The sequence below is a fragment of the Anser brachyrhynchus genome (assembly GCF_964034855.1).
Source record: "Anser brachyrhynchus genome assembly, chromosome: 1".
In the NCBI taxonomy this organism is placed as follows: Eukaryota; Metazoa; Chordata; class Aves; order Anseriformes; family Anatidae; genus Anser; species Anser brachyrhynchus.
In genome coordinates this window covers 34,855,246-34,927,334 of record NC_137694.1, presented here as the reverse complement: position 1 = coordinate 34,927,334, position 72,089 = coordinate 34,855,246, and positions in this window count along the sequence as shown.

The window sequence follows — 72,089 nt, the reverse complement described above, 5'->3', positions numbered from 1 at the left end:
CCTAGTTTTCTTTTCTTTCTTATTCTCCAATCTTCCCATCACTGTTTTATTTCTTGTACTCTGCTTGCCCTATCTTGTACGATTTTTATTTTTTCTTCCCTCACTGTCTCTGTGTATCCCCTGTGACAATATTTCTTTTTTCCTCATTTTATTTTTCTTGGACTTCCATAATAACTAGTTTCATATAGTCACTCTTCCTTCAATATTGTACCTCTCATCTTGGTATATATACCTCTCTGTCTTTATACTCTGCTTGATATTTCTCTCTACCATTTTTCCTTTATCCGTCTCTTCTTCTCTCTCAGCATTTAGAGCATCCACTTCCATCTAATGGATCCTCTTTTCAGTAACAAGGGAGAATATTCATTATTTCAGGATATGCTGCAGTACAGGGCTGCACATCTGGGATTTTTTGTGGCTTGGGTTTACTTACGGTGAATCTACTGTTTACTGTGAGTAAGATGACATTATTACATTATTAGAAGTTTGGACATATTAGAGCAGATACTATTTTTACAAGTCCATTTTCAGCTATTTCTTCTAGCACTTCTTGCCATCATTTTTTTTTTTTTTTCCCTCCGTTTGATGGGTATACTCTTCACACAAAGGAATCTGTTTGGTTTTTGTTTGTTTGTTTTTGTTTGCATTTGTACATCACACCAGTAAAAATTAATGATCTATGAAACAGCCTTGTACATTTATAAAGCTTATTGTGCAGACTAACAACAACAATGCCTAGAGTGAAATACACAAATCCTATCACCTGCTAGTACTGCGTCTGATAGGCATGGAGTTAATATGGTAGTTTTTTTTAGATTAGTGAACAAAACAGTGCTGATAACACACTAATGCTTCAGCTGTTGCAGAACAGTGTTTGCACAGCATCAAAGGTGTCTGTTTCTCTCTCTGCCCCCACAGTTAATAGACTGCTGGATGTGCAAGAGGTTGGGAGAGGACAAAGAGGGGATCGAGTGCACCCTCAGTAAGTTTGCAGATGACACCAAGTTAGGTGCATGTGTCGATCTGCTCGAGGGAAGGAAGGCTCTGCAGGAGGATCTGGATAGGCTGGACCGATGGGCTGAGGTCAACTGCATGAAGTTCAACAAGGCCAAGTGCCGGCTCCTGCATCTGGGGCGTAACAACCCCAAGCAGCGCTACAGGCTGGGAGATGAGTGGTTGGAAAGCTGCCTGGCGGAGAAGGACCTGGGAGTACTGGTTGATAGTTGGCTGAATATGAGCCGGCAGTGTGCTCAGGTGGCCAAGAAGGCCAACAGCATTCTGGCTTGCATAAGAAGCAGTGTGGCCAGCAGGTCTAAGGAGGTGATTGTCCCCCTGTACTAGGCTCTGGTGAGGCCGCACCTCGAGTACTGTGTTCAGTTTTGGGCCCCTCGCTACAAGAAGGACATGGAGGTGCTCGAGAGAGTCCAGAGAAGGGCAACGAAGCTGGTGAGGGGTCTGGAGAACAAGGCTTATGAGGAGCGGCTGAGGGAGCTGGGGTTGTTTAGCCTCGAGAAGAGGAGGCTCAGGGGAGACCTCATCGCTCTCTACAGTTACCTTAAAGGAGGCTGTAGAGAGGTGGGGATTGGTCTATTCTCCCACATGCCTGGTGACAGGACGAGGGGGAATGGGCTAAAGCTGCACCAGGGGAGGTTTAGGTTGGATGTTAGGAAGAACTTCTTTACTGAAAGGGTTGTTAGGCATTGGAATGGACTGCCCAGGGAGGTGGTTGAGTCGCCATCCCTGGAGGTCTTTAAAAGACGTTTAGATGTAGCCCTTAGTGATATGGTTTAGTGGAGGACTTGTTAGTGTTAGGGCTGAGGTTGGACTAGATGATCTTGGAGGTCTCTTCCAACCTAGACGATGATTCTGTGATTCTGTGATTCTGTGAAAACGAAGCAGACCAGAACTAACCAATGAAATGCCCCCTGCCATAGAACAACATTCTCGGCAATACAAAGGGACAGGAATGGAGTTAGAGAGGCTAGCCATCTTTTGCTTGGGAACTGGGCATTGGTCTACCCATGATAGGTGGTGATTGATTGCCTTTGTATCATCTGTTTTGTTTTCTTTCTCTTCCACTTCTCTTTGCATTATAAACAATTTTTATTTAAACCCACAAGTCTTCTTGCTTTAATTCTTCCCTTCCCCTTCCCTTGTTCTACTGGGAGTGAAGGAGGAAAGTGACCAAGGAGGTGTTAACATACAGCATTGGTGCATACACAGGAGGGACATGCCAATTGACAGACAGAATTGAGTTGTCTATAATCAGTGGCTGAAGTAGTCTACAGATTAGCTGTTCTCTTAGTTGCCAGAATTTGAATGGCTGGTTGGTTAATACATCTTTTGTGTCTTGTTTGTGTGGCCACGTCTGGATACAATCTCCAAAATCTTGATTCCCAGGTTTACTTTAGAAAGGATTTTTTTGCTTATTAATTATAGCCTGTGAGCCAAAGAAGAACCATGATAAAATAGTCCCAGCTGAAGATCCATGTCTATTGGCTATATGGGCTATGCAGTCAGTTAGTTGCTGCAATTAGATTTTGGAAATAGCCTCACTTGGTTAAGCAATATAGGCTTTATGAAGGCAGATTAGTCATATTTCAGTTGTGCATTTAAAGTTAAGAGTGAAAAGATATCTTCAAGGACGTGGCTCTTGTGCGTATAATTAAACATATATATATATATTTTCCGTTATCAACATATATGATATACGTCTAATTAGGAGTTTAAAAGGGCAACACACAAATATGTTCAGTTAAATTACTCAAGATATGAGTGGGTTTACAAATAGTTTTTTTCTTCCTATTGATGAAACACTCCACATTGTAGGATTTCTCCCCCCTCCACCTCCAACTCCTGTAAACAAACATCCTATGTGATTTTTAAAGCTAATAAGTCACTGTAAAGTCACCCAGAAATAACCATCTTGAAAGTATATCTGACCCATTTAGGATTTTCAGTCAAAACAGCAGTGTGAGAATGACTGGTATTAGTCCTACAAGTAGCACTTGCAAAGACAAAAGAGTAAAACAGAGAGGTTTTAGAAGTCTTTACCCTTTAGCAGGGTAACATGCGAGAACATGGGCTTTCTTCAGTAACAGATGTGATATCAGAAGTCATGTCAGTGCAACTTTGTGATACATTAGTACACTGACCTCTTAATGGATAGAAAAATTGCCTTTGATGTTTAAAGGTCATTCACTTCCTTCAACATTTCTTTTTCTTTAATTTTTTTTTTTAATGATGCTCTTTTTCATAAATGTTTAACCTTGAATTCATAGGTTGCTTTTTCCTGATATATAAATGTTTAACATTGAATTCAGTGCCTGCCATTTAACAACTGGAAGAAAGACTTTGAGCTATCAACCTCACCTAATAGTAGGACAATTTTTGTCTTCATTTATCAAAGTTCCTATGATCTCTGTCCCTCCCACTTTAATTAGACATAGGTAATTTATTGGTAAACAGAAATGTAAGTATAAAGTACTCAAAAAATATGGGTTAAAAGAAAATTGTTTCCTTGTAGGGCAACTTGACAATCCCTCCCAGCAATGTACTTTTATTCAGATCTCAAATAAAATAACAATAGTCAACACTTAATGAATTTATATCACATTTTATGTCTGTCTACACATCACTTGATGTTTTGTTGTCTGTCGGTGCTTTAAGAGATTTCCCTTGTTGACAATGTTTTTGTGTTGCTACCAGGTCTAATTTGGCTTTCAGCTAAGCCTTTGAATTTTTTATAATAAAGTAATTTACAGATGCTAGTAGATAAATTAGCACTGCAAAAGCAACTAAATTGCATAATCACACAGATTGATTTTGTGTTAGCCTTTGAGATGTATAGATACCTTGTGGCATCTCTGTCAAGAAAAGACAGTGAAAGCAAAACCCTTTCTATTTCCCAAGAAAACAAGGAAAAATATGTCAGAGGAACAGACAAAAATACAGATGTTACACTGAAATTCCCAGTGATTTATAAATGTTCAATGTACAGATATCATTCGGTTTTGGTATTAACTATCCCCCCACACTTGGCACACACTAGAAAATACTCTTTCACCTAACGCACAATTTGGATGTACAGCAAAGAGAGGGATTTGTTTGTTTTGGCATTGTCATTGATTTGGAAGGCTAAAACAAACAAAAAAAATAGAGTTCAGTGACTTTTGTAGATTTGTTACATTCAGAACAGGTTTCTTGGAACAATTAGGGCATCCCAGGATTAATGTGATCAAGAGATCAAATGCAGAATACAAAATTATCTCTCTTGTGGTTAAAACTATTCCAGTTAATGTAAGGAGCCATAATTTTTTCTGTAAGTGCAACTTGGCTAGCATCTTATGAACACAGCATTGTCACTTGTAGGGACACTTAGTGGTAACATAGCTTTTTTCCAGTATGTTTTATGTAGCAGTTACAGGAATAGATGTGCCAAGAATTTAAACGCATGAAGGGCTTTTACACATTCTAGGTACCAAATCTATGACGTAAATGCATTGTCCTCAGCTGCTGGCTAAGGCAGTAGGCACCTCTGTATCTTTCACTGAAATTACCCAGGTAACCAAAATTATGTCTCTCGCCACACCAAAAAAGTCTCCAAGTCTGCAAAGAGGATAAATTTGCAATAACTAAATCACAGACATTCCTCTGCCAATTTTCCATAAGGGACTTTATTAGGTAGAGGTTCTCATACTGACAACAGCAATGGCAGTTCCTTCCTGACAGCCATCAGCTCCCATGAGAGTACCTAAATCATTTGGCTGAAGAAGTTATTAACCATCCCACCTGCTGATTCCTTTGTGTTGGAACAACTAGAAGAAAGCCCAAGTCACCTTTCATGGATAAGAAACACACAGATTCTGCTTCATGCTTGAAAGACTTTGTATGCCGTCCGGAGCTTGTTCATAATGGCAATCAAAACCCAAAATAACAACAGACTAAATCCTTAGGACTTCCTATACCTTCTATAATAATTTAGAAAACCATTCAAAAACTTACAAAGAATCTGAAATTACTCTTTAACCAGCACAGGGTCTCCTCAGAGAAACGTGAATTGTTGGTCTGGAACAGCATGTTGTCTGCCTCTTAAAGCAATCTCCTCAGGTATTTCAGGCACAGAAAAAGTTACCAAAACCCAAGCCTCGTTTTTTCTATTTATTTATTTTTTATTATTTTACCCAGGTTTTCACATAAAGGAGGCAAAATGCTGTAACAGTGCATGTTTTCCTTTGTGTTTATGTGCATTTGTTTTTTAAAGGAATATTCTGTAGGTGAGCTTGGAAGAGAATTCAGAATTGATGATCCTTGAAGGAAGGCCTGAGTATAATCAATAACCCCAGGGTTGGTCTGGAATTGCAGATATGTTCTTGTCCTCTGATTTTCCTCTGCCATAGCTCTTTGTAGGCTAGCTGTAATAGAATAGTTGGTATATCTGCCTTCTCTACCTGAGATAGTTTTGGGCCCTGTCTCTAGATATCCAGACTCTTCCTGCACTACTGAGCACCTTAGCAGATGATCCCAGAGTCTATTCCAGGGCCTATTTTTCTGCTTCCTTCACTACAACTAGTTCTTGACCTAAAACTTTCAAGGAGCTCTATGAAAAACATTACTGAAGACAGTGTATGTAGTTGTGCAGAGTTGAACCTAATGCTAATTGTAAATAATATATGGCAAAGCCCTATGTCCTCAATGGATTCAAAATCCCTTTATAAATTACAGATTTGTCATTTCTGGTTTTTGTACCTTGAGTGGATGCTTCCCTTTTGATACAGATTTTATTTCACATAATTGCTGGTATAATTGCACATCTATAAAATATTGTTTCATATTCCAAAACTAATTTGAATTGCTTATCCATCCATTAATGAGGGAAAAGCAGCAGAAGGTAACTCTTAGATAGAACATAATCATTCAACTGTAATTTTAGTAGGATTGTGCTTATGACCTGCAATAATTCAGCCCTCTAAGTTCTCTATCTTGTCAGCTCAAAGGACTTGCAAAAGATCATAGTGCAAGAGATGTGAACCAGTCCAAAAAATAAAAATAAATAAATAAAAATTGCTGTAAGTTTCTTCTTGAAAATAATATTGCACATCCACAAGAATTTCCATATTGGTCACAGAGAAAAGCAGAGGTACTAGCAGGAATAGTAAACCAGTGTTCTGGCAAAGAATGTAATAATCTCAAATCCTAAGAAAACTGAAATAATTCAATGGTGAGAGAAATTATAAATCATCTTTAGCAGCAAGACTAGTTGTTCTCTGGATACCCAGTACCCTGAGCTGGTGGAAGGGGATGGGGAGCAGGATATGGCCCTCACAATCCACGAGGAAATGTTTGGCGACCTGCTACAGCACTTACCATGTACGCAAGTCGATGGGGCCGGATGGGATCCACCCAAGGTTACTGCGAGAACTGGTGGAAGAGCTGGCCAAGCCGCTTTCCATCATTTATCAGCAGTCCTGGCTATCAGGGGAGGTACCAGTCGACTGGCGGCTAGCAAATGTGATGCCAATCTACAAGAAGGGCTGGAAGGTTGATCCAGGAAACTATAGTCCTGTTAGTTTGACCACAGTGCCAGGGAAGCTCATGGAGCAGATTATCTTGAGGGTCATCACGCGGCACTTGCAGGGCAACCAGGCAATCAGGCCCAGTCAGCATGGGTTTATGAAAGGCAGGTCCTGCTTGACAAACCTGATCTCCTTCTATGACACAGTGCTGCACTTGGTGGATGAGGGAAAGGCTGTGGATGTGATCTACATTGACTTCAGTAAGGCTTTTGACACTGTTTCCCACAACATTCTCCTCGAGAAACTGGCTGCTTGTGGCTTGGACTGGCATACCCTTCATTGGGTTAGAAACTGGCTGGGCAGCTGGGCCCAAAGAGTCATGGTGAATGGAATTAAATCCAGTTGGAGGCCGGTCACTAGTGGAGTCCCCCAGGGCTCAGTGCTGGGGCCGGTCCTCTTCAGTATCTTTATCGATGATCTGGATGAGGGGATCAAGTGCACCCTCCGTAAGTTTGCAGATGACACCAAGTTAGGTGCATGTGTCGATCTGCTCGAGGGCAGGAAGGCTCTGCAGGAGGATCTGGATAGGCTGGACCGATGGGCTGAGGTCAACTGCATGAAGTTCAACAAGGCCAAGTGCCGGCTCCTGCACGTGGGGTGTAACAACCCCAAGCAGAGCTACAGGCTGGGAGATGAGTGGTTGGAAAGCTGCCTGGCGGAGAAGGACCTGGGAGTACTGGTTGATAGTTGGCTGAATATGAGCCAGCAGTGTGCTCAGGTGGCCAAGAAGGCCAACAGCATCCTGGCTTGTATAAGAAGCAGTGTGGCCAGCAGGTCTAGGGAAGTGATTGTCCCCCTGTACTAAGCTCTGGTGAGGCCGCACCTCGAGTACTGTGTTCAGTTTTGGGCCCCTCGCTACAAGAAGGACATGGAGGTGCTCGAGAGAGTCCAGAGAAGGGCAACGAAGCTGGTGAGGGGTCTGGAGAACAAGTCTTACAAGGAGCGGCTGAGGGAGCTGGGATTGTTCAGCCCGGAAAAGAGGAGGCTCAGGGGCGACCTTATCGCTCTCTACAGCTACCTTAAAGGAGGCTGTAGTGAGGTGGGGACTGGTCTATTCTCCCACGTGCCTGGTGTCAGGAGGAGGGGGAATGGGCTAAAGTTGTGCCAGGGGTGGTTTAGGTTGGATATTAGGAAGAACTTCTTTACTGAAAGGGTTGTTAGGCATTCGAATAGGCTGCCCAAGGAAGTGGTTGAGTCACCATCCCTGGAGGTCTTTAAGAGACATTTAGATGTAGAGCTTAGTGATATGGTTTAGTGGAGGACTTGTTAGTGTTAGGTCAGAGGTTGGACTGGGTGATCTTGGAGGTCTCTTCCAACCTAGATGATTCTGTGATTCTGTGATTACTGGATAATGCCAAATAAACTACCTCAATATGCAAGGAAAAAAATAATGAAATAACTTATTTTATTACTTTCAGAAAAGTAAGACATTTTGTTGAGTATTTGAAATCAGAAAGTCATGAACATAAATGTAGGACAAGCACTGGTGATGTAGATAATTGAACAATAGGTAAGTGATCTGGAAATAGTTTGCAATAAATAACTCGCTAACACTCACTGTAAGTCACCATCACTGGTGACACATATGTGCACTGATCTATTGATCCTTCAGCTTATGCTTTTAATGCTTTTTATTGAAATGAATTTCTGAATTCATCATCAAAGGCTGGTATCACAACCTGTATAGTACTCATAACAACAAGAACCTAAAAGTGGAATGAGAAAGGAAAAGAAAAAAAAAGAAAAAAAAGAAAAAATGTCTTCAGGGAAAATATATAGACACAAATCTAAAATAAATAGTGTGATAAATATATCTCAGAAAATAGGAAAGTGAAGGCAATCAAACAAATGAGACAATGCATGGGAAATGGGGAAAATGCCTACATACCATGACTTAAAGAATTAGGCTAATTCACTTTTTCCTGGAACTGTATTATAATCGTTATATACAAATAGCATTTTTAGGTGGTCATTTCATGGTTAGATGAGATTTTTATTTTGTCAGCCATTTTTGTTGCTTTAGTTTGTTTAAGATTGTCTTTACCACTTTGTTCACTCTTAAAAGTTATGGATCAGAAATTTAACTAAAAAGAAATCAAAATCCACTGTCAACATATGAATTTAATAATACTAGCATGGATATTTGCCAACTATATACTTTGTGTAAGAATGTGTTGACAAGCTTCAATGAAACTAAACGAAATAAAGAAACACAAAGGAATGTGTTATTGTATTTCTTACATTCTTAAGTTAAATATGTTGATGAATATGATGGATCCTGTGGATGTTTTCATCAGAACACACCAAGAAATAAATTACTTATAATCATAACTATAGGGCAAAGGAAACATATTCTTTTTAATGCTATGTAGAAAGGAGTTAAAAAATAAAATTCTGAAATGTCAGCATTTTCTGTCCAAAACACAATTTAAAAAAACAGACTTGTTTAACTTATGGAGTCATGAACTAGAACAACTAATTCACCTAATGAAATAACCATCTTAGGTCTCATTAAGGCACGGATGCACACATATATTAGCAGTCTGATTTACAGCCTGAAATCTAACTGGAGGATTTGCTACATGTTCAATAGCATGCTTAAAAGAATGCCTTTTGAGCAAGAACCTGCAATGCTCAGATTATCATATATGGGGCACATGAGAATTTAACACTAAGGGAAACAAAACAGCAGTTTATATGAAATGTGGTTTGAAAATATATGAATGTGTTAGGCAGTCATATTCCTGCCAGTCTTTAAATACTGCAAAGACTCAGTATTTAAAAAGAAAAGTTACAGATTTTATTATTATTATTATTATTATTATTGCTGTTTATAAAAATCTATTTAATCTATTGCATCTACCCTTTCTAAAACAGTTACAGACTAAGGTCAGATTGTTGCTATGCTGCAGGAAAACACTGAAACAGAGATGAACACACTGAAAATTAGAGTCAGTCAAAGCCTCTGTGTTTGAAAACAACAGTGCAAGAAAACAAAACAAAACAAAACAAACAAACACAAAAAAGGAGAGATTAAAAAAAAATCTCTTGGAGTTACTCTTTTATGATTTCCCTAGACTATGTTTGTGCAAATGAAGAATCTCTAATAAAAAGACAGGAAAATGAAAATTAAATGGAAGTCAAACTGGAGTGAAGAAGCTGCAATGTCCATCAGCAAGGAAGAATCAGACTTTGAATAGCTAATTAAAAACGTTCTTGAAATAGTTAGAGGGGGGAAATAAGGGGAATAAGGGGATAAAAAGAGCAAAAAATATTTCACTACTTCTGAGGAAGGAGAAATTTTGTTATCTGGCTTTGAATATCTAGGAGTTAACTGTCCAGGGCTAAGCACCTAGGACTAGACATCCTCTTCTGTAAGTGCAGATAGGCAGGCATCCTCCAGAGAGCTAATTATTCCTTTCATCTTGACCAGTTTTCTTAGGCTGGCATGAACTGCCTTCCATAGAGGCCTCTCTTCCCAGAGTGTACAAGCAACTTGGATAGCTAAGCTAAGCTAAGTAAGAAGAAACTCATGTTTAATGTTAGAATGCCCCCTGTACTCTGTGTCTCACAAAGTGATACTCCCATATAAACATGAAGTAGCTCACCTTTGTGCTGGGATAGACTCAGTCCTGACCTTGAAGGAAATTATGTTGTTAGTTTGTAACGTGTGGACCTGACACTGACAGCATATTTTACTTTTTGAACAGAGTTCCTAAATTCAAGTTATTAATAAAATACACTTCTGAGTGAATATGCAATTGCAAAGAAAGTACATAGAGTACTTTAAGAGGGTGTCCTTTAAATGTTACCTATAACCTTGCTGACAGCAATCCATTAAAACATTTTGAAAAGATGCTTTCCTTAGAAGTAGTGCATTCCAGAGGACAAAGTGGTTTTGTAACATATTTAACAGCTTGTAGACCCATAGGTGCAGTGGTTAACACAGTAAGGTTATGTTAGCAGGGGGCCTACAGAGGTGGATTCTGTGAGGAGAGTACAGAAGCTGCCCCGTGTTAAGAGCGAGCCAGTTTCAGCCAGCTCCAAAGGGGCCTGCCCACCACTGCCCAGAGCTGAGCCAATAAGCAATGTTCTTTGCACCTCTGTGAGAGCAGATTTAAGGAAGGGGAAAAAAACTGCTGTGTAACAGCAGCTTGGAGAGTAAGGAGTGAGAAGCAGACCTGCAGACCCCAAGGCCGGTACAGAAGGAGAGCAGGAGGTGCTCCAGGCACACAGCACAAATTCCCCTGCAGCCCGTGGAGGAGCCCCCGGTGGAGCAGGTGGATGTGGCCTGGAGGAGGCTGCGGCCCATGGAGAGCCCCCGCAGGAGCAGGCCCCGGGCCGGAGCTGCAGCCCGTGGAGAGGAGCCCACGCAGGAGCAGGGGGTCTGGGGGGAGCTGCCGCCCGTGGGGGACCCGTGCTGGAGCAGTTTTGATTACTGTTAGTCCTTGATGGGTTAAGAAAGCATTGGTAGAATTATTTAATGCACCCATTTGAAACAGCTATTTTGTAAATTAAGCGCCTTCTGGAACTGAGTTTACTATAAAATCTCTTTGAAGCAAACTACGTTCTACACTTATTAATTATTGTTCTATTACTTATGCACTTGCTATTTGTTCCATACACTAAGAGTTTCTATCCCAGTGCTGAAATAAACATGAATTATTATGCAGCTTAAAATTTTGCTGCAAGAACTTTATTTTTTTTAATAATGTTTAAACACTGGCTCATCACTTCTGAAAGCAGCTTTTTCACTAACCTATTTAATCCATCGCTTCTACCCTTGTATCTACCATTGCTTCCAGTCTATAAAGTTGGTAATGGCTCAGAGTGAAGAATATCTAAACAAATTAACAGCATCAATTCCCATACAATGTTACATTTTCCACGGAGGCAACTTATGAAAGAATTGAAAAGGTTCGGTCTGAATTATATGATAAAATCTGATTACAACTATGTGAGACATGAATAATTAGGGCTACTACAGCTCCAACGTTTCACCATGATCTAATTGTATCCCACTCTTCCACAGATACGTTTGTATAAGAAAGATGTTTTCCTCTGGTAAAGATGTGGTCCTCTGCTAGATGAGGCATTTTTAGTTGCAGTATAGCTTTGGCAGTTTGGTTTTAAAAAGACAGGTTTCTGTGGATAAGAGAACCCTTCAGTCCATCTGAACAAGTAAACTGGCTAAAATGCTAACCTTACTGGAAGAAAGAGAAACATGTTGAGCAACTGGAAGCAATAATAATAACAACAGTAATAATAATAATGTTTGGATGAGCCAGAAAGCCTACGAAAATAGTGGAAGAACTAAGCATATATTAAATGAAATAAAATAAAATTAAATTAAATTAAAGACCCTTGTATCTTCAAGGAGTCCCTTGTAAATATAAAAGAAAAGTAGTAGCAAGTAAGCATTAAGGTGTAAATCCCTATTAGCATCTGAGGGTTTTCACACAAAGAAGATTCATACATAAAGATGACACAAAACTTACTTCTAAATTTCCTTATAGTTTGGCTGGCATGCTACAGGCTTCTTCTGTCCAGTTAGGCTCAGTGTGTTCTGTTGCTCACAGCTGTAGCCCAGTCAATGCAGAAAACCAGGATCAAATGCTAAGACTGTCATCCACTGCATCAGTCCAAATCCCTATGTCAGCCAGGGTGAGGAGGACATAAACCTCTTCTGCACTCCACACAGTCTCTTGGTAATGAATGATGTGACCAGGGACTCACTCATTGGTGAAACAGCTGTGTACAGCAGCTGGTAGCAGTAATATCATGAGCTGGGATACTTTCCTAAAACCTTTCTCCTACAGAAATATGTTAATAATACCTGCTGCTAAACTGAATGATATCAGCATTGTATGAGTTCAGACTAAAATATGAGCCCTGAAAAATGTTAGTTGGACTAAGAAGTGAATGTCAATAATCCCATTTGATCCAAACCAAAAATTTTAGAGACCTTTAAAAAAAAACAAAACCTTCATGCATTTTAGCTGTTTTTTGTTTGCTTGTTTGTTTTTAATTTGTATAATTAACTGCACAATCCTTCTGAACCATCTGAGCCCACTATTCTTCTCAGAAAGATAACCTTCAACACCATTGTTTAGAGTGAGAGAGTCAGATTCTTCTGTATTGCTAAAATTGTCTTCCTCGAGTCTCGTCTCGTCTCGTCTCGTCTCGTCTCGTCTCGTCTCGTCTCGTCTCGTCTCTCCTCTCCTCTCCTCTCCTCTCCTCTCCTCTCCTCTCCTCTCCTCTCCTCTCCTCTCCTCTCCTCTCCTCTCCTCTCCTCTCCTCTCCTCTCCTCTCCTCTCCTCTCCTCTCCTCTCCTCTCCTCTCCTCTCCTCTCCTCTCCTCTCCTCTCTCACTTTTTTTTTTTTTTAACTTTGATTTGAAATAGTAACCCGTCAAAGGATACTCAAATCATCTTATATGCAATACTGTTAGAAATACATGGTGGTCAACAAACCGAAAAGCTTTTTCATTAATGTTTACAGATTGTTAGAAGCTTTTTGCTGACTATGTGTTTACAGTCAATATTACTTTCCAGAAGAGACTACACTATTTTCCAGTCTTCTAGAGGGATAGGACTTCATGGTATCTCATGGCTAATCTACACTCCTCTGCAGTACATTGGGGTGAGGACTCACCTCATTCAACTTTAGAAGTCTGTAGTATAGACATTTATAGCTAGCTAATTATCTGGGACTTGCTTTACATTCAAAGCAGAAAAAAATGTTACTTCTAGGAAATGATTCATCTGAACATGCAGAGCGTAAGATAAAAAGATTTCTGTGCTGAAGTTACCTATATTTCTTCATTGACTATAAGGACAAGTTTAAACATTTCTCAGACATTGTTCATTTTGTAATTTACATATGCTTTTAGAGAGATAAATCTCACTCTGCATCACAAATCCCCGCAGCAGAGATGTCAACATATATGCAGGAATTTCTTATAAAACGTTTTATAATGATTTTACAGTATTTCTGTAATCTCATATGTAAAAATATTTATATAATTTCAGGTAGGAACGCTATACCAGTTTTACATTGCCTGAGATTCATATAGCTCTTTGGTTATTACTTCTTATATTAAGAAATGTGATGGCTTGAGACAGTGATTCTCGTAATAAAAGGTGATGAAAAGACACAGAACAATGAAAATGTTTTGAATTAGGCTTCTTAAAAGGCCCACACAGCCCATCAAAGATGTGATCACTGGAATGAATGTTTCTCTCTCTATATATTTATTTATTTATTTATTTATTTATTTCTGCTTAACATCTTGCCAAATAGGAAAATGTAAAAGTTTAAGTTTCAAGTGGAAACCTGCAGGGAACATTTAGCTTTCAAAAAGACAGTTTATGCTAAATTATAGTGTTGCTGATGTACCCTGATCTTCTTGAAGTTACAGGAACTTAGTTTTAATTTTAGGGATGTGCAAAATTGACATTACTTATTGCTAGATTTTATTTCAGAAATGGGAGACTTTCTTTTAAGTGACTATATAAATAAATAACTTTTCCTCACTTATCATGGTAAACATAATGTCAAATAATACATTATGCACAGTAGTGTATCAAACATATTGCATCACACTACAGCAGGCTACAAACTGCTTAAATATAAATCAAACACTTAATGAAAAAAAGAATAGAGAAAAACAGATTAATGTATGTAAATAAAAACTGCAAACACTGTTTTCTTTCATCTCCTTTGTACACAACATGTGACATCACAGCTATATGTAGTTTTTTATTACAGGTTAGTGCTTAAAGCTCATTTCACTAACAAATTTCATGAAGAGTATGACATTTGAGAAAGAATCGATTTTTCTGTTTTGTTTTTGTCTTATGATAATCAACATGACCTGCCAGGCATGAAAGCGGCTTTGATTATTTAATCCACATCGGGAAGCATGCAGCTAGTTTTTTGAAAATCTGGCTGCTGTGTAGGGTTTTATGAGACAACAAGAAAAGAATACAAGAAAAGCTTAAGCACAAAGATGGATATTAAGAAAGCTAGAATATGGAGAGCATGAGTTGGTTCAACAAGAGGGCAAACAGGAGAGAAGAGATAATATCCATTCAGCAGTATCTTGTGGCCTATGTAAGGAACACAGAAAAAGAAACCAGGACAACTGATGGCCTTCATTCCTGTGTCCTATACAAGCTCATAGTAGCTGTTCCTCGAGATTATTGAAACAGATTAGTTATTTCCCAAAATACAGTTTTGAGTGGGGCTTGCATTATTACTTGCTGGTGTATGCTATTTTTTAACACTGGAAATGTAACATTAGCAGTGTGAAGTATGGGGTTGTGTCAGCAATGTTTTATGAGAGGGAGGACCCTTTGGCAACCTATTTAACATACTCCTACTCATTACCGAAGGTAGACTTTGATGCAAAATTTATCAGGTTAGAATAAAGAAAAACATCATTCACTGCACAGCAAGATATAAGACATGCATAGGATTCTCTGGAAGCATATAGGGAAACTTTCAAGAAATTCAGAAGATAATCTTGCAAAGCTGAAGGACGACACCAGTTGGAATCGAAAACAGCTCCTACTTAGTGCATGACAGGAAGAAAGATGGTGTGACTGTAAAGAAAATTTAACAGACTCATGACATATAGTGAGCCAGCTTCAGTTGGAAAACTAAGAGGCCAACAATAGGAAACTATCAGAAATACCTGCTCTACTCTTCTTTATAAGACATCAATTTATGGCAATTTTTGGAAACAATGCAGAACTTAATCCCAAAATCTGAAAAAAAAAAAAAAAAAGCCTTAAAAATCACAGAAAGACTTAAGCATAGCTAGAAATGCAATGACATCAATTATATTTGCAAGACTTAGCAATGCATTTTCCTTCAGATGGTCAGAACTTAATCCCTGCAATGTTAACATGATTAATTAGTGTTTAAAAGTGATGCAGACTTGAGGAAGAGAAAATGCATTGAAAGTAACAAGAAATGTTATCCTTCAATGGAAAAGTATTTACATTCTGACAGAACTGCAAGTTCACAGAGATCTTTTTAATCTATTTTTCAAATATCAGGATTGTGTGGTTGATATTAGAGAAAAAAAAAATCCTTATTCTTCTCTGATTCATTTGCCCAATCTGAACAACTTTTTAAAATTAATCTTTAATGCTTGTTCACATAGTTTTTAAAAAACTGTCTTGAGTGGTCAGTAAATGAACAGGGAAGAATATAGTGAATATATAAAAGTTCAAGAAACTTTTCTAGTCAAATTGGATGAATATAAGTAAGAACATGAAAACTCTCATCACTTCATCAGAAACTCACTTTTCTGTCAACAGATTATTGGAATCAAATACTCTTTGACAAGATTCTTTTAAGATATTCCACATGAAGAGGATTTAAAGTTTAATACCAGATTTACTTATTTGTAGATATTTGACATAACACAGTATTTTGGTTTCGTAGAGTGAAGCATCAACGTACTGAAATCATGGTACAAGTATACTTAGCGGAATAAATCATTGCAATATACAGTTAAATCACAATACAAATGTGATTCACACTAATGGTCTCAATATGCTCATTGTCAAAATACTGGGTGTCCCCAGCCACCAGGAAAGAATATGTGGATTGAAGCCAGCTCAAACCTGTTGCTTTTTTCATAGCTGTGACACCAAGTGACACCAGTATAAATTAGAATGACTCGGACGATCCTCTGAAGAATTATGCCAGATGTTCACCAGATTATCTGTGATCAGAATCCACTCTAAAGACTTTAATAATAATGTTAAAGAGGTATATCACCTACCATCAAACATGCCATATAAAACTTGTAGACTTAGCTATAAACAGAGGAAAAAAGAACGATGCCTCTTTGCAGTGCTAACACAATCCTTGCGTGCGTGTGCGTGTGTTGCAGGGCTCTTTTTTCACAGATGTACTGATTTCTATTCTATCTGTTGATTAATTTTAGACAAAGGCATCAACTGTGTTAGTATAGAACTATTAGAAATATTAGTGCTTTTTCACAGGAAAAACAAGCACCATCCTTCATGGTTTCATCCATATGTATACAAAATATCGTAGAACCATAGAATCACAGAATCATAGAATCATAGAACCATAGTATCATAGAATCATAGAATGGTTTGGGTTGGAAAGGACATTAAAAACCATTTAGTTCCAACTCCCCTAACGTATATGTATGCAAAAAATTATACTACTGAGATATAACCACTATAGCCACAAAGACTGGGTAGCAGAATCGTTCAAACATATCTCTGTAACTGTTAAACATTTTTCAGTAACTACTAGCACCCAGTGAAACTGTGGCTTTCCAGTGAGAGAATTAGTAGACTTTTTTTTTCCTTTTTTTTCTTTCCTTTTTTTTTTCCTTTTTTTTTTTTTTCCCCCCACAGGCTTTCCTTGTCCAGGTTAAGTGTTTTCACATTATCAACACGCAATATGGAATTTATGTTCTTTAATAGCTGGGTTTGGGCTGATAGGAATTCTATGCTCATAATAATCTGAGAGTATAAGACTTAATGAAAAGAAGACTCCTCAACAGGAATATTTTTTAACTGACTCTGCTTTCAGGGTGTAAAATTCTTAGGACGATAAGCTTTCCCCTGTCATCTGTTTTTTCTTGGTATTAGTAGCTAATTTCCAACCGTTTTGCTCACCAACCCCTCAACCCCTACCCCCCCATATCAGCGCTGTCCTTTTTATAACATGTCAATAGGATGGCATGACAGAAAATGCTGAAGCTACCAGCCTGCTCAGAATATCAGTAACCAGAAAAATCACATCCAATTAAGGTAACTGCAGCTCTCAGGCTCTTGCAAGAATACAGGATGAAGTCTAAAAATAAGCAACCATTATTCTAACCCAATGCCTATCCTGCCTGAATAGATTACATTTTATGAATAGCTGGTGTGTGAGTGAGAAAGAGGAATATTTAAATTATTTCAATCTATGAGAATTTGTGAAATGAGGGTTTGTATAATGGACTACAAGTCATCTCATATGAAATATATGCAATTTAATATTGAAGTGCATTTTATTTCTCTATGGTGTGGCTGTTTTGATTAGCTGAATTCTCATGTCCTGTGAGTTCTTGTGAAAAGTCAAAAATTCACTATTTCAGGATCCTGTTATTAATAGGTGGTGTGGAGAAAAAACATTCTTATTTCAACTTTTTTTTTTTTAAAAAAAAAGAACAACCTTTTCAATTACATATTTAAATATTTTAAATAACATGTTTTAGCTACTCTGCACTGAACCAAAGAAAAAAAAAAGTATTCTGATGCTGAGGTGAGTGTGGTGGTTTTACCTTGCTGGGTAGCTAAACTGCACCACAACTGCTCTTTCACTCCCCCTCCTCAGAAGAAAAGGGTGAGAAGAAGGTGTGTTGGAAAGAAAAAAAGATGCTCACAGGTTGAGATAAGAATAATTTAATTAAAGGGAAGAGTGGAGAAAACAAACAAACAAACAAAAAAAAAAAGCAAAGGCTGCACAGAAGCACAGAGAGAGAAAAATAAAAGTTTTCTCCATTTCCCATCAATTAGAGATGTTTGGCCACATCCCAGGAAGCAGGGCCTCGATACATGTAGTGGCTGTTTAGGAGGACAGATGTCTTCGTAACAAGGACCCCACCTCCTTCCACTTTCCCACCTCTTACTGCTGAGTGTTGCACCATACAGTATGGAATATACCTTTGGTTGGTTTAGGTCAGCTGCCCTGGTGATGTCCCCTCCCTGATTCTTGGCCATCCCCAGCCTGCTAGCTCTAGGGCGTTTGGAGGGAGTCTTGATGCTGTGCCAGCACAGCTCAGCAATAGACACAACACTTGTGTGATACCAATGCTGTTCTAGCTACAAGCGCAGAGTACAGCACTGCATGGGCTGCTGCAGGGAAAGTTAACTCCCTCCCAGCCAGACCCAATACAGGTGAGAAAAAGCAGGATACAAGTGATGGTGTCTGCTTTTCTTGGTCATTATTTTGCTGTATGTTGCTGCATGAAGAGTGCAGGACAACAGGAAGGAGGTTTGCTGGTTTAGCTGGTGGTGCTTGCTACCTGCTTTTTGGAAAATTTTCATGGAAGAAGGTAGATATTTTCTCTTCTTTAGAAGTAAAAAACATGCACATAGCAGAAACTTTCCTAAAGCAGAACAGCACTCAGAGAGAGAGAGGGAAAAAGTTAGCAAGGAGGAATCCTACCGTAGAGAAGAAAGACGAGGACTAATGTCATGTACAGAGTCAGGCCTCAGAGGTAGCAGAAAAAAAAGGTTTCCTAGAAAATCCAGATGGGATTATAAAGCTGACTGTAACATAACAAACTGTTAAAAGTTGATAGTTGAGACTCATCCAAATTCAAAGAAGGCCATTCTGCCAGGATATGTGGACAAGGGGGAAGTTTGTTATAAGTACTTATCTTTTAAACCTCTTCATTCAATAGGTTATTTTCTCATTTTGTGGTCAAATGTAAGCTGGTTATGGAGACTGACAATACTTTCATGTTTTTCAGGTGTACTCTCCTTAAAAGAAGGTGGTTCATAGACCTGCTTCGAAACTCTGGCCAAATAGGTTTCTGTCTTCAAGGGTTGATGCCAACACTATAACTTTTCAGACAGGGTGAGCCAAACACACTGAAAAGTAGATTATCATACAGCAGTTTTCAACCTGCTTCCAGTTTCCAAGATTACAGGCATTGACATTGCTTTCCCCAAGGTGGCTTCTGGAGCCTGGCAATAGGGGGAAATACCTCATATATTCCTTGCTGAGAGCAAACATGCACAGCAACCAGAGCTAGCTGAAAGCTAGTCAGAATAATTAAGATAAACTTAAGTGTGTTCTGCTTCAAAGCTCCATTGCATCTCAAAGTTATGGGGACTTTGTCACTAACTTCCAGCACAGTTTTACCAATTTGCAGTGCAGATTTGTGTTAGATTAAACCTTGGGATTCCATTAACTGTTTTCTGCTTTGGCTTTCTATTTTGCTCAGTGGTAGGTGACACTGGAATTTCCTTGCTTCCTGCAGTGAAACATAATGACTACAGCAAGCAAGGAGTCTCTTAATGAGGTTTCAGAGAAAAGAGAAACTAGAAAATGGAGGCACGTGTGTGTAACCGGGGAATCAGCCTTATCTGCTTTTTTTTGTTGTTGTTGTTTTTTGTTTGGTCGGTTGGTTTTGGTTTTTGCTGTTTCTGTTGGTGGTTTTTGTTTTGTTTTGTTTTGTTTCGTAATACGAGATTCTCTATTTAACAAACTAACTTTCTATTTAACAAATAACAGCCAGCCCCCCCCCCCATACTTACTCCCAAAATTTGTCTGCAACACTCATTGCTTCACTGTGAATATATTGATGATATTATAGATGTATTTTCAAAACCATCAGTGATAAATTTGCTGCACCCAGTTCTTGGACATCATGGCTTTACGACATATGATGACAAAGACTGTGAACTAAGCACTGTACACACATCTTTGTCCCACTGGCACCAACTGCATAGGCACATTTTTACCTTCTTGCTCTCTTGTTAGCACATTTGGGGATGGGTCTACCTTCTCATATACTACTTTGCTCAACTGTTTCAAAGCATGTGCCTTGTTCAGAAGTGGATTCAAGGAGAAATAATTCATCAGTCTTATAGATCTTTTTTTTTTGAGAGCATCTTCTTGGACTGCACATACAGGTAGGCATCCAGCAGGAAATCCATAGGTCATTGCTTGTTTTGGTCATACACAGGTAATCTTTGTAATACAAATATGACTATTTCTATCCATCCTACAAAATGAAGATAAAAATGCACGCTGGACACACAACTATTACATATCTTTTTAACATCACTGATCCTTGAATTTCATTAGCTCTTCTACACATTCTTCACATATTTAATTTTCCATGCAACTTCATTTCTCTGACTGGAACAATAGGTCATTTTCTTGAAATTTCATAAAAAATATATTTTGGCTTCATAGAATAAGCATAAATTACTTCCCTAGAAGTAAATTATCAGTGAATGGAGCTTTCAGATGGTGCATAGTGCCTGCATCTTACTAAGAAAAACTATTGTCTTAGTATCATTGCAAATTACAACAAAAATATTATACTTACAAGAATTGTGCTTAATGTTTTATTTAGGAAATCACTGATTCTAAAAACATATCATAATTTACAGATTTATACCAGAGTGTACTATACATTCTTAAAAATTAAAGCTCTCTGGTCTGGCTGTATTTGCTTATGAAAAATAGCTTAGTTTTAAATAAAGTCATAAAAATTGCATTCTTCTCATTTCTAGAGGTAATCAGCTATGACACTCAGTGACATAAATCTTTGCTCTCTTCATTTTCTCCTCCTTCTAGGAAAATAAAAATGGAATGTTTATAAAGGTGATGATCAAAGCAATTGAAATGTAACCTCCAGACTTTCTTCCAGCCATTTGAAAACTGAATGTATACTGAGAGAATTTGTAATATATTTGGAGAAATTTGTGAAAAGTTCACAATCTCACTACCTTCATATCTTTTTTTTTATTATTATTCATTTGTACTTAATGGAGCACTAAAAAATACAATCTAGCAAGTTTTCATAATAAGGTCTTTGGAGCCCAATTTCTCGTCTAGATGCTCTCAGTGATGAAAAACTCTGTGAAGAGGATTTATCCTGCTGTCATCGATCTAGTGGCATATTTAAGCATGAGAATTAATTTAACCTACAGCATGAGGTTGTTTACTTTGAAAGCTGTGGATATTTCTATGTTTCTTCTCTATAAATAAGAACATACAAATTTTGAAACACTATAATGATGTAACAGAACCTGTACTCCTATCTAATGGAATGGTGATTAGTGCTATGAACATGCAGAAATGATACTACTTCACAGTTAGTGTTTTTCCAAGAAAATAAAAGAAACTGATTCATACCTTTCATGTACAAGGTAGATGGGGGAAAGGAAATTCACATATAAAGCTTTGTTTAGTTCAATTTAAAAAATCTGATGGGCATTCATTCTGGAGGAGGGATGGATTATTAATGGTTACTTTAACAATACCAAGAATTTTTTCAGTTCTACAACATAAAAGTTAGCAGTCATCACTAGAGGATGCCAGTTCCTTTGGATTGGATGCCATTCTTACAGTCTTCAATAACGACTTTTTTGTTATTTTGTTTTTATTTTAGATATATATCTACTGTAATAATAATTTTGACCCCTTTGTGAAGATATGTCAGCAAATTGAAATGAAATATAATTTAAGAGTTTTCTTCCACCAAAAAGGTACTTGACACTGAATGCACACAGCGAAGCACAAATTCTTAAATATATTGACCTTGCTGAGTAATCATGGGGAAAGCAGTTAAGCATATGATATGTTTAATTGAATGTTACTTAAGAGTAGGCAGAAAACATACATCATATAAAAATTTAAAAATTCACAACTTCAATAAAATCTCCACGAATCATACCTTTTTGTGACTTAGAAAACAAAAGTTTCAAAATATAATTATTCTGCCTTTGTATGGTATAATTCTTCATGCATTTTCATTCATTACTTTCTGTAAAAATAATAAAGGTAAGCCATTTCAATCTGCCTGTACGACTGAGGAGAAATTAATCCACATTTGGATAATGACTTAGACTGATAATGAGACCTCACTCCCATTTTTATTGTTATATATTGTGTCATGAAGAGTATTAATAAATGTCATATTTTATTCATTTACTGAAGGAGATCCATTTCATGTCCTGCACATGAAATGCACGTCTTGTCTGTGTCTGTTTAAAAGGCAGGATTCTAGAACACAGCACTGCTAGACTTCTGTCTGCCCTTCTGCATTACGTTGAACATTTTGCTTATCATTAATATAACTCGCTAACCTTTAGCTATTTAAATGTTAGACAGTTACTATGACGTAACTGATATGCTTTTTCTTAATGGTGAGAGTAGACAGAAACCTTATATTTTAGATATATATCTAGTATAATAATAATAATAATAATAATAATAATAAACACAAACAACCAAATAAACAAAACAAACAAACAAAAAAAAACAACCAACCACACACACACACACACACACACACAAAGATAAACTAGCTGTTTTACTGACTTCTGGCCTGGTTTTAGCTAAGGTAGAGTTAATTTTCTTCATTGTGTCTGGTATGTTGCCATGTTTTGGATTTAGGAGAAAAATAATGTTGATACACTGATGTTTCAGTTGTTGCAGAGCAGTGCCTACACTAAACCAAGGACTTTTCAGTTTTTCATACCACTCTGCCAGCGAGGAGGCTGGGAGTGCAAGAGAAGCTTGAAGAGGACACACCCGGGACAGCTGACCCAAGTTGGCTAAAGGGATATTTGGCATCCCAATCTCCAAATTGGAGAGAGATGGATTTGAAGGGTGGACCATTCTGTGGATAAGGAATTGACTGGAAGGCCATATACAGAGAGTTGTGGTCAGTGGCTCAGTGTACAATGGCCAGTGATGAGTGGTGTCACTCAGGGATCCATTTTGGGAGTGGTGTTATTTAATATATTTATCAATGACATAGACAGTGTAATTGAGTGTACCCTCAGCAAGTTTGCAGATGACATCATGCTGAGTGGTGTAGTCAGTACAAGAAGGAAGTGATGTCATCCAAAGGGACCTGGACAAGCTTGAGAAGTGGGCCCACATTAACCCAATAAGGTTCAACAAATTCAAGTGCAAGGCACTGCACCTGGGTCAGGAAAATCCCAGACATGAGTACAGACTGGGAGAAGAACTCATTGATAGCAGCCCTGTCTGGAAGGACTTTGGGGCTGTGGTGGAAAAAAAGCTCATCATGAAATAGCAGTTTTCCATCTTTTTTATAAGCCCCCTTACTTAAAGGGAACCTTCTCTTCAGGCTGAACATCTCCAGCTCTCTCAGTCTTTTTTTCATAGGAGAAAGAATTTCTTCTTTTCTGCGCAGTGTACCTGCAGAATCCCTTCTTTTTATTCCTTGCATCCCTTGCCAAGTTTAGTATCATCTGTACCTTGGCTTTCCTGATCTCACCCCTACACATCTGAATGGGATCCCTGTACTCTTCCATGCCACAAGTCCCTGCTTCCACTGCCAGTGCATTTGCTACTTAGACCTCAGTTTGACTATTGAGTGCTTTCTCAGCCACGCCAGTTTCCTGCCTTCCCTGCTTGATTTCTTACATATGGGGATGGAGAGCTTTCGTGCTCTAAGAGAAGTGTCATGAAAGAGTTACCAGCTCTGATCAGATCCTCTGTCCATAGGAACAGTGTTCCAGGGGATCTCATCCCCTAATTCTTTAAACAGTTGGAAGTTTGCTCTCCTAAAGCTCAGGGGTCCTAACTTTGCTCTTTGCCAGCCCCATATTCCTCCGGATCATAAACTTAACCAAGGCATGGTCACTACAGCTCAGTCTGTCTCCAGTTTTAAACTCTTGAATGAGCACTAGGTCCAGTAATGCTTCTCCTATGGTTGGCTTGTCTCATACCTGGACCAGGAAGTTGTCCTTGATGCACTTCAGGAGTCTCCTGCTTACAGCCTGCTGTGTAGCTTTCCCAGCAGGCATCCAGGTGGTTGAAATCTCCCATGAGGATGAGCACCTATGAGCATGATGCCTCTTGTAGTTGAAGCAGGAAGGCCTCGTCAACAGGCTCCCCTTGATAAGGCGGCCTGTAGCAGACCCCAACCACAAAGTGTCCTTTATTGGTCCAGTCCTTAACTTTTACCCACAAGCTCTCAACCTGTCCATGGCTCTTTCTCAGTGGTAGCTCTTTGCAATCTATCAGTTTCTTAAAAAAGAGGGCAACACCCCCACACCTCCTTCCCTGCCCACCTCTTCTTTAGCCAATTCCAGTGTTCCAGTTATGTGATTCATCTCACCACATTTCCATAATGTCAATTAGGTCGTAGTTTTCTAATTGTGCCATGGCTTGCAACTCCTCCTGCTTGTTTCCCATGCTGCATGTATTAGTGTAGAAGCACTTCAGCTGGGCTATCAGCCGCATTACCGTTTTAGAAGAAAGACTCCTAATTCATCTGGCACAATTCACAGGTATTTCCCTGTTGCTTCCTAAAGTGTCAGTGTTGCCAGGTCCTTTTCTTTTAAAGCTCTGTTAATAAGTCCAGCCCCCTTGCTGCCCAGAACACTCTTGCCCCATCTTGTCAGGTGCACCCCATCCAGTGTCAACATGCCTGGTCTCTCAAAGATGCATCTGAGATCACAGAACCCAAAATCCTGAGCACGGCACCTTTCAGGCTATTTTGGTGACACTGGTTCTAATATAGGTAGTTGGTTGGACCAACTTTGTACAGTGTCTTTTCTTGGGTCTTTTTCATTGACATTTGTGGTTCCTGCAGAACTACATCAACTAGGCTTGGGTGCAAATACCTTGAAGACGTTTTCCAATAAATATAACAGTGGGTTTATCTGCATCTTCTGATATCATAAAGAAGAATGGACAGAATTTTTCCCATGGGTGTTTAACCAATATTCCAACATAATAGTAAAGAAAAAAATGCTAAAAGTATTTATATAACAGGTTTTTTTTAATAGATAGAAGTGTGTGTATAATAACAGAATTTGATTCTATTTATTTTTTTCATGTTCTGACAAGTGAGTAAGATATTTGCTGGGTCTTGCAAAACTACTAAAGTTAACCAGTATGATCCATATATTCGGCATTCTTTCACAAAAGTGTATATCATGCACTGCAGGACAAAGCAGTGCTTTGACATTCCCTAAATACTGGGGGTCTTCTTGGCAAATGTCGTTAAATTATTATATCCAAAGAGTCTTCCCTAAAATTCAATGAAAAAAATAGATCTCTTATCTACTACCATTTTTTAAAAAAAATATTAAAATCAGCAATGTCTACAGCTTTTAAGTTAGACAAGAATAAACTTATCCTAAGTGCTTCTGCAGAGTCTGAAAATCTTTAATCCATTATTTCACTTAAAGAAATATGGCAAAACAAGACTAAATTACAATAATGGTCATGCATGCAAACACTTTTGAGAAAATGTTTCCCTTTTGCCTTCTTATATGTTAAAAAATACTGGTAAATCAATTGGTATTTGTACCATTGGTGAACAAGTCAGAGCGGTCATTTAACCACCTTAGGAAATTAAGAGACTGCAAAAGGAAACAAAATGGAGCTTTCTAATTTACCTTTAAAGGTTTCTATAACCACGAATGATTAAAATTTAAGACAGACACCTCACTTGAACCCTGAATGAAACAATAGATAGCACAATTACATTACACAATTACACAATTACATTACTAAGCCACATCCAGCATATTGATTCACCTATGCATACTAGGTGAAACATCACAGTTTCATCTTTATAAAAATGCAAATATGCCCACATACACCCAAAAAATAATCACTGCTTTCACTAGAGATTGCTTTAGACTTGCTGACAGATGCTGCTGTAATTATTATGCTGTAATCTCTAAAACCTGCATTCTGAGTAAAGTTCCTAATACAGCTTTTCCATCATACACAAGTACAAAATTTGTGATTCTTATGTATCAGTGTCATTTTCTATGTTGTTTTTACACATAGTCAGTGTCCTTGGCCCACTGTTTTTCTAATAAGCTGTGGGCCTAAAACTTCTGCTTCAAAATACAAGATAAAAGTAAAACTGCAAATTAAGCAACTGGAAGGTGAAACTGAAAGACGTGAAAGGTCATAGAAGCATACAGTGCAAATAAGATAATTAGTCCAGAATCATCTGCAGAACATTTACCCCAACATCCCTACCGTATACATCACAATACATCATGACACGTTTTGGTAAATTTCAGCTTTCATTACAATGATCAAAAGCCATAGGAATTACAGTGCACTAGAGGAAAAGAGCAAGAAAAAAGCAAATACACCAGATAAAAAATATTTTTTCTTCCATAGATAATCAGCATGGATCTCTCCCATATCATTAAAATATGCTGCTAGTCAATATCAGCATGGCAAAAATAAGATAATTAGTCCAGAATCATCTGCAGAACATTTACCCCAACATCCCTACCGTATACATCACAATACATCATGACACATTTTGGTAAATTTCAGCCTTCATTACAATGATCAAAAGCCATAGGAAGTACAATGTGCTAGAGGAAAAGAGCAAGAAAAAAGCAAACATACAAGATTAAAAAATAAATAAGCAAAAATCTTCCATAGATGATCATCATGGATCTCTCCCATATCATTAAAATATCTTTATGATGGTTTTACTCAGCTGGGCAGCAGAGCTCCACCACAACTGCACTCTCGCTCCCACCCCCCACCCCTAAAGGGAAAGGAGGAGAAAATATGATAAAAAGGTATCAGGGGTTGAGATAAGGACAGAGAGATCACTCAACAATTATCGTCACGGGCAAGACAGACTCAGCACAGAGAGATTAGAGAAATATATTACCTATTACTAACAAGCTAGAGCAGTGAGAAACAAACAAACATCTACTCCCATCCACCCTTTTCTACATCTTCACCCCTAGTAGTGCATAGGAATTGGGAATGAGGGCTGTGGTCAGTCCCTGACACTTCGTCTCCTCCGCTCCTTCACGGTCCCTCTCTGCCCCTGCTCCCCGTGGGGTCCCTCCCACGGGATGCCGTCCTTCTGAACTGAGCCTGCGGGGGCTGCCCACAGGCAGCAGCTCTTCAAGAACTGCTCCCACACGGCTCCGTACCACAGGGTCCATCCCCCAGGAGCAAACTGCTCCAGCACGGGTCCCCCACGGGCGGCAGCTCCCCCCAGACCCCCTGCTCCTGCGTGGGCTCCTCTCCACGGGCTGCAGCTCCGGCCCGGGGCCTGCTCCTGCGGGGGCTCTCCATGGGCCGCAGCCTCCTCCAGGCCACATCCACCTGCTCCACCGGGGGCTCCTCCACGGGCTGCAGCGTGGAGATCTGCTCCGTGTGGGACCCATGGGCTGCAGGGGGACAGCCTGCTCCACCAGGGGCCTCTCCACAGGACGCAGAGGAACTTCTCTGTGCCTGGAGCACCTTCTCCACTGACCTTGGGGTCTGCAAGGCTGTTTCTTCCTCCTCACTCTCCCAGTTGCTGTTGCAGATTTTTTCCCTTTCTTCAGTCTGCTCTCACAGAGGCACAAGTAACATTATTTATTGGCTCAGCTCTGGCCAGTGGCAGGTCCCTTTGCAGCTGACTGAAATTGGCCTTGATCTAACATAGAGCAGCTTCTGGATTCTTCTCACAGAGTCCACCCCTGTAGCCCCCCACTACCTAAACCTTGCCAAGTAAACTTAATACAATCCTGCTAGCCAATACCAGCATGGCACAATCCCCAGTTATACTGTAATTGAATTTTGTTTGCAAAGAAGATTCAGGGCCTCTCCAGCTTTTCTTGATGATAGCTTCTTTTATGATAATGAATGCAAGTGAAAGAGTAAAGGTTCTCTGATCACAGTCACAAAAAGATTCTCATGGCTTTGTGAGCCTATGGATTTGCACAAGAAGGAGACAGACACGTAGCTCAAGGAAGGGCTATTTTTCTGAGCGTATTAGAGTGTATGGATGTGGTGTTAAGCCTCCCTTTAGCCCAGGTTTTCTAAGGGATACATAAAAAGATTAATAGCAGAAGAACAGACTGTCATGCTCCTCCCTCATTTGAATGAAACACAGTGCTCACTTATTTTTCTTCTTTTTATGGACAAACCATTTCACTTCTGAATTTTTGGTGAAAATTATCTTTTACATGAGTAAAGATATTTTTTTCCTATTTGAGGAATTAGGTTTTTGAGCATCATAATTGAGTAATAAAAATAAATTAATTATAAAAACAGATTTAGTTTTGAAAACTTCACTCACTTTTTTATGCTTGACACTGAAAAATGGAACTTATATTGATAATTTATGAAAAATGTTCTTTACATGTGTATAAGCTTTCCAGAAACAACACAAACAACATGTATGTGTACTGTACATGGTATATACATATATGTCAGCTCCACGTGTGCCTCATAAAAACTGATGAAAACTGATGGCTACTAAAACAGATGGGGGAAAAAAAATAAATTTTACTTAACTCTATATTCAATGGAAAGTGTTTCCTTTAAGGAGCTATCAAGAAAAGTAGTCTACCATTGTGAATGGAGAGAGTAGCTTTTGCACAGTGTGAGATGTTTCACCCTTAGATACCATTTTACTCTGCATACCCCTCATATGTACCTGTTAAGGTGTCTCTTATTCTGAAATGTTTAAAAAGCTTAGATAAGAGGTGTAGATGAGACACCTAACTTGTACGGAACAATTTAAAACCCACCCCAAATGTCTATTTTACTCCACGCACCAGTACATGCTGGGGGCCACCCAACTGGAAAGCAACTCTGTAGAAAAGGGCCTAGGAGTCCTGTCCTGGTAGACACCAAGATGGACATGAGTCAGCAGTGTGCCCTTGCTGCTAAGAAGGCTAATTCTTGGCTTCACTGGGCAAATTAATCACTGGCATATCAAAAGGGGTGATCCTTCCATTCTACTCAGCGCTGGTAAGACCACGCCTGGAGTACTGTGTCTATTTTCTGGGCCTCCCATTACAAGAGAGACATGGACATACTGGAGAGATTGCAACAAAGGGCCACCAAGATAATTAAGGCACTGGAGTACCTCTCTTTTGAGGAGAAGGGGCAGATCTGGGACTGTTCAGCCTGTATAAGAGGAGGCTCGGGGGGAGGGGTGCGATTGTCAAAGTACCCGAGGGGAAGAGGCAATGAAGGTGGAGCTAGGCTCTTTGCAGTGGTGCTCAGTGAAAGGGCAAGAGGCAGTGAGCACAAACTGGAACACAGAAGGTTCTTTCTAAACATCAGGAAGCATTTCTTTACCATGAGGGTGATGGAGCACCGGAACAGTTGTTCAGAGAGGTTGCAGCATCTCCTCCCTCTTTGGAGGTCTTCAGAAGCTGTCTGGATGTGGTCCTGGGCAAACTGCTTGAGGTGTCCCTGCTTGAAGGGATGAGATAACCTCCAGAGGTCTCTTGCAACCTTAACTATTCTGTGATTCTGTGATTCTGTGAGTCTGTGAAGTCTTAGATGCTCAAAACGCAATAAGGTGATCTTTATAATTAATCTAACAATGATGGGAAGCTGGAAAAGTCCATTTTAATGTGATTTTAAAGCTCCTAAATCACCTTACATATATATTCATTTTTTATTGTTCTTGTAATGAGCTCTCTGTTGAGTTATTCCCCAAAATAATGGAACACAAGCAGTTTTGTTTGTGTGTGTGTGAACATTGAAAAAGGAGGTCACTAGGAGTTTCACTTCTATAGGTTCTGAGATAGTTGACTCAGCTGAACTTATAATTAGTGTTTGTTGCTATTCTTTTTTTTTTCTCCAGTCCTGACCCACAACATGCTTTAATGTTCAAATTATGTTTGAATTATTAGAAAGTATTCTTATTCACTGCTTGCTTTGACTAATTCTCAGCAGGCAGCCTTAAATTTTAGCAAAGATTTATAACTTCTCTTTGAATATTAAACAGGTCTATGCTACAGAAAGCAACAGAAAATTAGCATGAAGGTGAAAAGTCTGAATGTATATATATATATATATATGTATAATTATTATTTTTTCCCCTAATTAAAGATAAGTAAGTGTGCTGAGAATTCAAGAGATGCCTGGGATTCACCAATCCCAGCTTCAATGAATGGTGCAAAGATTGCATTTCTAATAATAATACTTTCCCAGCTGATGGGAGATTTCTGAACAAAGGTCATATCTGTGTAATTTAATGGCGTATCTCTGATTCTGCTATTTCTGTGTCATTTTTACATTGTCTTGAATTCCTCCTACTCATTCAGCCAGAGTTGACAATAAATAAATAAACAAACAAACAAACAAATAAATAAATAAATAAGGAACACAGATCTATTTTCAATGCGTCTAAGATTGATCACTGGTTTTGGCAGGTTTGCACAGATCTCTCATCATGTTTGTTATCTGTGAAGCAAATATAGACATTCTGAATGCAGAAAAAAAAATGAAAGGAAACCCAGAGCTAAACAAGAAATTGTTTAAAATGACAAAATCTATAACCTCTTTCTGGATGACAAGAGTGTTTAAAGATCCTCATTAAAACACCTCAGAAATTGTTGAAATTTTTCATTAACTCATTACAAGTCATGCTCATTTGACTTAGCTATACAGTGTATGTACAATTTCTGAAGAAGATTTAGAAGTAGACACGTGACGTTAGTTCCAGCACTCTTTTGGTACCACTGACCACAGGAATTACTTTAAAATCAACATGAACATCGAGAGTTGGAAACTTACAGGGACAAACTTTGGTTATTTTGATTCACATCCACAACAGTAATCCTAAATGTCACACTTGAGCAACAGAAGATTTAGAGCAGAAAGCTGTAACCCATACTTACTTCATAACTCTAGTTTTTCAAAATAATCTAAAAATCAAGAACATTTGAGATCCAAAGGCAGTTTATAGAAATTGATTGATCTGGTAGCGTAAAACTCATTTTTGAGAGACAGCACCAAAGTTATGTTTGGCATAACTGACATGAACTCTGGAGTAACTTTAGGACATGTTTTCCCAGGCTGGGGACTCTTCATCTTTCTTAGTTCCTGGCTGTGAGGCAGTGCCAGGACAGGGTTTGTGGTAGAGTTGGAAAGTCTGCAACCTGTAGAGGCTTTCAGGAAATCATGCTCAACTTCTGTAAATCCATTCTTACAGAGAATTCAGCTCATATGAAAGTTTCAGTTACATGGCCATCATCTCTATATACAGCAAAAGAGATTCTTCGTGGTTGAAAAGTGAATAACAATGATGTTTACCTTAGAGAAGAAAAGGGCAATTGAGTGAAATGCAGCTCAGGAGGAGAATACACCAAAAAATACTCTAAAAGGCAGCTGAAAGTTCTCTCAAGCATATCCAGTGGATATACAAGGATTTGAACCACTGGGAAAATTACAGCCCTTTCTTTATAGATCGTGATAAGAATATCAGTCATTGCATTCATAATCAAGAGCACGTGAAAGAAAGTATGCCTCTTCAATGACCTACTCATGCTGCTGTGCAGAAAGTGTAAACAAATAAGATGGCCTGCAGATGGTGACATTAATATTATATGATGGACATATTTTGCACTACACAATACAGGTTAGACTTTGATTCCTTTATATGATGGACATATTTTGCACTACACAGAATAGGGTAGACTTTGATTCCTTTATGTATTGTTAAAAATGTATATCTAGACAAATCCTTCATGCTGCCAATCACTTATAGTCTGAGCTGTGTAAAATGAGTCCTTTTATTTTACTAGGACTTCTTCTGTCATCTCTTAAAATTCTCATCTCTCTTCCAGTGAAGCTGTGCTATCAATTGATATTAGCTAAAAGCAAGCACTTATTTTGTAGAAAATAAGATAAATAGAAGCAGTAAAATGCCATGGTGCTTAACACTATAAAGGAATCTATAGATATAATAAAGAATACCTAAGATCAGATAATGCCATGGAGGAATTAAGAAAACACATTTGTACAAACATTTTTCTACACATTTTGGAAAAACATTGTCTCTTCTGAAAGTAATATGACTCCTTTCAGATCAGCCAAATAGCTGTATATTTATTCTATATTTTCTAGATACATTATAATTGGGAACTTCCCTTAACCCAATGCTAGAGATAAGTGCACAATAGTCTGGAGTATTTAAATTTGCAATAAAAAGCAGAGTCTATTCATTGCATAAATCATAATTTACATTAAATTAATTTACAAATCACTATTTTTTTTTTTGCCTGCCAATTCCATATTGGATTTATGCCAGAAAGTTAGGTCAAGTTCTATAGGAACAGTTTTCCTGTGCTGGCAAGGATGACCGCTCAAAAATACAGAAACATCTCTGCTTCCTTTTTATAAGATTTCCATAAAAAAATAAAAATAAAGAGTACAGAACAGAAAATTTATGTTTATATATTAAATATTGCAGTAAAATTTATTTACTAATTACCATGTTTTACCTCTTGTAATAGCTGAGGACAGACATATTTCTCCAGTCAAGAACAGAAGATATAACTTTCTGTTCTAATACTTCATTCTGTTCTCCTCTCTGTTATATGTATTAGGGAGAAAGGTGGGGAGGGGCTTAGAAAGTGGCATACGAATGCAACATGGAAGGTAGATCAGTTAAGTTCTCTCTACATTGGTACTCTTTAACTGTTTTAATAACATTACTTCATGGTGGATTGTTGCCTAGGATATACAGATCAAAAAGTAGTTTTTTTTCTTGCTAGAAATAGCAATGCCAAGTCCATCAGCTTGGCTGTAGTATCTGATCTGCCTCATTTCTGTTCTGAGACAGCTCTTTTAAGCCATTCAAGTTTTTGATCTGCACAGCTGCTGCTACAGTTATTAGTATGCTACAAAGGAGCTCATTCTGGGATAGTTCACTCCAGGACTGCTCTCAAAGGCAGTGTGGATGAAACTGCATGCTGCACACTCCTCCAACATTATTCCAGTTGACTTTGTATTTTCACATGCCCTCATGCACATATCAGGGCATGTAACATATACCTTTCATCTCATGCTACAAAACCACTTCTGTAGTGAGCTGCAACACAGTCCATGATGTCACAAAGAGACAAAACCATCATCTTGTTATCAGCTGCAATCATTTGTGATCAACAATGTCTCTACAGGTAATTTAGAAGACTAAACTTCCCAGCCTTTCATAGTTCAACCTTGTCTGTCTTTCTACTATCAGTATTCTTCAGCTGGAAGGAAAGAAGAAAAGAAAAGAAAAGAAAAGAAAAGAAAAGAAAAGAAAAGAAAAGAAAAGAAAAGAAAAGAAAAGAAAAGAAAAGAAAAGAAAAGAAAAGAAAAGAAAAGAAAAGAAAAGAAAAGAAAAGAAAAGAAAAGAAAAGAAAAGAGAAGAGAAGAGAAGAGAAGAGAAGAGAAGAGAAGAGAAGAGAAGAGAAGAGAAGAGAAGAGAAGAGAAGAGAAGAGAAGAGAAGAGAAAGAAAAGAAAAGAAAGAAAAGAAAAGAAAAGAAAAGAAAAGAAAAGAAAAGAAAAGAAAAGAAAAGAAAAGAAAAGAAAAGAAAAGAAAAGAAAAGAAAAGAAAAGAAAAGAAAAGAAAAGAGAAAAGAAAAGAAAAGAAAAGAAAAGAAAAGAAAAGAAAAGAAAAGAAAAGAAAAGAAAAGAAAAGAAAAGAAAAGAAAAGAAAAGAAAAGAAAAGAAAAGAAAAGAAAAGAAAAGAAAAGAAAAGAGAAAAGAAAAGAAAAGAAAAGAAAAGAAAAGAAAAGAAAAGAAAAGAAAAGAAAAGAAAAGAAAAGAAAAGAAAAGAAAAGAAAAGAAAAGAAAAGAAAAGAAAAGAAAAGAAAAGAAAAGAAAAGAAAAGAAAAGAAAAGAAAAGAAAAAAGGAAAAAGAAAAAGAGAAAAAGATGTTTTCCCATTATAAAACTCACTCTGCTGTCTCTAGATACTTGACTCTTCTTTTGATGTTTTCCGCCACCATTATCTTAAAGCAGGATCTTCATGGCTTTGAATGCTGAACAGTATCCCCATCATAAATGATGTCTCCACTTGGAATTCACATTTAAAAATCATAATTTTCCTTGCAAGTTAAGGTGATTGCACTTTTGAAAAAGAATATAGTTTATTTTGGGAATATGTCTTTTTAGAAATACATTGTGTAGTGATGTTAAGTAGGTATATCAATTACCTGGTGTAAAAAAACATACAGTTTTTAAAGATTCCTAACCATCCTGTAAAATTAATTGTACATGCATCCATGTGCATGTCTGTGGGGTTCGAACTAGATGATCTTTAAGGTCACTTTCAATCCAAACCATTCTGTGATTCTATGATATTCCATAATATATGACATCATGCAAAACAATAATAACTAGGGAGTGTTGGCCAGGAGGTGGCTGCTGCTTGGGGAGTGGCTGGGCATCAGTCAGCAAGTGGTGAGAAATTGTATTGTGCATCATTTGGTTTGTGTATATTGTTATTATTGTTTTTGTTGTTTGTTTTTTTTTTTTTTATTACTATTATTTTCCTTCCTTTTCTGTCCTAATAAACTGTCTTATGTCAAGCCACAAGATTTACCTTTTTTTTTTTTTTCTTTTCCCCAATTTTCTCCCGTCTCCCAGTGGAGAGGAGTGAGTGAACATTTGTCCACTCCCAGCTTCTTGTGCACCCCCAGCCGCCTTGCTTACCTCCTCGCTGACAGGGTGGTATGAGAAGCTGAAAAGTCCTTGGCTTAGTGTGAGTGCTGCTTTGCAACAACTAAATCATCAGCATGCTGTCAACATTCTCATCTTAAATCCAAAACACAGCACCATACTAGCTACTAGGAGGAAAATTAACTCTATCCTAGCTGAAACCATGACAGTAGGAATGAATGACAGTCCTCTGGCTTTACAAGGCGTGGTAGCCTCTTTGTGATATCACAAATGCGGGACCTCAGCAGGCAGCAAACCTCAGTGCACTGTGTTTTTGTGTGGTTTATTTATTTATTATTATTATTTTTTTCCAGCCGCAGAGCATAGGGGCACTTTTGAGCAAGAGGGGGATTCCTCCTTCAGAGACGAGGGTCCAGCCTCCCTCGTCTCATGAGTCAGTTAAGACTGCCAGCTCATCAGTGCAAGCTAATCATCCAACTGGGCGCACTTGCATCCACAACACCCACCCCTGCCTTCAGGCCCTAGGGGGACTTCCAGATTCTGAAATGTCCTGTGGCTGAGGGTCTGGGCTGCTCTTTTGGTCCTCAGAAGGCCTGTTTGGATGTAGGAATCTGTCAAGGGATTTTGTGGCCCCTCTGTCACAACAGCCCCTCAGCCAGGCTGTTGCAGTGGATGGCCACCATTTTTATTTCAGCTTAAGGCTGCTTCTTGTTGCCCCCAGAGTAGCAGAAAATGGCACACCATTCACCCTCCTGCTCAAAGTGCTGACATGCATACCCTGGCTGACGTGCCATGCCCTGTTTTCCTGCCCTGGTCTCTATACTCCTGGTGACTCATTCTCCTTAGGGGATGATTTTTTGTTTATTTGTCTTTAAGCCTTTGCTGTTTGTTTTTTTTTTTTTTTTAATTGCACAACCTTTTCATTAATTGGCATATATGACCTGTTTTATTGAAGAAAAACAATACAAATATATGAGGAAATAATATATATATATTAATTTTGATTTCTGATGAAGACAAAAGGTCATTTACTGCTCCAGTCTAACAGGTCTAACATCATTTACTGCTCCAGTCTAAGGTGGTATTAAATCATGGAGAGTCTTAACCTGTATTTTTATGTGGACTTTTATGTATTTTTTTACTGAATGGAACTTGGAGAACTTATCTTCAAATTCATCTGTTTATATCTTCAGCTCTGTTAAAATCCTGTATTGTGACTCCTTCTCAAATATTTCTCTCATTACGTTACCGAACTTCATAGCTTGCACTTGATGAGGAAACTCTGAAAAGTTTCCTAACTAGATGTAAGTGTTCCACTAGAGTTCAGCCAAGTGAGGGGCAGAGGAAGAACTACCTACTTTTTAAAATTTAGTACTACTCATGGTGATAAGACACCTGCTTATTAGCTAATTTTTAATTTATTTATAAGAACAGTTCTGTAATTAACAGGTAATTATTACCTACCTTGTTTTCACTTTAGCTTATGTATTTATTTATTTATTTATTTATTTATTTGTGATTGTTTGGATTGTTTAATGTCTATTTTTGCAGTCATTTTGATGTATTTTTGTAAGTGACATGAGAATATGCAGTAGTTAACTTTTGTAGGCTGGACTATGTTCAAGCAGAGAATAAAGATATGGTTCTACAGAGTTCTACTGGTGTGGAATGACAGCAAAGATATTGACAGTGTGATGACAGGATGAAAGTGGAGGCTTCAAGCTACAGGGATTTATGCAGACCTTCAGTGAGCAATTGTTGACCATTGAAGGAATACAACACAATTGTGGAAGTTTCATAAAAACTGATTTTAGGGAAAACAAGTATCCAACATATATAAACATATGCCATATAGAGGAAAAAAAATGGATGTTATATGAAAAACATAAAAATACAATCATGTAGATCTTAGAGTAAGTGGGGAAGTCTTAAAACATAGATAAATATTGACAGTTGTCCATTTAGAATGAGTTAAAGGTTTTTAGCTTAAAATACCTTGACTTACTCTAATAAGAAGGATATTATTTTAACTATGGTTTAGTGTCTGAAAAATAGTGTGTTTACTGAAATATTACATGACCATGATTAAAAGCTGACATATTGTTTGTTTTAGTTTTGAGAAAAATAAGTAATTTTGATTTTTAAAATTCATGTGGAAATTACTGTGAAATGAAATAGCTGTTGTACACCTGATGGAGAAGAAAATAATAATTAAAATATATTTAAAAAGAGGCTTTCTGTAGTTGCCAGCAACATCATCATAATGTTGAGGGTAATGTTGTCATTCTGAGCTCTCACATGGCAGTTGAGTATGGTGGTTGGAATTGGTGATGGAAGAACAGTATCAAAATATGGAGTCTTAAAACAATCAAGTTTTAATGTAACCTTATCACTACATGTGCCACTTTTATATATTATTTTGCCTGAAGAAACTAAGAAAACTTCCAAAGGACATTTGAGAAGGAGATATTAAATTAATCTCATTAATCAAAAGCACAAATAGATATTCTAGGCTTCACTGTGTGGAATTAAAGCTCTTTACCTGATTTCTGCAACACTGTATTTCCTGTGTACTCCTTCAAAGAACAAAGAAAGGAGAAAAAGAAAAAAGAAAAAAGAAAAGGATTTGTGTGTGTGTGTTATCTAATCAGCTTAGTACGAGAAACGTACAAAATGTGAGTTGCACTGTGACATGAATAGGAAGGAAATTGTCTGAGAAGAATTCATTTGTAATGAAAGAAATCCACCTAAAATGAAATAAAAACAGTAATGTACTTTAGGGTATTTCTAGGGAATTATATGTTATTGATAGCAAAGAACAAATCAAGCTCTGGTACAAAGAAGTTTTGCATACAGAAACTGCTCAGAAAAGACAGTTTATATTACACTTCCCTTCACCTTCTAATATTCCTCTCTTTGTTCATACTACAAACTCTTATGACACTCTTAATGTCTGTGAGTGTTGCCTGCTAAGTGATACGTTCTTATCTAGAATAATGATTTGGAGATAACTGGCCATATCTGGGAAGATGTTACCAAGATTTGAAAAAGATATTCCCATTCTAACACAATTCTACAGTTTCTTCAGTTTTGCAATATTTTAGTGGACAGATATTTTTCAAATCTATGTTATTTGCATGAACAGCACTGTAAGAATGGCAGAAAATCCTCAGAGGATTTAAGTTCTTAAATTGTGTCCCCAGTAAATTTTTGTCACTGTGGTAACAAGGGTCTAGGAGGAGGAATTTTCTTTAAAAGAATTCAGTTACAATGAAATAGAACTTAAATAAAAGTCTTCCTTCCCCCCCCCCCCCCCCCAGGTTTTCTAAAATATTCTATTATTCTGACTACAATGGACAGCTCAACTACCATATAGTCTTATCACAGTTAGAAGCTGATATCTAACTTTAAAATTTAATGGACTTTTTCTATACATACAAAAGAGATGTACAAGATACAAAAGTTATATTCATACAAAGACAATGAATTTGTTATATCAAAAGAAATATGCAGAAATTTAAACAGATGTAAAAACACTAAGTACACTTGAGAAAAATGTTTTTAGTAATTTTAGTGCAGTATCAGTGACCATAACTGATTCACTTTCTGCTGTAAAAGAGAAATTAAAAACCAATAAAAAATAAAATTGCTTTATTTTTCTTTTTCTAAAAATTGCATGTTGTCATGTATGATTGAGATATATATTTTATGTATTTATTTAAAGTCTTTAAAATTAATATATTTAATATGTAAAATATTCAGAGAATTGCTTCCCAAAACATAATATCTAATGCTAGAGTAGTTTGTCAGCTTTTAGCAAGAAAAGGTTGCAGCTAAAATGTTGCAGAAAATTGTAACTTAACTGTTTTTAGTGTTGGATTTCTGGTCTTTCCTGTTTCTCTTGCTCAGAAGCTCTATATAAATCATTAAGGTACAACACTGCAACATTATGATGCTGTCAGAATTAAAGCCTCGTTAGTTTTGCAGCTTAAAATTTTTGACTTTTATACGAATAACTGTAGCAACTGTCTATGCTCTGAATGTGATGCAGTAGATGAACTAGCAAAGATGTGGAGCCTGGAAACAAAAAGTATGAGCTTCTTGTGACCAGCTAACATATGAAGAGTTATCTCCCCCTCAGCTGAGCATGACAGCGTAAGACTGAGGCAGAGAAACGTGGGTACAGCCACGGTTGTAAAAATTCAAGCAAGAAATATGCCTCCACCTTCTGTGTACAAAAGTGGGATTCACATTAATAGCAGTAACAAGACTGCAGACTAAAAGCATTACAGCAAATATAACTGCAGTGTATATTATAACAGTAGGTAAAAGTAAATTTTTCCAAAGGTTAGGAGGGTGCACAAACCAATAGGATGGAAAAAAATAATAATAATTACTATTAGTTTTTAAGATTATCTATAAGAGCAGTGCCACTGACAACTTCAGTCCCCACAAACACTGTTAATATTCCCCCTTTCACATATAAATCCTCTCTAACCCTCTTGCCAAGTACTTGGAACATTCTAAAAATTTAGAAAGCAAAAACAGTGCTTTCTTATTATCCATATCAGTCTTACAAAGCACAGAACCGTTCCCATCAACATTCAAGCAATCAATGCAGATATAACCAATGGTCTTCCATGCTGCTTGCCTTCATCATGGTTAAATTTGAGGTAATTTTTTTGTGTTCCCCTCTGATGAATGTCATAGAAAGGTGATGATTCTAAAACATATCCAACTTCTAAAATATTATGTCAATATGTGTGAAGAGCTATTTTCTCAGGAGGAATGAATATGCTCATTAATACTTAATACTGTTGTCTCAGATCATTTGTGAATAGCTAAAGGACCTTTATTATTTTAAGTACTTTAAGGAAAATCTGTCATGATTTTCTTTTGTCACGGTAGTCACTTGGCCTAATATCTTCACAAGCACTCAGTCTCCTCACATTTGTGAAAATTTGGTTGCCTTTAGAAGTTTGAATGCTTTTGACAATGGTAGACTTTTTCAGTAGGCTAAAAACAAAATGGTCATAAAGTAATCTATTCTTTCCTTTTCTTTCTCTTTCTTTCTTTCTTTCTTTCTTTCTTTCTTTCTTTCTTTCTTTCTTTCTTTCTTTCTTTCTTTCTTTCTTTCTTTCTTTCTTTCTTTCTTTCTTTCTCTCTTTCTCTCTTTCTCTCTTTCTCTCTTTCTCTCTTTCTCTCTTTCTCTCTTTCTCTCTTTCTCTCTTTCTCTCTTTCTTTCTTTCTTTCTTTCTTTCTTTCTTTCTCTCTTTCTCTCTTTCTCTCTTTCTTTCTTTCTTTCTTTCTTTCTTTCTTTCTTTCTTTCTTTCTTTCTTTCTTTCTTTCTTTCTTTCTTTCTTTCCTTCCTTCCTTCCTTCCTTCCTTCCTTCCTTCCTTCCTTCCTTCTTTCCTTCCTTCCTTCTTTCCTTCTTTCTTCCTCTTTCTTTCTTTCTATGTATGTGCGTATCCTCAAAGTATTGAAGAATTTTCACTGTCTAATCAAATATAAAAGACAGAAGAAGGGAATGAAAATTAGAAATGGTCTAAAACTGTCAATAGGCTTGAAGACTTCTGAAACTTGTGGAATTTAAAAGGTTTTTACACAATACTGTTGAATTTAATCATTATTATTTGACAGTTCCTAACTTTCCAAAGTTTGGGAATCTGTGTCAATGAATTAGAGTCCTGTAAGAATCTTTAAAAGAAAAAAAAAAAAAAAAAAGTTGTTCACAAGTGTTTTGAACTCTGACCAAAAAAAAGTAAGTTGGCACTAGCTTGAAAAATACTACCCATACTTATCTTCTGTTATCCATTAGTGTCATAAGGAAGAACAAATTTGAAAGCTGTCAGCAGTTATATGTGAAGTTGGAAAAGTGCAATATCTTATTCTGAAAAAAAGTTTGCAATGGAGGAAGATGATAGTCAATGAAATACAGTGCAATTTCTATATTACCTTAAACAAGCTACCCTTAGGCTCAAAAGATTCTGGAGCTTTAAAAAATAGATATTGTGTTTCCAGATACTTTTATTTATTTTTTTTTTCATTAATTTTGCAAGCTCTTGCAGATTCATTAATGAACACTTAGATTCACATGTACATTAATATAATGTGAGGGTCATATTAACCCAGCCTGAGACCAAAACATATGCAAATTCTAATCCCCAAGTGTTCAAATAATTCCCAAATCTATACTTGTACTTGTAAGTATGAATAACCAGTCAATGGCTAGAAATTGCACACAGTTGTTTTAACTCCTCAACATTTCTACCATTTTGACATGAATCATTATTCATCTGCAATATCGGATACACAAGTATTTATATTTGATTATGAATTCCCCATTATTCTGCAGTTTTAAATGTTCCAGAACCCAGAGAAGGAATACCATGCAATTTGTTGGTCAGCCCTACTCTAGTGACAAGCGACCTGTGGAATATAACTGAAGCCGAAATTTTGAAATGATTCATAATGTAAGGTGCATACTGTAAGAGAGGTAACAATAGTCATGATCAGAGTTGGTCTGAATAGAAGATTAAAAATAAATAAATAAATGTATTTTAGTACTTAATTGTAAAAATAGGGGAAGGGGTGACAAGATTAGGATTTTTTTCCCCTGCTTCCTTTTATCTATGTCTACTCTCTCATCTTTATTTTCTAAAAATGACAAAAGAGAAGGAAAAGGGAGAGCTATAAAAGGATACAGGTGCTCAGAGAAAAGAAGGAAAAAAAAAAAAAAAGAAAAAAAAGAGGAGTATTTCTAAAGAGAAATAAATCCCCAAAATCAGAAATATATGCAAAGTATGAAAATTTAGTTCTTTCAAAAGCAATGGAATGTGTAGCAGTAACTTCAAAATGTTCATATTTACTTTCTTTCTTCAAACAGAAATTTAATCAGATTGGCAAGTCTCTTTATATTGGTCATGTTTTCCAGATACCTTTGCCTCCACTCATGCTTAACTTAAGCTGACCTGACACTCACTTTTTGGTGAAAATGTTGTTTGTTAAAATGGCAGATACACTTGTGACATTGCTTGTGACATTCCAGGGTTGAGAATCTGTCACCGTGTGGCTCTTCAGGGAAGTTTACGGGAACATGTGTATCTGGCAGAGGCTGTGGTAGCTCTCATCAGAGAGCAGTCATATCAACATGAAGATGTGGGAATAAAGAAATAAAGGAAATACAGAACAATCACTGCCAGTGAAATTCCATATGGAAAAAATATATATATAAATAAAAATTAAAGCAGTCTTCCAATAAGACATTTTACTATTCTTTGTTTACAAATACACACACACACACGTGTATATTATTTACCGGTTTGTATATATTTTGCAGAAACAGAAATTTTAGTCATCCAAGGACTGTCTCTGTTTCTAATGCTCTGCTTTATACTGTTCTGCTGTTGTTGAGCATTTCAAAAGCAGAATCTGTAAATTTTTCAGGTTTCATTTAGCAATAATTCTATACTTCTGAGTACTGCTGAATGCCTGTTTATCATCCTATTATGAAATAATATGACTTTACACTTTCATTCTTACAGATGTTTTACTACTATAATATCTCCTTTAAAATGTCACAAGAAAAAATACATAAGGAATGAATGATTTTATGGGGTTTTTACATTTGATATTCACTCATATAGTTAGCAGAATGTTCCTATAGGAAAAAAAAAAAAAAAAAAAAGTAATTCTCAAGTTCTGCTTTACAAATGAGATAGGAAAACAACAACAATGACAAGATGTGATTGAACTCCCTTTCAAAAGCACCTTATTTTATTGTTGAAATCCAAATCTTGCAAGAGCTGGGGCAATAGAATGTGTGTGGGTGGTTTGCATATCTTCTGAATGGCACAAATGAATATGTTGACAGAAGCATTAATTAATGCTCAGAAACATTTCAAAGTAAATACCTAGATGCACAGACAGTTGTAATGCTTTTGCTTGTGAAACGAATTGCATTATGAGAAGAAAAGATAAAGCAGGCAGTATTTCAGACTTGAAGATATTATATGAGTAGTTCTGAGAACTGAAAGGTATGAAATCACTTTCCAATCTCACTTTGGCTTAAAATGAATAGTATAGTAAAAGTTGGGATATTTTCTTGATGCCTTTTTCTTATTCAATTTTCAGAAAATGTGAATTGAAAAATTTCTCTATTATACCTGCGTCTTGTCAAAGAAACAGGATGCAAGGAGTAATGGAGTTGGCAGAGTTTGTGAGGGGAAAAAGACATTATATTCTTAAACATCTCAACAGTCTTCAGTTCTGGACAGAAAGTAGAAACCTTAATTCAATTAAAAAATATATTATTGCTAGTTAATTATTACCGCTATTAGTTAACTGTGACTATATGAAGTTTGTCATCATCCTTTCCTTTCATTTGGGACTTTTCTGTTTTCCATTGAAACTTTGTCCCAAGCAGGTCACTATAAACCAACCCCATCAGGTGCACAGAAGATATAATGTGATCATGATACTTTAGTGTCTCCAATTAAAGACAGAAAGAAAACTACAAAAGAAAAATAAAGAAAGTATACTTTTTGTCTACCTCAGGGACTTAGAGTTTATTAAGTCTAGAAATACTAAAAATGTTGTTAATACATTCATACTACAAATTTATTGATGTATGACAGAAAGGTTGTACAATCAAATTAATCACAATTTACCTTAAGCCATCTAAGAAACTGAAAACAGAATCACAAAAGGATTCAATCCTGCTTGCAGAAATCCCTCTGCTTCAACTCCTTGTCTGGTGTGCAGCCTAATATTAATAAGGAAAGGTAGTTTTGAAAGGCATTTCATTAGCAAAGTGTCTAGGAGGAAAATTTAATCATCCATTCAAAAATTAATTGTTTTCAGACCTTTGTAAGGAAATTTCTGACCATAATATGTTACATTATAAATATATTGAGCAAAGAATGATACTAGAAAGTAATTTCTTGTCCAAAGGTTATAGGACTTCAAACAGAAAACATCACAACAAGCTTTTCAAAAGAATCTTAAATTTACAGTTAGCTTTGTCATATTTACAATTTATAAATGATGTAAAAACAACTTTTATGTGCTTGATTTTTCCAGAAGAGGAAATGATGGGAGGGACTGAAGAAGATAAAATGGATATAAAGTATTTAAAAATGCATCAATGAGTCTAACATAATGGAAGAGAGAAATGGTGACAACTTGAAACTAAATTTGCAGAATCTCATGACATGTTCTGATATGATAACATGATAACATGATTTTTTTTATAAGTTAGAGATTTCGTTTGCTAAAGGCATCTTTCTTATCGTCTGTGAAGTAACTTCACAGTGAAGTGAAGTTCAAATGAAGAAAGTTTCTCCAGGTACCAACTCGTAATATTTCTGAGACGCATTCAGTATCCTCAAGACTTTTTTTATTTCCTTGAGAAATCAGCTCAGCAAGAACTGAACAACACCTATAATTACTTAACAATTAGTTAGCTAAAGATTCTTAATCTAGAAAAAAACAGTATTGCATCTAACGTAGTGCAATGAAATGCCAAAAGATGTAGGTATCAGTTACCTCATACATGCAAAAAGTGCAAGTCCGTCTCTTGTCTCATAAGCTCTCACTTTTTAGGTCTGGTACTTCACACGAAGTCTTCTTTTTTCCACAGTTTGAACATCACAGATCTGGCTTTTATTCATTCTGATTTATAGCTAAAATTCCTCAAAACCAGTTGTTTGACTGGATAAAGTCTGCTGCAACGAAAAGAGCTTGTCAATGTGAAAGGAAAGGAAAGAAGAAAAGACTACAGCATGAAGTCTTTTGCAAGTGGTTAGGTTAAGAGAGCTGTGAACTGAACTGGAAAAGAAAAACAGTGATAATTGCAGTGTTAGAGTTGAGGTTTTCTGAATGTGACGTTATTATGGCTTGCCAGAAGCGGAAGGGAACACTCAAGTCGTAAGGGACTGTCCCAGAAGATTTATCAGCTATGACAGATTACCTTAAGGTGAAGAGGCTGCCTTCTTATGATGAATCAAAGTCAGAAAAATAAAAGTATTTAGGACCACTTAAATCATAAACACTTAAAACATCTTTTTTCTTTGTTTATTTGAATACACAGCACTAAGAGAAAAAGAAAGTCATTTAAGATACAGCTTACACAAAGGATGTGAATCTTTGTCTCCATCCGTAGGAGACAAGAACGGTAAGTTTGGGGTTTAAAAAATAATAGCAATAACAAAAAAAAAAAAAAGGAGTGTTCTGTATTTGCCTGGTAAATTTGGATAGCACGCTGCAATTTCTAAATATGCCGAGTTTATGTCAAGAAATGCATGAAGTACCTGTGGCTTTTATTAATGTCATAAAAATATTTATTTTTCAAAGGCTTGCCAGTTCATGTGTAAAGTTCTTCCAGACCACAGGAAGAACATTTCCTCCTGTATCCCCAGTCTGCAACACAGTTACTTTGTATTACACCTAACTCTCTCTCTGTGCCTGTTATCTGGCTCTTCAGCTGGTTTCAGTTTTTGTTGTTCTTGTTTTCATTTGTTTTCTTGTTTGTTGTTGGTGGTGGTGTTTGTTTTTCATTTTAAACTAAAATTAAACTATTGCATGAGAAATATTTATTTGTCTAGTCCAGAAGCTCTGGATAGAAAATATTCAGTGTTATACTTAACACTGCAGTGTTAAGTGCCAGGCTTAAGTTAGGATGTCTTACAGTTTTTCAAGCTGGGAAATAGTATCATAGTATTGCATGTATATCAATGAGTTTTAAAACATGCCCTAATCATGTCAAGAAAAAAAAGTTTGCTTGTTCTAATTTTTGATTCCAATATGCTTCCAGGACATAGTCCTTCACATGGTTTTCAGTAAAGTTTCCAGTGGTTGTTAAATAGGATTCTGAGTTACAAAATATTAGTCTAGTCTATGCAATAATAATAATAATAAATAAAAATAAAAATAATTCTGACCTTAAATTAAATACCTTTTATTTGAAGAAATGAAAAAGAAGAAAGACAGAGAAAAAAAAAAAAAAAAAGGAATATTATTTGATCCCTGGAATAAATAAAATAAATAAAATAAAAACACTGTTAAGAAAACATTTCACTTAGTGATTTGCGAACAAATTAAAATTTAAATAAATTAAACATAAAAACACTTTAATTAACATATTTATCAAATGGTCTGTAATTTGTTGAATGGAGCTACATTTTTTTAATCTCAATATCACTTTCAGAATTGTAAAGTAATTCTAGGCATTCCAAAATCAGTCATACATACATACAATATTACAAGATCATAAAATATTTTTAAATATTGAAAGTTCCTTTAAGTTGATTTTTGAGGTTTTAGAACTTCTCAGTTCTATCATTAAGACTCAGAAAATTTATTGATCATAATTGTCAGAAATATTTTATCACCTGTCTTCAGGAATTGATATTACAGTAATGATATTATGTATCACAATTATTGACAAGATTATTTCTTAGAGGTAAACCTGGCATATATGGGGTTTTCTTTTGAAAATGTAAGGGTATGGAAATTAAGATAAACTATCAAGTAAAAAAAAAAAATATATTCATAAAAGTTAGCTTTCAACATAGTCTCTGTAACTGTAACATATTTTCACTGCATTGATAAAGTATGTATCAAATATGAATGTCACTGTATTAATTCCAGATATATTTAATTAATGCTGAGTCTTAGTCTATCTTTAGACAATGGGAAAGTTTCTTTTCACAGCAGGACCACAGTCACTGTTTTTACAATGACAAACAGAACTATTAAGTTGATTATACTCAATTTTCTAAAGTTTCAGTCAAAAAGTTATCTTTTTTTCTCTTATGTACTGTGAATAAGCATGTTCGCACACAATTGTAGAAGTGTTCTCCAGCAATATCTTTATATTCAACTCAGAAACATTTCTTTTAAAAAGGTAATTAGATAGGGAAAAGTATGATCTCAGCTGGAAATATCAGTATTGGACACTGGGATCAACAGTGGTAGTTGGTTTTAAAATGGCTTATCAAACTACAAGTCCATGAATGAATGCAGTCAAGCTAAAGGTCTCTGGAGAAGGATTATTTTAGGCTTAATAATAACAATTGGAGTGAAGAACCAGCAGATTCCTTTTTTCAGGTCATATTTAATTAATTTTGATGGCATCATTTTCCAAAATGTACCAGCACTATTAGCCAGCTGATACATATGTAGTCAACAATTTTGATATCGGTACTATGCCTTTTTAATTTCCTGCCCATGGCTGTATTCCTGATCAGTTGTACTTCAGAGAAAAGCAAAAAAAAAAAAACTTAAACCAAACTAGTATACATAAACACCCATTTACTTAAGTACTTAGTGTAAAAAAACATTAGAAGCTGGATACTTCTCTTTAACCCGAGGCTACCTGCAAACTACAGAATAATGGCAAAGCAAATAGGTCCAATCTCGCAGTCATTTAAATTGTGTTTTCCACTGTTTTCCAGCATGAGGAAGAGTCACTGCTACTAGGTATGTTATATGTTAATACTTAGAAAGCTCTAATTTAAATGGACCCCCAGACCGTGATCTTAGTACTAAATTTAGTGTAATTCAGCAGGGAAATGTGGTTTCTTAGCACTTACTGTGTTCTGTAAGGATTTATAATATGTTGACACGGAAGTTTACCCTCAGCAAGTTTGACAATGGCACCAAGCTGTGTGGTGCGGTCAACACGCTGAAGGGAAGGGATGCCATCCAGAGGGACCTGGACAGGCTTGAGAGGTGAGAACCTCATGAAGTTCAACAAGGCCAAGTGCAAGGTCCTGCACCTGTGTCAGGGCAATCCCAAGTCCAGATAACAGGCTGGGTGGAAAATGGATTGAAAGCAGCCTTGAGGAGAAGGACCTGGGGGTGCTGGTTGACAAGAAGCTCAACATGAGCTGGCAATGTGCGCTTGCAGCCCAGAAAGCCAACCATGTCCTGGGCTGCCTCAAAAGAAGAGTGGCCAGCAGAGCAAGGGAAGTGATTCTCCCCCTCTGCTCTTGTGAGACACCACCTGGAGTGCTGTGTTCAGCTCTGGGGCCCCCAGCACAAGAAGAACATGGAAGTATTAAGAACAAATCCAGAGGAGGGCCACAAAGTTGATCAAGGGGCTGGAGCACCTCTCCTACAAAGACAAACTGAGGGAGTTGGGGTTGTTCAACCTGGAGAAGAGAAGGCTCCAGGAAGACCTTATAGTGGCCTTCCAGTACCTAAAGGGAGCCTACAAGAAAGTTGGGGAGGGACTCTCTGTCAGGGAGTATAGTGCTAGGACAAGAGGTAATGGCTTTAAACTGAAAGAGGATAGGTTTAGATTAGATATAAGGAGGAAATTATTTACTCGGAGGGTGGTAAGGCCCAGGAACAGGTTGCCCAGAGCAGTTGTGAATGCCCTATCCCTGGAGGTGTTCAAGGCCAGGCTGGATGGGGCTTTCAGGAACCTGGTCTAGTAGGAGGTGTCCTTGCCCATGGCAGGGGGGTTGGAATTAGATGATCTTTAAGGTCACTTCCAACCCAAACCATTCTCTGATTCTATGAGTTTTCAGACTGAGGTAGCTACTGAAGTCACAAAGGCATAAATTAAAATATTCAGAACTTGGTTTCTGTATTGTTTTACATTTCAAGTAAACCAAGACACACCCACTCACAAACTTAGGCTACAGGACACAAGATAATGCTGAGATGTTACCCTCCTTTAGAGTCTTACAATGGAAATGGGAGCATTAGCATCTTTGCTGCTGAAGTAATGAACCTCAGTCTGTGTGACGATTCTCTTCTGTGAAGATAAATAATAAAGTGAGTGTGAACTGAAGTATCAAAGTATCTCTTAACAACTTTCTCAGCCAGTGGCAGAATACATGTTTACTGAGGCCCATGCCAGACCCTCCCAGGAGTCTGTGCAGACCCCAAACAGGTTTTGTAGCCATCTCCAAAGGTCTTCAAGAGTGGTCTTCAGACTCTGTAATACTCACATGATCTTAACTCCCTCAACCAAAAAATTTGTTATTCTCTGCCTCTGTCACAGACTTAAAAATGCTGCCCACTTTGTGTTGTCTGACTCTTAAGTGTAGTTCTCAGTTGCACAGTCTTCCAGGGTATAGAAAAAAGCATGGCCATCCAAAAAAACAGTCTGTACACAACTTATCTGTTCTTCCAGTGTTCTTGTTTTCTGTGGGTAGCAGTGAAAGAATAAGATGACAGGAACAAAGAATTATGGCATTGCTATGAGTAGACTGCCTGCTCAGGAAGCCAGCAGAGCAGAAGCAAAATTGCTCACTTTCTCTAGCTGTAAAATGGTGATTATGGTTCTCCTTAGTGTGCAAGGTACTTTGCACCTTCCAGTTATGTGTGAAATATTCTCCCCAATGTGTAAGAAAGATTGAAGATGCAACTCTGCAAGTTAAAATAATATGAAGCTGTTTTACATCCATAGAATTGAATAATAAAAGGTAAGTATTACTGAAAGAAATAATAATAAATAAAGGTAACCTCTATGTAGAGATTTTCATTTCTTACTCATTCTAGATAAATACTCTGCATATGTGGTTCCATTTACATTTTATATGAACTGCCTGTTTACAGACAAGAAAAGCTACATCATAAATACCATTATCCTATAGCATACTACTGCTTTAGTTCTTAACATTAAAAGCAAATCTAAATGGTTCAGTTTGTAAAATGTTATTTTCATTAATGTAACAGTGCCCTCTATGTTCCAGAGATTGCACTGAGGGTAATAGCATTTTTTTACACACTTAATAAAACTTTTTGTTTGTTTGTTTCAGTTCCTTAAGAAAGGGTGAAATAATCTTTTTTCTTTGTTTTATTACTCTAAAATTTCACAGATTATACAAAATATATTAAAATCTGAAATTGTTAATTTAATTCTAAATATCTAGTCACATATCCTTTTGACATTGAGAAAGCAAAAAAAAAATATTTTTTTTTGTGCATGTGAAAATGGCTATACAAACATTTTTCAAACCCTATGATTAACACTTAAAAGTCTCATAAGTAATAACATATTTACTTTCAGCAGAAGATCAAAACCAGTTCATTATAGGTTTACTGTACATATGAAAAAATTCAAGAGTCTTCACAGTGAAAGGGAAGCATATAGAAATTATGAGGCACTGAGATGCATATACCCTCATGCCCACTGAATCTTTAGCATACAGAGATGTTCAGATTGTGTTAAGATATTTGTAAAATAATCCCCGGCTGCTTGGGGATGAGTTCAAGTGAGATGACAGTAACTTGAATTGCTTTAAATATTCCATGGCAACATTTTCCTGAAGCTTATGATGAGAAAGAGGACAGGGATGAAAGTGTTAATATATAATGCTTCAGGTGAAATGTTGCTATAAAGAAAATCACTTTGCTGAAAATCGAGGCTTTTTCCATTAATAGATTTCTAACTGTTGTCTAGAAAGAAGGTTCCCAAAATCGTTTATGGTGAAAAATATTTAATAGCCAAAGCAAAAGGCAGCTACTAGGTACTTTATAACAGAAACTCATTGCAAGTGCCTCCATTCCTCTCCTTTAAATGGAGAATGTTCAATGAATTCTATGAATTCTTAGAAATAACACAATTTCAGTACTGAGAGCAGAATCTTCTCAGTGCCCCCCCAAAAAAAGGTTTCATTGTTTGGTTATTCTTTGTACTGCATATGATTACAGAAATGCAAGATGTTACAGAACAATGGTCTGTTATGTATGTCTGCTCCAGCTAAAACAGCAACTTCCCAGAAAACCTCAGTTTGCTTTTTTGTAATAGTTGAGGGAAAGAAGTTTTGATTTAAATATGCCTGTGGCCCTTCTTTAAGTAAATGATGGTGCTTTGTGTGGTAATTCTTGTATTTAGACAACAGCATGTTTTTCTTAATTATCTCTGTTTTCCTTCCCTACTCTTTCATTGCTCTCAGATCTTAAGTGTTTGGGAGACCTTGATTTTGTGAGTTGTCATCTTCTCCATATTAGCAACAAGCAGCTTTGGCACTATTTCCATTTCCCTTTTGTTCTGAAGCCAAGAATATCTTTCTCTTCCTTTCTATGTATCTCCACATAAAACAAAGGCTGGTGTCAAACAACAGGGATAAATAAATGCCTTCACCTTTCAAATTTTTGAATTATGCTCACTCCATGCAGTAGAGACCTGCTTCTACACACCTAATTATGGAGAGAGAAGCTTTGATGTGGAAGCATTTCTCAAGGAGGTAAAGATACAACAAGACAAAGAAGGGAGGAAGGAGGGAAGGAAGGAAGGAAGGAGGGAAGGAAGGAAGGAAGGAAGGAAGGAAGGAAGGAAGGAAGGAAGGAAGGAAGGAAGGAAGGAAGGAAGGAAGGAAGGAAGGAAGGAAAGAAAGAAAGAAAGAAAGAAAGAAAGAAAGAAAGAAAGAAAGAAAGAAAGAAAGAAGAAAGAAAGAAAGAAAGAAAAAAAGAAAGAAAGAAAGAAAGAAAGAAAGAAAGAAAGAAAGAAAGAAAGAAAGAAAGAAAGAAAGAAAGAAAGAAAGAAAGAAAGAAAGAAAGAAAGAAAGAAAGAAAGAAAGAAAGAAAGAAAGAAAGAAAGAAAGAAAAAGAAAGAAAAAGAAAGAAATATTATCTAGCTACTCAGAAATGATGGAAAACTGACAAGGTCGGGAAACAGGGCATACCACTGTAATTCAAGAAATATACAAGGTACTGAAGTTAAATTCATCATCCTGATGACAAAGGTTGTAACAAGTGCAAGAAATAAAAAACAAATCCTTCCATGTGATAGTGATTACAATGACTGAGAAATGCTGTGATGTTTGCTCAATGTTATAACAGCTTGAAATCTCATGCACTTACTTTTTTTTTTTTTTTTCCTCCATTAACTTAATTCCACTATTTTATTTGACTTAAAGATCTGTCTTTTAGGGAGCAGAAAGTTCACAAAAATGGGATTTGTGCACTGTGGTTGGTAGAGAACAGACTTAAATATATAAAATACACTCCTTTTTCTAATGCTTATTTCTGTTGATTTGAAAGTGGGAATTGCAAATGAAAATTGGAGAATGTTCTCTAACTAATTAACATGAAAATCAGCAAATTTTCCTCATGAGTGGGCGTGGAGGGTCAGGTACTGATCTCTTCTCTCTGGTGACAGCAATAGAACCTTTGTGAATGGCAGAATGCCAAGGGTGGAGGTTCAGGCTGTATGTTAGGAAAAGGTTCTTCACCAAGAGGGTGTTTGGGTAGTGGAACAAGCTCCCCAGGGAAGTGGTCACAAAACAAAGCCTACTGGCATTCAAGAAGTGTTTGGACAATGCTCTTAGACATATGGTCTGATTTTGGGGTCATCCTGTGTGGAACCAGGAGCTGGATATGATGGTCTTTGTGGGTCCCTTCCAATTCGGGATATTCTATATTATTACTAAAAAATATTTTAAAAAATAAAAATAAAAAAGTATGCTATGCATAAAAACCACAGTGACAATTTGTCCAGCCTAAAGATAATTATACACAGTTATCTACTTTAGAGCTTGGCAAATGTTAAGATGGCTATATCCTGACACTCTCTAATGATTTGGAACCCCCATGAAGTCTACTTAACCTTTTAAATTTATCCTATGAGAAAGGAGCTCACATAAAGCATCTCAGCTAAGGCAGTAATGTGGTTCTGTAGGAGAACCCTCTGTTTTAGCTGTCTGTGCAAGAGAATAGAAGTACTATAACCTTCTAACAAATGGCAATCAGTAGAAAGTACTATAACCTTCTAATAAATGGCAATCAGTTGCCAAAACAACAGAGAGCTACTGTAACCATGAAAGAACAAAACCTTTTAAAAGAAAGATGGAGCAGGAAAGGATCAATCAACAAAATAGGTCATATCATTACAACATACTGTACAACTTGGTTATGTACTCACATTTGAAATAATTCTGGTCTCTTGTTTCTAAAAAGAACAGAATTAGACTAGAAAATATATAGATAAGGACAGTTTCCATAAAAGAAACAGATTCTGCAGCCATGAAACCTGACAGTGCTAACAAATATGATGGAAGTCTCAAAAATCATGAATGATAATGATTGTTCACTCCCTCTGTGAACTAGGAACATAAGGTGAAAACAGTAAGGCACTAGTAAGATAAATTTAGTGATTCTGTACATTACAAAAACTATAGAACCCCATTTTAAAGTATTTTGCATTTATTAAATGTCTGTAGCAGTTCAAAAGGTGATTGGACAAATCTACCTCCTCTGGCTCAGGCATTATCTGAAGTAAAATTCACCGGAGACTGTAAAATGTGCCTGCAAATGCTACTCTGTCCTGTTGTTGAACAGTCCTGTGTAAGTTTTGCAGCACCACTGTAACACTGAGTGAAAGTTTAGTTGGACTGTGCTGTAACTTCACACAACTGTTCTCAGGTGGGTGAGAGAAGTTTCTAAAACACAATGATCTGAGTACTAGTCCCTTCAGTTTCTGAACAGGTCTAAGCCTAAAAATATCATCCATACTCTAAAAGAATGAAATATATAATTTTTCTTTTTGATATCAACAGGACAGCTTTTTCTGAAATTAAAATTATCCCAGATACATTTTTCAAAGATTCTTGCAAACATGTTTGCTTAGTGTGATCACTTTTTGAAAATGGAACTATGCAGCCAGTATATTCCTAAACTATTTTAGAAATTGATGTTACTTCTACATTTAGATTTAAGAGATTTTTAATTTTCTGTACAGTCCCCTTTTTTTCCTTAGCAATAGTGTTCATTCCCCTTAGAAAATTGAAAGATGATGTATTTCTGCGAGTTTATACTGGCAGTTGATCTTTCTTATGCTACACACTACCACTTGAGGAAGCACATTTAACCCAAAAGAACCTGAAAACAGAATGAAGTCTTTAATGCATCCTAATTGGTGAGAGACAGAAGAGCTCTCTGGTACATTGGCTTTGGTACACTGACTCCCTTGATCAAAACTAGAGGAAATGTAATTCCAAGAATGACAAGAACTATAAGGTGTTTTAGAAAATCACTGGTAATAATTCATCCAAATACCTAAAAGGACTTTACATTAGAAAACAGAAATTCCAGATTTTCAAGATGTCAGAAATATTTTTAGGTAGAAAATTTTATTAGTGGTTGTTTTCGTCCCACGAAGGGAAAAGCAGAAAACCCTGGATATAAACTGTCATCTCTGTCACTACTGTCAAGTGTGCATGGATGAAAACAACTTACTATGGAGTTGTAATGATAGATTACTTTCCAGTGCAGAAGGAGAATACATAAACGTGATTTCTGATGCCTCCTTAATGAAGAGACTAGTCTTAGATGAAGGCAGGATAGAGCAATCTGAAGCTGAAAGAACTTTTAAGGAGATTTCCAGGCCATTAATTTTCATTGTTTAATAAATCTAGGCAGTATGCATAGTACAGTATCATAAAGTTAAATATGTTGAATGGATCAAGAAGTGGTTAACTGACATCTTAAAAATAAGCCATCAGTGGTTAATCATGTCTTTACAGGAAAATGGGGTTCCACGGGGAACAGTACAATGCCCAATGAGATATAATAAGGAAGTAATTATCTAATCACACGCAGTAAAATGTGTAGAAGGCATAAAATTTATCACAATGGTAAATAATAATGAGAATTTAGATGCCATACAGAGTATGGCTTGATAAACTGGTCATATCTAAATGAAATATTCCTAATGCAGTGAGATATAAAGCCATTCATTTGAAAATGGAGTCTACAGCTGCAGAATGAGATTTTTCCCTGAAAAGCAGAGATTGAAAAATTCTAGGAGTCATAGTGGCAAGCTAACCAACTTTCAGAGCTGTAGAAATAAGAAGTAATCTACTTTTTGGAGAAGGAAGAGAAATAACAAGAGCACATAATTGATTTTACCATTGCTGTGATTGTTATCAGGATATTCCATATAATTCTTGTCTCTAGATTTTTTAAAAGAGGGATAACAGTTATGGAAAGTTCATGAAAAAGAGATTAACAAAAATTTTGCAAGCATTGGAGAAAGTTCTTTAAAGTGAAATACAGAACATACGAAAAAGAAGATTGTAAGGTGATTTCATTACAATGTGTAAGTATATTCACTGATATATAATAATGCATTAGGTACTACAGAGCTCTTTCATCTAGTGGAAGACATCATAACAAGAACCAGTAGTTGGAAATTGAAACTAGATATTCACACTGGAAATAAGTTGCGCATTTTTATCAATTATGGAAAAAAAAATCTATCAATGCTAGTGACAGGTTTTCACATCTCTTGATAGCTTCAAATCAAGACTGGAAGTTTTTCTAAAAGCCTATTACATCCTGATATGGTGAAAAAGAAGACAAAAAAATCTGCTTAGTTTAAAGCATTCAAGTGAAATTTAAGGACAGAAATTTCACAGTCAAATAAAATGGTCCCTTGTAAAAATCCCATGTGATTACCAGTCTTATTAAATTTCATCTTAAAGGTCCTTTTCAGCCCAGGCCATTCTATGATTCTGTGATTTAAATTGATAAATTCCATTTGATATTATCACAATATATAGTGAAGTCACCATACTTCTCAAGAGAAATTCTACACTTCTTCGAGGAAAATGAAAGCAGTTTCTTCCTCTTCTTCATTTGATGGCTGGATTTAAAATAATACCTTGCTCTTGCATAATAATACCTTGCTTCCTACTCATCTTCTCACCTAGCTCTTCACCATATCCATCTCCATATATCCATCTCCCTCTTTAACCATTATTTTCTCATTATTTCTGATCTCGAATTTCCTTTGTCTCTGCTTTTTTCCTACTGGCAACATTGGCAACACTGAAAAGAATTTCCACTCTCAAATGTTTCTAGGCTTTTAAAGGTTTCCCATGTGAAAAGTAAGCTATTGACACTTTCTAGTCTGTGCAGGTCTCAAAGACTCAAATTTATGTATACCTTATTTATGAAAGAAGTGACAAAAATCTTTAAACTATTAAACTATTAAAATAGAACTAGCTTTTTCAGAGTCTATAGTGAACTTGGAAAGGATAAGAACTTCAGTTTATGAATACAACATTTGATTCAATCTGTCTCTCATGTTACTGTCCACCTGCTTTTGCATTGGTAATTCTAAGGGAGTATGAAAACAGTGGTAAAAACAGAAGGAAAGTAAAATAATGATCCAGTCAGAAGTGTGTCCAAAGGCAACATCATCACATATATAGCCGTGACGATCTCAGCAAATTTGATAATTCATGAATAAAAAAATGTTTTGTATTGGAAAATGTTGGAAAAGGTCATTTTATTGTTTCTTACTTTTGTTACTGGTGGCTCTGGACTCCTCTCACTTTTTATATTTGCTTGTTTAAAGAATGGGCATATCAAGTATTGTGGTGTAGGGCTGACCATCTAGGATGAATGACAAAAGTATGCTTTGAACTCATGAATGGAGAAACATGTCTTGAATGAAAATGAATGAAAATGAGAACGAAAAAAATGTCTTGTTTTGAAGAAGCTGGTTTGAAGCTATTTTAATAGAATATTTTCAGTAATTTTCAGAGCCATCCCAGATGTGCTGACATAGTGATATCTGTTACCCTGGCATCTGTAACCCAGGACATAGGTTGGGGTTGGGCAGGCTATAAATCCATTCCTGGAAGGTGACAGCATTAGGCGTTAACCTAATGGCTATATGAGGGATGACAAGACCTTGAGCAATAACTGTAATTCGGTCAGTTTGGTATGTATAATACTGCCTGCATTCCTCTTTCATAACAAGTTTGGAAGGCATGTAACGTGGAAATGTTCTGGAATATTTATTATTTTTTTAATATCTCTCCCATTTCTTCCCATTTCTCCCTCAAGCTATCACAACAATTTTTTTTTTTTTCAAAAGTAAACACAAACATCCATTGCAACAATCAACAAGCTTTTCACACAATTTTTACAGAACTATGAACTGTGGTAAACTGGGCTAAAAGGAGTTGTAATGACCTACAAAAAATCTGGAAATACTCTAAATGATACTTTCTACTGCTTAGCTATCCTTGTGTTCAGAAAGGGTCTTTTTTGTTGTTGTTTGGTTTTTTTGCTTGTTTTTGTGGACTGACCTAAAACTTTTTTTCCAAAACCTTAAATACTTTTTTGTTGTCCTGATGTCCTGTCCATCAGGACATGGAATACTCTCTTTTCATTGCAAAGTTTTACATTCTTGAATATTGTGATCTTATTCTTAACGAGTCTTCCCTAAATAAACAATTCCAGTCCTCTTGATCCATCCTTGATATCTTTTTCAAATCTCTGTGCTTGCATTAGCTGACCTTAGATGATCAAAACTCTTCTTGAAGTGTGATGTCCAAAAGTATGTCTCAAAGTATGGTGCAGTGGCACAGTTCCTCATATTCAGTTCCAGAACAGAACAAAAAAAATAGCTTTCTGCATTTTCAGCATGACACTTCTATTTATGCCAATCGGACTGATATTTGTCTTTTTTGCAAAATATTGGTACTCATGTTCATATGACTCATAGTAATATAGAAATAAAATGCTTTATAAAAAGAATTTATTTTACAGAAATAAAATATGCTTTATAGACATAAAAATAATAACAAAAAAGAAACGCCAACAGCAATAACAACAAAAATAGACAAGAAAAGGACTTATTGGAGGCCACTTAGTCAAGAAAGGCCTTGAGTGCTAGTCTAGCACTATAACCAGTTATTCCTGCTTTTTTTGAATATTTTTAGTTTCATTTTCTCTTCAGAATATGTTTGCCCTATTGACATGTGCATTTACAGTCTGTTTCTCCACAGTAGATCTGACTACTGCAGACACACTGCTTGGCAGATGCTGCATCCTACCTTCTCCTCTGGCATTGTGCATTGCTATGGGTCATTCCTAGGGAACTAGCAATAAATCACTCTACTATTTCTCCAAATATCAGATTACAAAGAATGAATACTAAAAAGATCTCATCTAGGAAAAAAAAAAAAAACTTCCTAAAATATATACAAAGTATTTTGAATCCGGAGAAAGCTTAAATGATTTTAGTATTTTCCAGAGTTTCTACACAGAAACATTTAGTAGCCTATGTCATTCCTGCAGGTCAAACGCTGCAGGCTGATGTGATTTCTGCTGTTAACTTTAATGTGAATTTACTCTTTTATTTATTTATTTATTTATTTGCTTTAAGATCATTTATACATGGATGTGGATCATTTATATACAGATGGAAGTTTAGGGTGTTTTGTTTAACATTTGTGAAGTGTCAACTACTATAATTCCATGATTATTTGCCAACACTTTACTTCAAAGCAACTTTCTTGCCATTCTGGCCCAACAAAGGGAAACCAAAAAGCTGAAAAGCCTGACAGTGTTTGGTAGTCACAAAATCTCATATATTTAAATGTCACTTATTGAATTATAGTGGATGATTTTTTATTTTTATTTTTTCCTATTGCAGATGGTACAGTGAATGGGGACACAGAAGAGAGCAGAAAGCTGTGAAAGAACTTCATAGATATATATTTACTTTTGTTTTTTCCAGTGGTACCAGGGAGGATTTTTTCTTTCTTTTTCTTAGATGAGTAACTTACTTGTATGCATATTTGGGTAAGCATTCACCAGTTTTCATGTATTTTTGGGGAAAAAAAGCCATATATTTCTAAATTAGAGTTCTGGGGAACAATTGTTGTTTAAGTCAGTGCTACATTTGAAAAGATTTTAGCACAATGATTAGGCTGCTACTCTATTGTGTAAGAGAAGTAATTTGTCTAAATTTATGCATGAAGTGGCAGTTTAGATGACCCAGGTTATCCATCAAGTTTATGTGTCCATAGCTGTCTGGGGAAGGGGTTCAAGGGAAGAAAAACTGTGAATGAACCTCAAATAGATGCGCAGGAGAGAAGCATGAGCAAAAAACCCTGTACAGTTCTGACCTAGACCAATTTTAACCTAGCAGGGTACCCTTTTTACTACACTTTAGACATAGCTATTCTCCTATTTGTGAAATCATTACGGTTTCCAGCAAGCAAGACTTCTGTTTCAGAATAGTCAGGCGGAGAGATATATATGCATCTCCAACTTTACATCTAACATGGAATGAACTTGAAACACTGTTTCCCACAGCCCAAATGATTGTACTGATGATCTTCCAGCATCCCATGGTTTCTCTCTGTATTGTATCCACTGTAATTTCAATTTCATAAAGGTTTTGATTTAATCCTAATGTCAAACAGGAACAGTTTTTGAACACTCAGAAATTGTTTTGCAATGGGAAAACTGTTTACAGAACTACTCAAAATCAAAAAGGCTTTTGCTACCTGCCAAGTACAAATGACAAAAAATGAATATTTAGATGTATACACAGTATACATTAAAAAATATTAAAGATTTTAAATCAACTTAAATCAAGGTTTATTTTATAGGCCTTTGTAGTGTCAAGGCTATCATTAGGTAATGCTGTGAAAATGTGTGAGGAAGAAACCACACCAAAACATAATTATTAACACCTGTGGTGATGGTATGATAGTATCTTGAAAACATTTTTGTACTGAGGGTTTCTGCAAAAATGTAGTTCCTGCTTTGAAGAGCTCATAATCTCATAAATAGATCAGAACAATAATGGCAGAGAAGCTTTGTAGATTCGACAGAACAAAGAACATATATTGTTCAGTGTTAAATTCTGTATGTGCAAATTCATATTGCCCTGAAAGCTTCTGTGTCCACATCATGAGCACTGTCTCAGCAATAGTGTATTTTTGCTTCTGTTTTTCCTTCCTTCCTTCCTTTTTGGAAAGCATGTCCCTGTGTATAAGTGCTTCCTCTGGTCAACTCATATCATATTTCACATTGTCTCAATACCTTCTAGTATCATTCAGCATGATGACAGCTACTTCAGCAATGACCTTATTTCATTATGGCTGTATGTATGTTAACTTGTGTTATTTTAACATCAGACTTCATTTTACTGTTTACTGCCATGTTTCTAACATTTCATCTCTTTGTTCTATCTCTGTTTCAGTTGTGTTCAATATTTTCTTCCTTGTTATATCAGACTGATTATCAGTGAATTCCATGAATATTCTCTTTATTCTTTTAGATCATTAAAGATCAGAAGTAGGAAGAAACATCACAGAGATCTCATGTTTCTTCCACTAAAAGCCTTCCAGGAAAGTCACTTTTTGCCATTCTTCATTAGCCTTTGTTTATATTTCCTCAGACAGCATTAAGTCAAGTGAAAGTACTTAAGTACTATTATCTGAGTAAATAATAGGTATTTTGCAATATTTACTCCCTACCAGTCATACCTGCCTATTCTTTATAGTAAAGTATACTTTAGTGTATTACTATTTCATGATATTTTTATTGACAGAAGATGTAAGAGTAACAAAATGTAAGCATACCACATGCATGTGCTAATTTCAAATACCCTGTAAATTTATCCAACTACGTAAAATTATAATACATTTACAATATCTTTATTGACAAAGCTATTGCAGCCACAAAAGGAAATGTTTTCAACTTGAGTGCTCTTAATCTGCTGGTGCATTTTCCAATTTGTACAGGCAATTCTCCATCCTTATGCATTTATTTGCAATGTAATAGTCTAAAGACATAAATCACTACACACAGGCATGTAGAGATACACACAGATGTTGACGTGGTTTTGCATATAAAGATAGCAGTACATGTGTATATGTGTGTGTGCAAATTTAGATTTAATGTGTGTGCTTTTATATGGATACTTGTGTTGTATTTAAGATATAGTACGTACTTTAATATTTATGTAAATAATATTTACATAATATAATATAATTATTTATGTAAAATATTTTGTTAATTTATTTCTTCAACATCTATGTGAAGGCTGTGATTTAGGTTGCTATTTTCACAAGTATTATGCTGAATTCCAAGAGAAAGTTCCATTAATTCCCAGTATGGTTATTTAAAATCCCACTCACTACCTCTCTTGCATGCATGACACACAATTGTGAATACAGACTCTAATTACATCAAGTTTCCTGAGTTCTTAGCACTGTTGCATTTCAGAACAATTTCATTATACCTTTAGGAAACTAAGGTAATAAAATCACCAACTGAAGTCACCCCTAATTTATTGTCTTTTGAGGTTATAACTAATTATCTGAGAAAATAAAACTCTGATCAAGTTCATTATCAATTATGTAGTTTATCTCGGTGGAAGGAAAGGGTTTTATTTCTAGGTAAAGGAAAAAAAAAAATCTTGTGTTGCACAGGGCTGGGATTGCTTTAAATTGTTCTACAAGGAACTACAGTAAGGTTAAAAGATGAGGAGAGTTCCCAGCAGAGCAAAGGCATCTTCATTTTTCATTGTCATTTCCCATTAGAATTAAATGACATGAATCCAAGAATAATGTGGATTTCTTTGGGTAGGTATAGAGAGGTGCTCTGTAGTATTCTGTAAAGACCAATTCAGCAGTGCTGGAGAGTTTCAGATACTGAAAATTCTAGTTAACTTAATATAATAAGCACACAAACACACATCCAAAACTGCTGTTCATAATATTTGGACAAACATGTGCAGAAATATGTGCAACAGAGAAAACAGGAAAGGGAAGTGTGCAGTTTTATAAGCAAATGGAAACAGAAGCTGATAGGCAACAAGGTAATGATACAGTCTATTAATAATTTCAATCACCATACAAATAAATAGACATGAGAATTTTATTTCCACTGACTACTTAAATTATTTATAGAATGAAATTAGCAACAATGCTAAAACACATAATATTAAACATCTCAGTAGCTTCTAGAGTAACTATCATTAAAAAAAAAAAAAAAGCCAAATTATTGAATAATAGTACTTCCACGTATTAAATACATAAAATATCACAATTTAAATTATTGGTTTCTGTGGTTTTGAATTACACTAGCTGACAACTCAAAAAGGTAAATGTAGAATTTTGATGAATACTAATTATATAAGATAAGTGCCAAGTACAATTTACTGGTGAGGTTTTTAAGGGCAAGAGGAAAACAGGAAATCCTTTGCGTCAAAGAATAAGTGTTTATCTCCAGTTACTTGAACCCTACATTTCTTAGCCATCTACACATTTCACTGTTATTTGTCTTAGATGGCTTCCACTTACCCAGGATGATGATATTTAGTGTGCTCAGTTTTGCACAAGATGAAAAGTCTAGTCAGTAGCAAAGCATCCAATAAGCTGAATTTGTAGTACTGGTGTTAATCAGATCTTTGAATCAAGCAAGTGCAATGCTATCGTTTTTGAGGAGGACCCTACAGCAAATATTGTATGACCACAGAATCCAAATGCTAACTAACACGGCAAAGAGGAAGAGAGCAATAGGGAAAAACGGAGTGGTGTGCAGTCATGGATTCTCTCCTATACAGTGCATGAAGAGTCTGGGTTTTGGTCAACTTTTGTTAACTCTAAGTTAACAAAACTCTCTCTTAACTCTAAGTTAAAAGAGTTGAGAAAGTCAGCCAATAGACTGAAATTGAAGTTCTGGTATGAAAGAAGAGAACTCTCACACAGTATCAACTTAGAAGACTTGAGAGTCAGGAAAGGGAGGTTATTGACACCTTCATTTACTATTTGAAGAACAAGTCTACCAGAAATATTTAAATATATATTTACTTTTAAGATACTTATTCCTTGTCAAAAATCAAGCCAACTAATCAGAGGGCATGTAGAGAATAGGAATGAAAATGAACAAATCAGGAATGAAAATGAACAAATGATTAGTAGTGATGATATCTAATCACAGAATAGTCTTAAATCATTACATTGAGATTTAGGTATGAAGGTTGCTATATATATAAAATGTTTTAAAAATTTGGAGCATGTATTTGATTCCCAACTTCTTACCCTCCTTGCATAATATGTACCTATACCAAAGATCAGAATTCATCTGCATGTTAATAACTTACTAGTAGCAATTTACCAGTCTGTTTATATAGATCAAGTCCAGATACCATTAAAATAAGAATGAAAACTTAATTTCTTTATTGGGACTTACTTCCTAGGTGTTAAGGAGCAGTTCCACCTATTTTAAGTCTTCTGATGCATTTCCATGAGTAGCAGAGATGTCTGAACAACTTTCTGCCAGTAAAAGGATGATTTCACTGTTCAATCACCTGCTCTTGTCTGCATTGTTCCCTTCCTTGTGTTATATGGCTTGGAGGATTCGTTGCTGAGCCAATTCTATTTATCAGCTTGGCAAAAAGCTGATAAGCTACAGGAGGTCTACATTTTTTTTTTTTTAGCATTTTTGCTGAGCTACTGAAATGAAGTAACTCACAGAAGTCTCAGCTAAACGTCAAGGTGAGCTGAGCAAGGACTATGCAGGCAAGACAAGAGAAAAATGAGATGGAGGAGAACTTCCTCCTTCTGCATTTGTGATCTTCCAAGTTAGTTCACTACAGCTAAAAAACAAACAAACAAACAAATAAAACCTACTGTTCTACTGTTACTAATGCTGTGATGCAAGAGATGGATGAAATGTTCTTGTTCCATCTCTCAAACCCATCAGTGGCATTGATTCAGAAATATGTGCCCATGTTGTGAATTAGATGCTGGAAGAAAAAAAGAAAATGTGATTAACAATGCTTAAATCTGACATTAATTCTTCATCAGGTATACATATATATCAACAGGTGTCACATAAATGAAGTGCCAATTTGGTACAAACAAATGTTTCCAGTTTAGATTTACTAAAAAAAACATCAGTGGGTAAGCCTGGTACAAGGAGGTACTGTGTCCATCCTCCTGCAGCCAGCAGCAGCGTATAAACATACAAACTCAGAAAAAAAGAAAAAAAGAAAAAAGAAAATAAACAACTTATGATCTGCTAATTCAACATTAGTATAATTGTGAATCTACCTGTGCCTCCCAGGCGGTCTTAAAGTATATAAGGCTAACAGGGATATTGGAGGAAACACAGAGAAAGTGTTTTTTCTCTAAAATGGTGAATTTGACTATCTGGTTCAGCACAGAGCTGCAAAAACAGCTGATTTAGCAAAGAGAAAGTGCAATATTGGAGGAGTGAGGAAAGCTAAGGGTGAGCAGAAGAGGGAAAGAAATACATTACTGTTAGTGAAGATATGACATTATGGTTTACACATACATATTTTTCTAGATATATGTTTACTTGCAGCCATCTCCAGGCGTTTATCATTGCTTCTGTCCACTCTGACTCCAAGGCAGAATTTACCATCACTCTGATATGTTGGCTTTTCTGCTACCAAAACAGCTTCAGAGTGTCATGTCTTAGGAAAAAATCTTGTTTTTAAATTGATTAACTTAACCTAGATCATTTTGACTCTAATTTTGACATGACTAGCTCTGCTGAGAAACTTGAAGGAACGATAATCATGACAATCAGCAGAGAGGAGTGATGGGGCTGAGCAGCTGGGAAAGTAACTCTTCTATCTGTTCTCAAAGCACATCTCTGCCTGCATGCTTATGGGTTAACACAGCAGCAGCAGTATCTACTACTCAACAAAAGCAGCTCTGTTTCGGTATGTGTCTGAAGCTAAGAAACTACTTCCTTTCTGACAATCCTGAATGATTTTATTTGGACTGAATACCAACAGAGTTCTGAGGACAGGTTTTGGATAAATGCTCTGTGAAAGGCATTGCTAAGGTTGTTAACCAAACCGACAAATAATTTAAATATATACCAGTGCACTTATTCATTAGCCAAGCAGATGAGAAAGAGAAGCAATTTTTATCCAAAATAAGAAAGGATGGATTAATATACCAGGTCTGGTTTTCCATGTTGGAAGGCTGAAACTCTATGCTTCTGTGTTTGAACAGTATAGCTTTTTAACTATGCCTGAAAATATGTTGTTTAGTCCATATTCCAAACATAAAGAGTACGATTGGATAAGTAATGAAGAATTATTAATTTGCTGTTCTTTCTTTTAAAGTCAGAAGGCTGAAATGGACTTCAGGAGTTTATTTAGTGCATGCGCTGCCTCAGACAATTTTATCTGTACCTAGATCATTCACAGTTATCTAATCTGTTCTTCCAGAGCTTGTTTGATGGAAAACCCTCCAAATCTCTACACGGTCTTTTCCAGTTTGAGAATTCCTTATTGTTAGGAAAGGGGGTCCTCCCAAATAATCTTCAGATATGCAATTCTAAGAGCAGAGAAGTAAGAAACAGAAGAAAAATAAATAATTATAACTTTATATTTGCATCTTCTTTTTGCTACTTTGTCCAGAGATTGAGGACAACTGGAAGGAAAGGTTTTATTTCACTCACATCTGTACTCATAAAACTGCTGTCATTAAAACTTTGACAATGAGATGAATCAAATAAAGGCTTAGCTACACAAGGTGTTAGGATGCATAAGAGAACTTTCTCCCTTATTCATAGGTATCATTCAGCTATTTAACTTGTTTTGCGCTTTTCTGTAGAACTCTAATAAATCCTCCTTTTGTTCACTCAGAAATGAACATGACTGTGGCTGTGAGAGTGGGATGTTCTTCCATGATGTTCTGAGAGGAATTGATCCATGCCCTCTTACAATGCAGAATAGCACATCCAGATCTAAGGGGAAAAAAAAAAAAAAAAGAACAAAGAAAAAAAAAATCACAGCATTTGTAATCAAATCAAAATCCAAATTCTTTCAAGGATCTTATTGATTTTTAGAAACGTATTTTTGATGAAAAGAAAGAGATGCTTTATTGGACATGCTTTATTGGACCATGCTTTATTGGACAACTGACCAGAGTATTCATCCTGAGTATGGAGCAACTCCAGTGCCACTTTTTTCTGCAGCTGGATACATAGAAGAACTCTTATCAGATCCTTCTGAGACAAGATCAGTGACTTTCCTCTATCCTGGACCAATTCATTAATCAGCATTGATATGAGTGTGAATTCTTTTTTTCATCAGAGAAGATTACTGAGCCCCATATAGAAGTTTATTTATTTACTGTGTTTTCCCCAAAATGAAAACTATAGTTAAAAATTATGCAAGAAATTGTATCTTAAAAAAAAAAAAATCCACAAGGTATTTTATTTGCTTTGATGTGACAAAATTAAAATTTGAAGCTTTAAAAATCATTGAAAAATAAATGAAAGTGTTCTTCTTCAGACAATTGTATTATGCTTCATCTCAGATAGGGTACAAGTTCTATCTGATTTCTTCGCAAAGTACAGTTATCCCTGTTGGGTGATTAAAGGACATTAGTATATAAAACTGAAAAGGAACAAAATGAAACACATTTCTGTACATAAGAGAAGATATGAGGACTGCAACTGCATCTTAGAATCGTATTTTAAACATCATTTTTCAGAAGAGAAGGGTAGAATATATGAAGTGCACGAGACAGCGTATTTGGACTTGAAACTGAAAAAAAAAGATAAACACATTTGACTTTTTTTTTTTTTTAGCATTAAGAACAATTAGGTAATTAAATGATTTCTGGAGAGAAAGTTGAGGTACAATTGCTGCAACTGCTTGACAGAGGACTGCATTACATTTTAGGAAATATATTTTGTGTATATATATATATATGTATGTATACATATATTTGTGTTTCTGTGTTCACACACACATACAACTCCAGGTGACAGACTAGCAATGAAAAAAAAAATCTGTTAAGTGCAAGAAGATTGAAACAGATGACCCAAGAGGTCTTTTCCAGTCCTGTCAGCTGAGTGATTCTGTGATTAGACATAAAAACATAAATAAAAAGTGCATACTGCATTAATTGTTTATGCAAAATCGAGGCTCAGAATTCATTAGCATATTCACAGTGCTTATTTGAGCAGACTACAGTAAATTGCATTTTTAAAAATAGTTCATATAGTTTTCAATGAAAAATGGCATAGAATAAAATACCACATTGACAATATCAAGTAAGAGAAGTCTGTCCAAAACAAATATGGTTGCTAAGGGGGAAAAAGTCTCTTCTTGCTGAAGGTTTCTCACAGTAGACAAGAAAAATAAAATGTGTATCTGAAACTGAGAAAAGAAAGGATGATTAAGATGAGTCATATCATGAAAACAATTATGTAGGTGTGACAGGGAAATATATTAATAACGTGCTTGTTTAACTCAACAGTAAGATCCATATAAGAATACTAAATAACCATTTTTCTTATTTAATACATAAAAAATTTATTTTTTTAATCTCAATGACAGCATACATTGTGTATTTATTTGTACACTATTGTGTTTATTACCTGTGTTTTACCTAAAAAAAAAAAAGACTGGGTATTTAACATTTTGTATATATTGTGAGGATCAGCAAAGTTTTCCAAAATAATTTTTTTGTTTGTTTCTTTTGTTTTATTTTGTTTTCTTTTGTTTTGTTTTTGCCCTATTCCATCAGGATAACATTGATACACAGCCTCTGTATGTGACAAAGCCAGTCTCCAAACATCATCTTTCTCTAAGATGTTTTGTTGTGGAGTTTACCTCTTAAAACAAGTTGACAATCCCAGAAAATCCTAGTCCTTCCTATATATGTGAACCTTCATTCTGCCCAAAGTCAGAATTATTGGGACTTCTGAACAGAGTGGAGCATTTTTCACCATGTTGTATTGTAGCAGAGTAACTGAAAATCATCCATGTGGAGATGCAGCTGAAAGGTTCTGGAAAAGCAGTATCACAGTTAGTGGGGAAAATTTACATGCAGGATTCCAAATTATCATCTTGAAGAAGTCTAGATTTTGTTTTTCTAAAAATCTATTTTTTTTAATAAATCTGGAATTTTTTCACCCAAAATGAAGATTAAAATTCACCATATAATTTTGCCAATCTGATAGACCTTAGTATGTTGTAGAGCATAGCTTGATAGTAGAGCTAGATTAAAGCAGTATAGTGTTTTGAAGATCATGAGGAAAGGTGTTATAGATAAACAGAAACTTATACATAAATGAGGAAGTGATAGCTTTCACTGTGCCTGTTTACTAGTGCTCCTGGAAATTTTTTGGATCTGTATCTGTGAAACTTTGGCAAGAGGAAAGCATTCTCACGTAGACTGACCTTTAAAGGTGGACAAGTTCATGGAAAAGAGGATATTAATTCTGTTCATAATTGTTATTAATGGATTTCACAAGAGATTTATATTTTAAGCTGCAGTTATACAGAATGATATCCACCTTGTGGAAATATCATTGTTCTTGATCTGCTTATTGTATTATATTTGAAGATGTAAAATAAAATTTGTGAGTTTTTTTTGTTGTTGTTGTTGTTGTTTTTGTTTTCTTTTTAAGCCTGTGAGCACCTGTCTTTCCAGGGCAGGATCTTTGAACTTTTGTTGAGTTCCAGCTGATGGAAGGAAATTACACTTTCCATCGTCTGTTTAAACAGAGAAGTTTACTGAACCACAGAGGCTGAAATTTTACCTGAAAAACAGAAGTCTACGCTGAAGAAAAAAAAAAAAAAAAGTGGACAGAAAAATAAAGAGATAAAACTCCACAATTACTTTTATCAGGAAATCAAAGCAGATCTTTTTTTTTTTCTTTTTTCTTTTCTTTTTTTACACTAAACATCATCTGTAATTATTTAGCTAGAAGGCTGAATTCAAAGATTAGTAACTGTTAACTGCCATTCTGAAGAGACCTAACCATGTAATTTCTTTGCTTAAAATACAAAGGCTACATTGGCAAACCATGAATGCTTTTTATTAAGCCTTGCTAAATTTCTGTTAGTTCTCAAAGCTATAGACTTAAATTAAAATGAAAAATCATTACCCTCTAAATATATATATATATGTATATAGTGCTTAAATATGCAATTAATATCTGATTCCAAACTCCTTGAATTGATCAGCCATAGGTGAGAGTGTTACTGAGGAGTGATCTGAAGGAATATAAGCACATAAAGAATACTGAGCTTTTGCAAATGATAATATAAAACATAATCATGTGATCACCTGAAGAAGCTGGCTGATCAAGGCTTGGACAGCTCTATGCTTTTTTGGATTAGAAGCTGGCTGGGTGGCCTGGCCCAAAGAGTCATGGTGAATGGAGATAAATCCAGATGGAGGCCAGTCACTAGTGGAGTCCCCCAGGGCTCAGTACTGGGGCCAGTTCTCTTCAATATCTTTATCAATGATCTGGACAAGGGGATCAAGTGTACCCTCAGTAAGTCTGCAAACCACACCCAGTTAGGCACGAGTGTTGATCTGCTTGAGAGTAGGAGGCCTCTGCAGAGGGATCCAGATAGGCCGAACCAACGGGCTGAGGCCAGCTGGATGCAGTTCAATAAGGCCAAGTGCTGGGTCCTGCACTTGGGTCACAACACCTTCGTGCAATGCTACAGGCTGGGGGAAGAGTAGCTGGAAAGCTGCCCGGTGGAAAGGGACCTGGCGGTATTGGTCAATAGCTGAATGAATATAAACCATCAGTGTGCTAAGGTGGCCAAGAAGGCTAACAGCATCCTGGCTTGTATCAGGAACAGTTTGGCCTGGCTTGTAACAGAAACAGTGTGGCCAGCAGGACTAGGGAAGTGATTGTCCCTCTGTACTCGGCTCTGGTGAGGCCACACCTCGAGTACTGTGTTCAGTTTTGTGCCCCTCACTACAAGAAGGACATTGAGGCCCTGGAGCATGTCCAAAGAAGGGCAGTAAAGCTGGTGAGGGGTCTAGGAAACAATTCTCATGAGGAACAACTGAGGGAACTGGGGTTGTTTAGCACAGAGAAAAGGAAGCTCAAGGAAGACGTTATCGTGCTCTACAATTGCCTTAAAAGAAGGCTATAGAGAGGTGCGTCTTGGGCTCTTAAGACTTCCAAGCACTGACTGGTAAGATGAGGGGAAATGACCTCAAGTTGTGCCAGGGGAGGTTTAGGCTGGATACTAGGAGAAAATTCTTTACTGATAGGGTTGGGCAGCATTGGAATGGGCTGCCCAGGGAAGTAGCTGAGTCACTATCCCTGGAGAGCTTCAGTAAAGATGTAGATTTAGAACTTAGTAGCATGGTTTAAGTGGTGGACTTTAGTACTAGGCTAAAGGTTGAACTAGACAATCTTACAGGTCTTTTTGAACCTGAATGATTCTATGGTTCTATGATCTATACAATAGAGCAAGTAAGTGAAACACTGAATTTATCCTGCTGTCGCTGCTAACTATAAAATATACAGAATATTTGATCATGATCAGTAGGGTGGTACAATTACATATCGTGATTCTCCATCAGGTATCTTTTATTTGTTTTCTTTTATTTCATGGATATAGGCTTATATCACTAAACTTCAATATCCCTGGACTTAGAAGGAGAAACCAATGTCGTTAGTGTGTGGAAGTGAGAATTTCAGGTGATGGGTGTCAGCCATTTCATAGTACTGCTGAATATCAATGAACTGCATGCAGTACAAAGTAAGCATTTATAATTAATATTTTTAATTAACTTCCATGATTAATGAGTTGCATGTAGATCTGGTTTTTAATCTTTTGGAAAGAGATTAAAGTTATATCTGAAAAATATAATTCTGTAATGCTGAGTAAGCACATGACAGAAGCAGGGTCAGTAGACTGTGATAAACTATTTCAGTATGACTGTTTTTAAGGACATACTATGAAAGAGATTTTGAAAGTTAAACTTCAGTTCTCCCCAAAATAAGTTTTGATTATTCTGTGAATTGATAACTGAATTAGAATTTCATGGCATCACATTTAGCACACAGCATCTAGAAAGACACAGTAAGTGCTAAGGGATATTTATTCAAAGCAAGAAGGTCTCTGTTTTTGGGGGAAAGGAGAAGAAGGGAGGTTTGCAGACAAGAAATTTGAGGCAAGGTTCAGTGCCTGAATCCTCAGGCTGCAGCACAGAACTTCCGGCTTAGGATTTGTGAAACTACAGCGGCTTCAAATTGAACTCGTAAGATTCTGTGCTGGTTCAGAGGCTGGGGAAACTTGGGAGTGATTCTAAATGTGCAGATCTGGATACTTGCCAGTAAACAAATAAACATGTATATCTCTAAGGACCTAAATCCAATTCTAGCTCTAAAATTAAGATGTATTTTGCTTAATGCAGGGTACAGCTGAGAGTTGTGTGGGGATGTTCAAAAATATTTAATCAAATTGAGGCTTACTATAAAGATCCATTTGCTATAATGGATTTCCAAAATATGGCACTTACAGAAGAGAGTGTTTCTATAATGAACAAATAACCTTGTAAGAACACTGTTTGTTAGCACCTAACAAAATGGAGATCATTTAAATATTTTTTAAAAAATACATAAAAATATATCAGCAATAAACATGAGAAATTAAAATAGAATGGCAGTATTTCAGCTGTCAAAAAGAGTTGTGAGGGAAAAAGCATGGCTGTCAACTTATGGGGAGGAGCTGTTTCATGCCTAGTGAGTGAGTGCAAATCAGTTATGGAAAAAAAATGCATGTGTCATCTGTTTGGGTCATCAGTTACATGGAGTAACTGTAAAGACATCATAAGGTTGTAATAGTCAATTTAAAGCTTTAGTGAAGGCAAAACTGATAAGTGATGGTAATATCTTTTATTGCTCCAATTAATAATGGTGCCAAAATTTTTCTTATTTTCTCCAGCTTTTTTTCTTGATCTGAGAAGTAATATTTATTCTATACACAGATACTGTAAGGATTCCTAATCTTGTCAGCCGTGTTGGGGGTGTTTTAACATCAACATTTCCCTAGATTTCCATTTAGTGCTCTTGCCTCTAGAATTGTGACCTCTAGCTTGTTAAAGCTCGATGAGAATTGTGACCTCTAGCTTGCTAAAGCTCGATGACTTCGAGCTCTGAGAAAACAAATGAAAGAGCAAACAAAAATCCCTTTGATTGTTTGTTGCTGTTTTTTGCTTTGTTTGTTTGTTTTTTGTTTGTTTGTTTTTAATATTACTAATTCTTGTTTCATTACAGGTTCAGTTCTTGGAAATATGAGAATCTCAGGTTACAAAAATTAATTATAAATTTAGCGTGTTTCTAAACTTTGTGACTGTAAAGTAAAAGCTTTAAGACTTTTAGAGAACAGCATAAAGATTTAAACTTAAGGAAGCAAACACATGAACAAAATGTGTTCCTTCTTATATAATCTTAATTATATCTTCATTATAAAGTTATGCAATGAATATCTCCTCATTGTAATTCATTGTATCTTGATTATGATCTTCATCATCTGGGGAAGAAGGAGAACCAACCGATAATTGTGGGATATTTGGAACTGTCAGGAGTGTGTCAAAATTCTCATTTTTCTATTTTGGCGAATACCATTCACTGGCACTAACCAATGCATCTATCAGCTAGAGAAGCACAGATGAGTAGAAAAGTCTGTCTTACCTCTTAGGTTGCCTTTATAGAAAGTATAAACACCTCCAAAGAACAGGTTTGGAGCTCTGTAAGCAAAGTTGTTCTTTATTAGTTAAAAAGGAAATGAAGAGAAACCTACTCACCTGCTTA